The sequence below is a fragment of the Physcomitrium patens genome, chromosome 9, assembly GCF_059467195.1.
Source record: "Physcomitrium patens ecotype Gransden chromosome 9, ASM5946719v1, whole genome shotgun sequence".
Taxonomy (NCBI): domain Eukaryota; kingdom Viridiplantae; phylum Streptophyta; class Bryopsida; order Funariales; family Funariaceae; genus Physcomitrium; species Physcomitrium patens.
Window position 1 is genome coordinate 3122352 of NC_143418.1, and position 70939 is coordinate 3193290.

Here is a 70939-nt window from a genome sequence, read left to right on the forward strand (position 1 = left end):
ATTGAACAAAGTAATAATTATACTATTAGAAAACTTCACTTGTGAATCAAACTCATATCACTCAAAATCAAAGCTTAAAGCTTTATCTTATTTATTTATTTATTTATTTATTTATTTACTTATTTTATAGCCATATTTATATTTCATCAAATAAAAATAATAATATATTTTTGATCAAAAAAATATAAAATTTTAATATTATTGGTATATATTTTTTCAATCTATCAAAGATGAGAATTCAAAAAAAATAAATAAATAAGTAAGATGTATATCAAAGAGAGATGAAAAAAAAAATCATATGATTATTGAAGAAGAAACTAATATGGCTATTGTTATAGGCTAAAAAATTAGAGACTCTTAAAATTAGATCCAAAATAATAAATAAATTAAAAATGGTAAGGAAAAGCTTCACTTATACCTCTATATATACTATCTAATTAAGATATATATGATAATGTTTTACATGTCCTCCAATACATGTCCAACTTGCAAGACATTGGTCTAACTTACAAGATAAGTTTTATATATGTACACTACATGGTCAACTTGTATCACAAGTAGCCAACATATGCAATACTTAGAGAGACAAATATGCATTTGTAAAGTTTATAAGAAGCTTCTTCATAAGATGTTATATAATTTATCCACTTTTACTCATGTCTACCTAATTCTATTTATCAAGATAATTATAAATATTAGTCGTGTCTGTAACATTATTATCAAAACATAAAAGTACTTAAGAAGATAGTTTGTTATTATTTTTTAATTTTATTTCTTCATCTAGAAGAACTATGAAACAAGTTTAACGAAATATTTTATGATGATGTAGATTACTAATTGATTTAAGATCATAAATTTGAGGGACTAATTAAAGAAAATGATTATAGACTATTTTTTCTTAATGTGATTCTTTAAACATCAATTAAGGTATTTAGATTTTTTTATTGATACTTTAGTTGAAAATGACTTGGAATGAAAATGCCACAAATTAAATGCTTACAGAGTATATGGCATAGAATTGTGATGCATTAAAATAAATAATAGAAGAATTCGTACCAAATTTGAATAATAAATAATACACCATACATTTAGATATTATTGCTTTAATAGATAATGATCTTAAAAAGTTGTGTCTTTAGAATGAGCAACAAGAAGTGAGAAAAAATTTCTTTATAATACAACAACAATGAAATTCCAAAGTGATGGTAGTATTGTTTTGTGTCTGTGTGTGTGTGTGTGTGTGTTTTTTTTTTAGAATTGTAGCACAAACTTAAATCCGTAGATAAATTAAATAGTCTATATTTAAAATAATTTTATATCTAAATAAATATTTATTTTGTAATATTACAAAGACTTTACTATTTGCAGATGTAATAAAAAAGATGGTTCTTATTATGTAGGATGAAGTACTAATGCAACATTGTCATGCAACATTGTCATTGTATTGAGATAGTCAATAGAAATTTTTAGGACCAAAATTACAGTAATAAATTATTTGGAAAAATTACTATAATATTTGGAGATGATTTTTAAGAGATTCTACTTGTTGTTGTTAAAAGCTCAAGAGATGAGATTGTTGATGCTTCTTTGCAATAATTTAAGATTTGATTTTATATTTAAGTATACAAATTGACCAAAAATATATATTTGGAAGATGAATTTGATAAGAATCAATTATTTTCTAAAAAGCTCTTAAAAGTATTTGTTATACATTCATGTTATTTGAAGACTATAAGAAATATTTGGCTTTTCTTCTAATAATAATATTACGCCTATCATTTATAGAGATTTTGTAAAAGTCACCGCAAAGGCAATTTTTAATAAAGGAAATATTTGCAATGATTATGAATAAATCTTAAGGTTATTTGTTCAAGAATATAAGAATAGATCTTAAAAATCTTGTATTTGCACATGAAAAGTTATGTGTTGTTATTTCACAATATGCTTCTCCAAATATGATCTAGTTCCTATATACTTAAAAATAATAAAGATGCAAATACCACCATAAATATATTTTATCTCAAAGTTTATTCTACCTTAGTTATTAAATTTTTGTGATACATAAGAATTGTATTTGCCAAATACTATAAAAATAACTAAATGGTTCTATTGTTATGTGTATACTCTTATTTTATTCTATTTTATTATTTGATCAAAATTTCTTTACAAGTGGTCAAATTGTAACTTAGCAACCACAAATTAGAATTTTATAGCCTTACAACATGGATTTTTACTAGTATATGTATGTTTAAATGAATATATATATATATATATATATATGTATGATTCATTATAATGACCCTTTTATAGTTTAGATTTATTTGGCTTCAAAATTATTTATTAGGATAAATACTTTAATAAAAAATTACATCAACATATAAATTTTAAACATAACATAAAGTATTATTGGATATAAATATATAAATTTTTTAATACACTAAAAAATTGTACATTATTAATCAAAATAAATAATAAAGTTATATTTGTATAGACTTATTAAGATGCATTTTATAAATAATAATTAAAAAATCTGGTGATATAGTTTTTAATGAAATCTACTATGTGATTAATGCTATGTATTTTTATACTCTTTAATATTTTAAATTACAAAGATATCAAATTTAGAATATGTTATGATAAATTACCCTAATCATTTAATAGATGAAGATATATAGAACTAAAATTTAATGATTTTATTTTAAATTTATTCAAATTTATTCAATATCAAAATTTGAAATGTTCATAATGTATTAAGAAGTTCACGTCCAAGTAGACATTATAACCCTTCTTTAAATTTTGATTACAACATTTTGTATGATTAATTACATATAAAATATAAAAAAACCAAACTTATAAAATCCTTCATTATGCCATTTTTTTTTTTGAAAAGCTGCCTATTACTTCCTTCAAGTTGTTTGTTATTACAACAAATCAATTAAACATACTTGAGTGTTTGTATCAGCAAATAGCTGCATGAACATGCCAAAATTGAGACCAAAGCCACTGTTCCAGTTATTACAGACAATATCACTGCTTCTTGTCACCATTCTACGGATACACATACATTTGAATGCTCAGTTGTACAATTTAACATCAGTTGACTGCAACAAATTGGTTGACATATATTGATTGGTATTGTCTCAATACCGTTGGAATAAATCACAATACAATCCACATGTAAAAATTGTTACATGCAGGTCTTCGAGCTTCTTGAAAGGCACCAATGGAAACATCTCAAGGACCGACACAAGCGATTCTGACAATTGATACAAGTTGACGAAAACCCTACAGCTTCAACGATTCTGTGACTAACCAAGACTCATTCTCAAAATCAAATTTTTCCATATCAACCAAAAAATATTTTTTACCACTTATAATATCCCAAAATTCACCGTTTCTAAAAACCTTGGAACAAAAATAATCATCATATATCCGATGTGACAGAAAAATCAATCACTCAATTTAAAAGTCTTAAATAACAACACAATGACCACATTTCAATATACTTTGGGTAATTCAGCACTCATATACAATCCATGAATAAATTTACTACTTCGAAAACATACCAGTACTGTTATTTTGTATGCTCTATACTTGGTTCTAAAACATCCGATAACTGTAACGTAATTGCACGCACATAACAGTATTATAAGGAAAACAAAATCACGGATCGCTGTAAACTCTCCACGGCTGCAAACATACAATTTGCAAAGGTAACTGGCCTGACAAATTAACATTAAACCCTTTTGTTCGTGGTGTGAAAAGCAAAAGAGAGAGATAGTGAGAGTTCAGGATAAATTGAGAAGTGCCAAAGGACCTTTTCAAACAACAGCGACAAACGAGGGCAATAACACAACCCCGATCACTGTTCTAAAACAAAGCCAGTTGGAAGCAAAAGACCCACCATCGCCAGCGACTGGTCCCACGATTATGGATGTAGACGACGTACGACACAATGACTCCATCACTGGATGTGTTGAAAACTCGATGGTGGCCACAGGGTCGGCATCCACGTCGGCTTCTGCACTAGTGGCTGGGGAATGAGCTAGGAAAAACCTAGATTAAAAAAATAAAGTGACATTCCAGTTAAGAGTCGTTAGCTCAAAGGATTGGTGCTAATGACACAAAGTTCTAATGGTTTCAAGCTCGTAATAAGGGTGCTTCCAACCACATGCTACTTAGATGACTAATCATGCTTGAATTCCATTTGTACCCTTCTATTTTTCTCCTTAGACTTTGCCTTAATCCTCTCCATACTATCTATGCCACTACTCCCCTCAATCCAAAGTTCCACCTATTGGAAGCAAGTAGTTGTGGACAAAATATACAACTAATTTTTTTTTACAACATTACCCAAAATCCATTCCTAAATGAAGAAAAAAAACTGCCAAGGTGTGAGCTCCGCACCTTCTCTGCTGCCAAGCCCAACTGCTCCACGACACAACAAAAAGTAGAAACAAAGCCCCACACAGCCGGAGACTGGTCCACCGGAAATGCATAAATGAATTAATGAAATCAGAGATAGATGGTAGCCAGAGTGTGCACCCTCGTCAGCCTGGACACATCCATTCGCCTATTCATTAATTCGATCATTCGTTAGTTGGTTTGTTCGTTCATTTGGGAGACAGCGGGGGAGAGGTGTGGGCGAGGGTGGTGAGTCATCCGGTCATGCCGTTAGCGACGAGGAGGGGGACGAGGAGGAGGAGGAGGCTGGTGCCGGGCTGCCTCGGAGGCTCCGCAAAGCAAAGCTGGGCTCGCGAATGCAAAAGCCTCCACCCACCCACCCACCCCTTCCGTCTCGGTTGCTCCGCCCCCTTCCCTTCCTTCCTTTTCTTCTGCTTCGTCTTGGTCGCCTCATATTAGCCCGCCCCCCGCCTGTCCTCTTGAATGTTGTTTCCTCCTGCTGCTGTGTCGCTTGCTCCTCGCCACCATGGCTGCCCTCTCCTCTCTTCGTGTCGCGGTGCCGCAGCTTGACTCTCGACGGACCCTTCCTTGCTCCCACTTTGGTGGCGCGGGTTGTGAGAAGGCTTTCTTCCGGTGTCAGAGCTCCAAGCTTCTTTTGGGTGCTGGCTGTGTCGCTGGGGAGAAGGCGCCTCGAGTTGCAGGCGGCGGCAATGTGCGGGCTGCTGTGTCCGCGTCGAAGGCGGTGACGGAGAAGCCAAATAGCGGGTCGAAGTCGGACAAGGCAGATTTGGTGAGTGGACGTGGAGGTGACTGCGGGCGTGGATTGGGTTGGTTGGTTGGTTGGATTGGGGTGGGAGCTGCATTGGGGATTTTTGACGGTTGGTGTGTGGTTGGGTGGGGGATTGACGCGATTGATGATTGCGGGATTGGCAGTTGGTGACGAAAGATGAAGGGCTGGAGCTGTACGAGGACATGGTGTTGGGGCGGAGCTTCGAGGACATGTGCGCGCAGATGTACTACAGGGGGAAGATGTTCGGGTTCGTGCATCTGTACAACGGGCAGGAGGCGGTGTCGACGGGATTCATCAAGTTGTTGAAGCAGACGGACTTCGTGACGAGCACGTACAGAGACCACGTGCACGCGTTGAGCAAGGGCGTGCCGGCCCGGCAGGTGATGGCGGAGCTGTTCGGGAAGAGCACGGGGTGCTGCCGGGGTCAAGGGGGGTCGATGCACATGTTTTCGGCGGAGCATGGGTTGTTGGGGGGGTTCGCATTCATCGGGGAGGGGATTCCGGTGGCGGTGGGGGCTGCTTTCACGAGCAAGTACAAGCGGGAGGTGTTGAAGGAGGAGGGCGACATGCCGGTATCGATCGCGTTCTTCGGGGACGGGACAGCGAACAATGGGCAGTTTTTCGAGTGTTTGAACATGGCGCAGCTGTGGAAGCTGCCAGTGATATTCGTGGTGGAGAACAACTTGTGGGCGATCGGGATGTCGCATTACAGGTCGACTTCGGATCCGGAGATCTGGAAGAAGGGCCCGGCGTTCGGGATGGCGAGCGCGCACGTGGACGGGATGGACGTGCTGAAGGTGCGGGAGGTAGCGAAGGAGGCGGTGGAGAGGGCTCGGAGAGGGGACGGACCAACGCTGATCGAATGCGAGACGTACCGATTCAGGGGCCACTCGCTGGCGGACCCGGACGAACTGCGAGCGCCAGGTAACGTGCGGGCAGGGCAGGGAAGGGGAGGCGAGGGTAGGGGTGGCGATGTAGAGGCGGGGAGGAGTGGGAATGGTAGAACAGTGTTTTGTGGGGGCTGCGGGGAGCGAGTGAATTGACAGGAAGGTTGGGTGCTTGGTTGTTGTGTGCAGCTGAGAAAGCGCATTACGCTGCGAGGGACCCGATTGTGGCGCTGAAGAAGTACCTGTTGGACAACGAGATAGCGACGGAGGCGGAATTGAAGTCGATCGAGAAGAAGATCGACGAGGTGGTGGAGGATGCAGTGGAATTCGCGGACGCGAGCCCACTGCCGGGGCGGAGCCAGCTGCTGGAGAACGTGTTCGCGGACCCGAAAGGGTTTGGAATAGGGCCTGACGGGAGATACCGATGCGAGGATCCGGGATTCACTGCGGGAACCGCGCAGGTGTGAGGGTGTAGATGCAGAGAAGTGGGGGTGGGTTGGGGAGGAGTTGGTTGGAAGGCCTCGGGGAGTGCTCGAAGCGAACACGGCACGCAGGGCGCGTACTGTGGGGTGCATTGGGAAGCACGAGAAAGATGGGGAAGGGTGGATTGGGTAGGGGGTAGCCGTCCGGTCGGCGTAATGTAGCGGCTGGAAGGGAGAGTGAACCCACGAGCAGAGTGTGGGGATACAGGTAGAGGTGGAATGGGTGGGATTCGAAATAGGGTTTAACAGGGTGGTGTGGAGGAGGACCACGAGTTAGACCAATGTACGCTAGTGTATCTGCAGGAAGCAGTTGTGAAATTTTTGTGTTAGGAAGCTTGGTTGGCGATATATATTTTTGTTGATGGATGTGGAAATTGTGGAGTGGTGAATGTGATTGGGAGTGAAGGTAAAGGGGTGCGGAGAAGTAGAATGGTTGTGGTGCGAGAAATGGAGGTGATGTATTGTGGGGACGGTTGTGAAAGGGGCTGTGTGAGCCGAGTGGGGAGTGAGAGATATATGTGTGACGTGTAGTGTATGGTGGTTGGCAGTTTTGCGTGATTGTGGTGGAGGGTTTGTTAGAGTAGGTTTGTGCGTGAATTTGGTTGGTTGAGTCACCTGAGCGTTGGGTCATGTGTTGGTGCTGTGTTGTGGGACTTATGTCCTGGATAGAGCTACTACAAGTTAGTTATTGAATGTTCGGTGAATTGATGGCGACAGTTTTTCAAATGGGTACTCAGTCATGTGATGCGGAAATATGTTTGGACATGAAATCTTTGCAAATTCCGGGGTTGTATGGGCAAGGTGGTTCTGAATTAAGCAAGCGGGATGAGGTATGAGGAGTAAAAATGTTAGTAAAGAACAGGATCTGTTTAATGGACTAGGTCGTATGAACATCTAGGTTAGGAGCTGCTGTTCTCGTCGGTTACCTTTTATCAATTGTTTGGGTGTAATTTTTTGATAACCCTGGTGCGTATGAACTTGGAGAGGAGTCGAAGGGTACGACAGCTGGGAAATTTTGGATTGTCTCGGTAGCTGTGATTCCCGTCTGCTGCCTTATTGTGTTGATTCTTTTGTTACCTGCAGCATTGAACTTCGGGATGTGGGCCCAAAACATTGCGTTTATGCCAGATGTAGATGTAAAAATGTTTTCCGATGGCGATGTTGTATGCTTCATTGCAAGTAGCGCACATTACGGGTGGATGTTGACGAGATGGTAGAGCAGCGACTCAAGTACTGATATCATTCCAAAATCATGTTTTCTGATCATGAATGTGCTCTGTTTGAATTGGAATTGTTGTCTGCATATGAAATACCTGCTTCTCCCCTCATCCCAATATGTCACAGTTGAGAGACTGAAGACATCTTGGTTCAAGCTTCTGACTCGGTGGCCCTTCTAGAGGTAAGAAGAATGCGCTGCTCTCATCTCACCAGTGACGATGCTCATTCTGGGGGTTTAGTACTCACGTAGACCACATGCTATCCCGTGTCCCCGAAAGTAACGATGACCGTCACCACCTTTTCAGAACTCGGTCTTCTCAAACGACAAGAATGTTAAATCTGAAGGCAAGCACGTGTAGACCAATCGGCTTGGTCGAGTACAACCCGCACCTTGACAGTTCTCTCAGGTCATTTTCTTTACTGAATTTGCACCCTTGTATTTTGGTGGAGTGGGTTTTATTAGAAATGAACATCCCTGACGGATTCTGCGTTTGACCAGGCAAAAACCCTGCTAAGCCGTGAGGATGTCGAGAAATTGACGTGACCTATGACAATGAAACGAAGGAGTTGTCGTTAGTTCATCACATTTGGAGTGCACAGATCATCCTGCCTCAATGCATGGCCAGGAGACCATCCATCCATGACCTTTTGTCTGCTCTTCCTATATTTATCAAACAGTGCAAGGTCGAACGATGCGATGGGAATGAACAAGCGGTGCATCGCCAGTAATACATCCTCAAGCTGTGGACTGCATTTGAAATGCTAACATAATTTGTAATTTGTTTTGACATGCGTGAAATCACACTTTACTGTGAAAAGTAAATGGTGCAATACCTCCATCATTCAACAACCTCTTTTGATTTACTTATTGCTACAAAGCATAATAGTCAACAAATAAATAAATAAATATATATATATATATATTTATATTTATATTTATATTTTTCTTCCTTCAAGTACTTTATTTTTTTGATTTTTTCCAATATTAATTTTATTTAAGTTGACCAATATGGATATAATATCACCTCATTTTGTGGCACAATGTTTATCCCAATTACTTGCACGCTAGAGATCAATTGTCTCAGTTAGAATATTTCTTCTATGAATTAAATTATACCTAGTCTTTGGGACCTTAATAAATATATTAATATAACAAGAAATACATGTTATACTAACCATTTGATCAGAAGAGAGTTTTTTTTTTTTTTTTTTTTTTTTTTTTTGTTTTATTTCATTGATTTTATTTTATTTTATTTTATTTTTCTTCTTCCTTTAATTCAAACTAATTAGATTTTCCATGAAAAACTGTTTTTTCTTTAATTTTTATTAAAATTAGAACCATAATTTGTAATATTGCTTGTGTAAGGTGTGTCTTTGCCTTGCCATAAACTAGTTTTGCAAGGAATTTGATTGAAGGAAAGTACTTCCCTTCTTAATGTATTATTTGGTTGACATGCCTCTTTGGGCCAGTAATTATAAATTATTATCTCTGTTATTATTTCACACTGCTTTGGGCCAAATAATTGAATTCTTAAGTTTACCAATTTTTTGAATATTATTAGATTTTATGCATTTAAAATATTACTTCCATCTTCTTGGTAATTCAATCCTCCCAATTTAGTAGAAAAGCTTGTTATCAATATGGTGACTAAAAATGAATTACTAATAGTTTTTGCTTACAAGTTCTTCAAAAAACTTTTTTTGAATTTGTAGATAAACAATTATTAATTTTTAAACACTATCATTTTGGTTTAATTCTTCAATCAATTTATATTTTTAATAATGTACAATATCTATGTAATATTAATATTTTATATTTTAATAAAATTATTAAAATAATAATTTAATTTGTTTAATATTGGCCTATATTAGGATTTTTAGGTTTTGTAATTGTAATTGATGGCAAAAATGCTACATGGAAAGTCTATTAAATAGACATTATTGAAGTCATGGTACAAGTAATTGTATCATTACATTATAATTTATAATTTAATTATTTATTTTTTCATGTTCTTTTTATTGAAACCATAAAATAAATATTAAAATAAAATATAACAAACATATAGATTCCAACATGACTTATGCTATTTTCTTTTAGAATATTAGGAAGAAAAAAATCCAAGTCTTAATTCTAAAAATTGGCTTGAATAAAGATTTATCAAATAATAAAGATTTGCAAAAATTTGTAGAGGGCTTTTAGCTACACCAAAAACAAGAATAGCTAAATCCAACCTCTTTTATTTGTGATAAGTTTTTTCTTGTAATTATTCAATGAGCAAAGCATATTTTCTTTTTTGTTCAAATCCATAGTATAAGCAAAAATAGAATATTTGATTATTCATATTATTATTCTATGTTTAGATGGTAGAAAATTATAAGCATGTTAATTTCTTCAATGGCTTACTCAACTTTCTAAAAACATTAAAGCAACTTTAAGATTAAACATAAGACATTTTTACATTTATATATATATATATATATATATATATATGAGAATGATGAAGCAACATAGATTTTTACTAAAGTAATTCACTCTATCTTAAGCATGATTGCACCCTTAGAGTCCCATCCCTACTCTTAGATGTTCCCCGTTTCCAACCATTGTTAAAGATGGGAAGAGGGGGTTGAGAACATTGGAAATGGGGCCCATGATTGAAAACAAGGTAATGGTTGGAAATAGGAAAATGGTTGGGAATAGAAGAACGGCTATGAATGGGGCATGTGGGTCGATTTAGTGAAAATTTGGATCACTTTATCATATATATATATATATATATATATATACTTTTATTGTTAAACTACAATTGGAATTTATAATTCTAAAAATAAGAATACTAAATTTTGATGCAAAAGTTATATAAAATTAGGAATTAACATTACATATTTAATATTTAGGTTTTTTATAGACATTACATATTAAGATAGTCTAAATAAATTCCTAAAGGTATTATTATTAATAAAAAAAACAAGATTTTTATACTAGTTAAAAGGGGAAAAAAATCAATCTTGATTATAACATAATAATTCTAAAACCACGACAATGTAGACAAAAAGATACCATTTGCATAAGAAGCAACAAGTGCTGGAACACATTAATCACTAGCATCTTATTTAATTAGAAATACAAGAAATATTGCATGTAATTCCTATAAACAAAATGAGATGGTAATTAAAATAAAAAAGAAGAGATTCTGGAAAAAATTGAAGTAAAAGGAGTTGTACATATTAGAGGCCAAATAAACATTGATGACCAAGCATAGAGTCCAAAATTGATACTTGTACTAATTCTTGTTTTATACCTATAACAAGCTTGAGTAGAAACAAATAGCATGAGAACACTATATCTACGAAAAAAAAATAAAAATAAAAATAAAAATCAAGAGAAACAAGAAAAGAAGAAGAAGAAGAAGAAAAAAAGTAAAAAATCTCAAAGATTCACACTAGTAAATTTTCAAGAGACAATTTGATATGCATGATATTACTATATTTAATAAAACCTAAATCCAAGCAGATTCTTGAATAAAAATTGTATCAAAAACCTTGGATGCATTTGTCTTTGATACCTTAATTAAAATAAATAGAAAGGTTATTCAATTCATATTATCAATCAATTAATTTTTAGCTAAAAAAGAAAAAAGAAAAGAAAAGAAAAAGAAGAGCACAAATTATAGCAACAAAGTTGGTACATGAAATGACAATCAAAGACACCATTTTGATATTAACATAAATTAAATTGTTCAACAAATAAATTCTTAAAACTTGGATTATGTAAAATCTAATAAAAATAGAGCAACACAACAAATAAGAAGTAAGGCAAAAAGTAAGGTACTACCATACAAAATCTACAGATTTTGTAGAAATGAAATGCCCTTGAAGTAGAAAATAAAATAAGAGACAATCTAAGGCAATTAGATAATATACTCCTTATGCCAAACATTAATTTCTATCTTTATAGATGTTGCAAAGAGCTTTTAGATTCTACATCAACAACAACCTATTGGTGATAAAGAGTGCATACATATTTAAAAACTAAGCAATAGAGATTAGACCTAGTTAGTCAAAATGGTACCAATTGGAAGAAAGATTACTATGGACTACATTAATATATATATATATATATATATATATAATTATCAATCAGAAATTAATTCTTTTGAAATAAGAATTAGAAGTGTAAAGACAATATTAATATAAAAAAGCTAATTTACAACCTCTAAATTGATTTAAATAATTTGAAGAAAAAAAATAGTCTATTCTATTTTTTAAAAATACAAATCTAATTTTGGTTTTGTTAGTCTTATTAGTTATTAAGAACATTAATGTACAAAAAAACATTAAAAAATAACATATAGATAAAAGAATGGAATCTTTTTTAAAATGATGTATATTTTAAAATGGTTATATTCAAGTGTTTAGAAAATCAAAATTTATAAATTATAAATGGAGAAAGAAATATTTTTATAATAATTATACATCACAAAAAGAATAATTTTCATTCATTCTTTGTACAACTATAAAATTATTGATTTAAGTTATGCATAATTAATGTTTCTATATTAAAAGACTATAGAATCATTCTCACATCTATTACATAAATTTACATGTAATCAAATTTGAATTTTATAAGGAAAATATAATGTTAAAAATTACTGTAGGAAATACCAAAAGAATACTTAAAATACTCTTTAATTCAAATCTTATTACAAAAATATAACAATACATCTATGACAACAATTTTCTGAAAAAAGCAGTCCTTCTAACCCAGGATTACACAATCAACACCACATTGCATGGTGATGTAGGACGCAAGAGAGGCAAGGATTAGAGACCGAATGATCTAAGGGAAAAGGAAGTACAGGGAGATGGCGCACAAGGAATCTATGGCAGACAAAATTTGGAAGATTAAGAACATTCGAGACGATAAGAAAATGAGGGCAAGTGAAGGAGGAGGAGGCATACCCAATATACAAAATGCAGAAACTTACTCAAAAAAGAGAGCTCTGGCTTGATTGATTTACATGCGGGCGATTCCCCACCCTGAGGGATCGCTCTGTACAGAATGCAGCTAGAATTGTTTCAGTAAAAGGCCTGGACATAGAAGGTATCACCTTGAATAATGCCAGGATGGCAGCACAAGCTGCTGGCACAAGTTCAAACTGGTAATTTGCAATGAGCATTAATCCCTGCTTGTCATTGCTGTAAATAGCACAGTATAGTAATGTAAACTTTGACAGTGTAAAGAATTGCTGGCGATCCGAACGCAATTCTCTAGATCAGACTATACATTCAGAATAGAGTGTAAAGCAACAGCGAGTTGAAAAAAATTGTGCTTAAATTGTCAGATTCTAAAATCATCTACCGAGGATCTTTAGGTGAACCCCGCTGCGAACCAGTCCTGTCTTCACAACATGTGTATCACTAAATTCTCTCGTCGCCAAACCACATGTTCTTCTCTTTTGGTCCTGTAGGACCTTCTTCACCCATGACCTCGCTGGGAAGCTTGTCTAAAATTTCTTCCAGAGAGTTACGGAGTTTTGAAGGCAGGAACTTCAAAAATTTATCGAGATACTTTTTTTTGTCATACTCAATTTTGGGACCCCACTCTCGCATGTACTGTAGCCAGGCTGGTTCTTCAGGTGCATCTTTATCACCCCTTTGATGCATGTAGTCGGCGGAGAACACCTGCACATGAATCAAACATCCAGTCTCGTAACGTGAACAAAACAGGGACCACACTTACTTTTGAAATCACAAACAGAAAGTCTGGAAAAATCGATAGAACAGAAATGAACCACAAAACAATCTATATCGTCCAAAGCTTATAGGTGTAGGGTGCACAAGTCAGCACTTCAAGACAATACAGCAGGTGGAGAGGGCTGCCGAAGTGCTGGACGACACTTATTTGACGGTACAGCATAAGAAAGCTCCAGTCAACATTACATACCTGAAATTTCACTGAGGAGTTGAGCACTATAGTGCTAAGAGCTGTGTCATTCCGCAGTCCAACTCCACGACTCTCATCTCCTTGAAGGTGATCCCCTTGGTGAGGATAACAAGGGTGGCCGTTTTTGGCAACATACACGAGGGGCTTGTTGACAGCGTCAAATTCGAGGTCCCAGATATTCACCCACTGACCCTTGCTGTGCTGAGAAAAATAAATTGCTTCCATTTCTCCAGTGAAGTTGCTAACCCTCAACGTATAATGCTCCCAGTCACCCACATGCTCTCCGAGACGTCCCAGAGGAATGTTCACCTTTCCCACCTTAGCAGTACTTGGTCCGTTGAAAGGACAAAACAACCAGCTTTGAAGATCAGTATAAGTAGCTCCGTAAACTGGTTTGAGATGAATATGCACCTTCGCAGTCTCCAAGTTCCCTTTCTTCACTGTATCTCTACTTCCATCTTTAGGAAGATCTATCCAGAAAGCACCATCATTAGTCCCTCCCTGAGGCAGATTTGAACCATCACTGTTAACACGAACAGGAGGAATAGTAGAGTCTTTCGTGTACAACATTGCTCCCGAGTCAAAGAACCAGGCAACGGAACTAGGCAGAAACTGCTCGGTCGGATGAAAGATCACACTGGGTCCAAAAAACTGTTGTATAGAGTTTACTTGTGCCATCGTGGGCAAGTAACCCAGATTGAATAATACATTTTTGAGGCATGCAATCGGAAGAGAAGTCTCTGCTTGATCAGATCGGTCACAGAAGAAGCTGCCGACATTGACACCTGCTGCGCTCACTCCTCTAACAGCAGGTCTCGTGGTCCACACGCTGAAAGGGAAACCAATCTCTTGTCTGCTTGTGCCGCTTGTGGTGAAGAATTTGCTATCAATTTCCAGAATATCCGTGAGATCAGTGCGTACACAAGTCACTTCTGAAAACGTAGGTTTATTCTCGGTGTTTGTTACTATATATCCAAGAACTGAGTATCCTTCAGGAGCAATCGGTAACCAGACCCAACCATTGCCATTTTTCTTCCCAGTCCATTTAGAGCTCTCCCAGATCAGCTTATAATCCACAGGACTTTTCAAAGCTGGGCCAGCAAATAAATGAGATGACACAAAATCCACGATAGATTTTGAAGAGTCTTTCTGTGGACTTGTGCCTGGCTGCACAGTCTCGGTTTCGGTTGCATTCGAGACAAAAACATAATCCGCGAAGGGATCGAGGTTTTCTTCAGCTTCTTCAGTGAAAGCTACATTCGGAATTACAGCGAGCTGCGCATATGAATTGATATCTTCCTCTGATACTTCCAGTGAAACATCAGTTGAAGTCTTCAGTGAAGTATCAGTTGAGGTTGGAGGTAACCCGACCAATGAATAGGAGACGACGTCAGTTGCGCCTTTCTTCAAGGTTAGCATCAGACTCGTAAACGGATTTAGGCTGCCAGAGGAGGCATGTGGCGACGATGGTGGCGAAGGAGACGACGATGAGGAAGATGGTGGTGATGGCGATGGCGGTGCAGGCCGGCTGCCAGTTTCTTTTATAGCAAGAACCCAACCCGCTCTAGCTCTTGAATTGTTCTGCGCATAATGGGATAAAATACTATACCCTACTGGGACATCAACTGGTTTGTAGAAGGTGGCACCCTTGTTCGCTACCCCACCCTCGAGGGCATTCCATACTTCCTCAAACGTTGCAACTTGCACCACATCAACCTCACCAAGTGATATGTGCCCGGTTGCAAATCCAGTGCCTGCACGTCAATTAATGATTGTGAAGACAAACCAATCGCAACTGGAAGCTGGTAATAAGCTATGAAACGTACACCTACAACCCGACACCATGACTCAAATTCAAGAAGTGGTCTTTGAGCAGAGACAGAGAGTAAACGATAAACACGAACGTACCAGGAGGATATTCGGCGGGAGGGCGGACGCCGGTGACATGACGACTACGAATAGGAGAACCGGCGGACTCCATCGCTGTTGCTGCCTGTAAAATCAGATATTCACATCTTACAATACTGAGACGCTTTCGCAGGCAACATATTAAGCAGGCGGGGCTAGTAAGCAACTAAGGGCTTGCTCACTTCCTCGTCTCTGCTATCCATGACTCTGCCCTAGAAAAAAATCGCCAGGTTATCAAACACAAATTCCTACAATAATCGAAGAACCAGAGTGAATCCTACAACATCGTCTGACAATGTCTGAACAAGAAGGATTCACAGAAGCAACCACAAAAGCGTAGCTGTTACCTCAATACATACTGCTGTTCAAGGAAAAGGACAGACTCCTTCTACGCACTCTCATGTGCGACAACCCGGTGTACTGCAAAACTCCTAAACCCGCAACCGTCACACAAACAACACAGCCACATACACTTCAACTGGAAACTTGATATTTAAGCCTCAAAATAAAATGTTAGACTGCATTTAATTTCATCCATACCAACCGTATTATCACAGTATTCTTCAGATCGATTGGTTTCTTCAGATACCACTAAAAATTTACAGACACAACACCAAGTGAAGAGAAATGCACCTGTGGCATCAGCACAAACCCATAAACACCCAACCATATGCAGCAATTCCGTCCACTCAAAGCTCTCCGTACTGACCTCTTCAAACGTTGTGCCAAAGAAACATCATGTTCTCGCAGCAATCTATTCACAACGTGGGTTGTGCGTGCCATAGACAGGTTTGAATATTCTACTTGCTTGATGCCAGGATTGTTGTTTCGTGAAACCAAACTTAGTAACAATTGTGAAGGAACTAAAGATTCGAGGAGAATAATGCCACGCTGACTGAGTTGCTCTTTTCATAAAGTGCCCATTGAATTCATCTGAGAGTACTTGTAGATCTGTCCATCCACGCCGACCTTCACTTGCCGTTGGCTGTTTCAACCCGCCTCTTGCTAACTTCCTCCTACTCACACACAGTTCGATTTCTCCTAAACCTAGAACCTGACACCCATCGCCTTCAGATTCCGGCCCTGGTTTGCTCGCCGAGGTATTGAGTTGGCCGTGGTTGTTGTCTCGGCGAGCATTGTGAGTGTTGTTGGCAAGCTGTAGCCTCAATGCAAGCGAACAGTTTATATCTAGTGACACGCGTAGCGCGTGCCTGTGAAGATGGAGATCTTTAGAGAGGGTTTCAGGGGTTCAGGAAACAGGCATTTGAAGCAAACAAATGAAGAGTGAATTGGGAAGGAATGGACACGGGGGTGGAGAGACTGTTAGTGTTGCGGCCACGGCGGTATGTGACGGGGACAAGTGTTAGCATCATGCTTGTGTCTTCTGCGGATGGTCGCATCACTTTTTGGAGGATGAGGCGAAGACGCGTCTCTCCCAGGGTTTACAGGATGAGATCAGATGTGGGTCAACCCCTACTTTGCAGCGGAAGACGTAGTTAATGTTCACAATTGGCCCCACACCCAACACGAGGGTTATGATCGGGAAGTTGACTGAATCCAGTATGAATTTGGACCGGCTCGTCATGTATCATGGAGACTCTGCCATTCACAAGAAGGTAATCAAATTCGTGCTGGAATGTAATAAACGAGGTGCATGCGAATGTCAATGCTTTCATGCTCAACACAAAGGTTTGTGCTGCAAATTTACCTAACATCTTAGTTGCTTTACTTCTTCTTTCGAACAACCCCCCAACCCACTTCCCCTTTTCAAACTCCTTTAAATTTAGCATTATTTTTTTTAAAGTTCGGTTCGCATGATTTTGTAGTATTTCGCAACGTCGATAAAGCGCTTTAATCATCTGAAATTCTTCTTCATTGAGTGGTTTACTAGCAATTGGAGTCTCAAGATACATCACATTTTATGATGAACTGTCTTATTACTTTACTGGATTCAGAGGTTAGTAGTAGAGATCTGCCCCAGCCAGTATGTTAAAGAATAGCAACACATTTACCTTCAGAATTGTGCGTGGAGTGGGAACAGAAACATGCATGAGTGTAAACTATTACGTGAGAGACGTAGAAAGCGGCGACATCTTGCACATTGATGGTTATGCCTTTTCACCATGCATTCAATTCAATGTTCCAAATAATTTATTGTTACAAATAGTTTATTAAACAAAAATATATGGGTTGCAAATTACTCTCACCACAAAATAATGCAAACAAAACTTCAAAAAAGTAATATTAAATTTAAAGGAGTTTAAAAAAGAGAAGTTGGGCGAGGGTTGTTTAAAGAAGAAACAAAGCAATTAAGATGTTTTGTAAAAGTGCATCTCAAATCTTTTTGTCTAGCAGTCAATTGCATGTACTTCATTGATTTGGCGAATCTCTCATTGTGTTATGTAAGTTACAGTTTGAGAATGCATTAGACATCTAATTATTGAAAGAATTTATTTAAATCCAAAAATTCTACTTACAACCCCAAAAAATAAATTAAGTGTTTAAAAACTCTTATCTTGACAATCTTAATATTTTTAGAAATATCAAACTTAATTAACTCCGAATTCCATCAACTATAAATTGTAAATCCAAGTAATCAAAAACAATCTAAAAAAAATCTTAAATACACATTAATAATTCTTAAAGAAATCTTAAATAAATTCTAAGTAACTCTATCAAATCCAAGGTAAATTCCAAATAAATCTTAAATAATCTTTAAACAAATCTTAAAAGAAATCTTGTAGAAATCTTAAACAAATTCTAATCAAATTTGAATAGAAATTCTAACTAAATCTTAATCAAACTTTATCAATTCCTAAAGAAATCTTAAGTAAATTCAAATGAAACATTTTCAAACCTAATATGATATTAAGATTTTTTTTTTAAAAAAAAATTCTAATAAATTTTTAAATAGAAAAATAATAAAATCTTGGAAATATCTCAAAATAAATTTTTATTAAAATTTAATCAAAATCTATTAAATTATAAAAAAAAATCTTAAAAAATCTTAAAGAAATCTTAAATAAATTTTAATAGAATACTATCAAATCTAATAGAATGCTAAGAAATATAAAAAAAAACCTAAAAAAAATCCTAAGTATCAAACTACAACTTCAAAACTTTAAATTTTTTTAGTTAGTTAATGATTTTGAGCCAATATATCATAAAATTGTTATTTATGGTATTGTAATTTTATGGTATATTGATTCAATATACCATAAAATTATTCAAGTATTAAGCAACTTCCTTCTTTAATTTTGATGTTAAATTTTTAATTATAAAATATCTTCTTTTTATTGTTAGTTTGTCCTCAAACTTAGTGAGGATCTTATACTTCAAATTAACTATTAGTTTGCAAAATTTTAATTCAAACCTATAGCCAAGTCTCTACAAAATATTGGTATCTTTAATGACCTTCAAACTACCAATCATTGATATGCTTATATACTTAAATTTTGATAACTTTAAACTTAAGCAATCAATTAAGATAAATTTTAAGATTTAAATTGATGACAAGTATTTGTACAAACTTGCAAACTATCTATTGCAAATCTATCTCAAAGTTCATAATATTGATGAAAATATAGATTGTAATTTATTACTCAAATTTTTTTTTGTCAAAACAAATACCTTAATTTTGATTAGCTCTTACAAAGTAATTTTAAATCCAATCTATATAAATCTAACACTTGTATAATCCTCTTAAAGTCTCTTCTCTTGTTTTACTTTTTAATCAATAAAAAAATCCCACCTTTGTTGGAAGTACCTAATTTTATATCTTATATTTTGATTTCAATTTAATTTCATCTTATATCTTTTTTAGGTATTAATTTAAAATTATTTTTGGTATTTTTTACTAAAAGATATTCTTGTATTTTATATAAAGGTGTTTGTAATGGTTTTTTGTTTATTCTATTATGTTTGCTTCAATTATGATTCTACAAAAAATACCAAAAATGTTTGGTATAAACTTATAAAAAAAAACGTAAAGTATTAAATTTTCTATTATCTTCTATTTATTTATGACATCTAAATAGTCTTTTATTAATATTTTAATTAAATCTTCCTATATATATTAATATTCATTCATTCTTTTATTGAATAGCCATGATACAACACAATACTAATTTAAACTAGTGAAATCAAAGCAAATGTTTTAATTAAGTCTTTTTTATTCCTGCTTATTAGGTTGTATTATACTTTATAATTATGTCTTGTATACATGATATTTGTAGCATAAATATTTTTTAGTTTGTAGCATAAAAGCTTTGTCATAATAATTTATTCATTAAATTAAAAATATAAAATAGTCTAGCATATAATTCAAGAATAATATGCTAAATAAAGAAACATGTTAAATAGATCCAACTTTTTATTAAATCAACTCATCCATCATCACAAATTAGTACATGGATTGTTCAACTCTTCTTCATTATATTAGGGACATATTTCTTAGAACTTTCTAGAGAGAAGTTGCTAGAACCTTCTAGAAAACAAGCCTCTGGAACCTTCTAGAAGAGAAGCCTCTGGAACCTTTTAGAGAGAAGTTTCTAGAAGCTTCTAGAAGGGAAGTCTCTGGAACCTTCTAGAAGAGAAGTTTCTAAAAGCTTCTAGAAAGGAATCCCCTGGAACTTTCTAGAAGCTTCCTAGTTAATAGAAGTAGCTCTAGAAGTTTCTAGAACCTTCTAGAAAGGAAGCCTCTGGAATCTTCTAGAAGCTTCCTAGTTAATAGAAGTAGCTCGAGAAGCTTCCTAAGTAGGAGTATATATAGGGATCGAGGCTGAAGAGTTCTTCAGTCTCGACAACACATCTCTTGGAGTTCTAGCTCACCTTTCTGGTGTTGTTCTTGTACTCATCTGTTTAATCTAGTTTTGCCACTTCTTCTTGAACTTCTTGTTAGATTTCAAGTCTGTATTTTGTGTCCGTGACAATTTGTTGAGACTACACTAACTTGAGATATCAGAGCTAGTTCTTTCTTAACAGAGTGTGGATTACCCCTCTACTTGAAGGTATACTAGCATTTTTTAGAGGTTGCGGATTACCCTCTTCTAAACTGATACTTCTTCTGTTACAATATTGGAGTCTTATTCTTCTTGGAGAGAGTGGATTACCCCTCTTCTTAAAATTCTTAAGGCATTTTATAGGTTGTGGATTACCCTCCTATAAACCAATATTGCCTTTTATAGGGTCATTTTTGTCCTTCTTTTAGAATGGCCAGAGGTCAAGACATTAGTATGACAGAAAGTTCGGAGTCTAAGTTAGATGCTATTATGAATGCCCTCGCTACGTTATCACAAAGAACTGCAGAGATTGAAGGAGTGGTGGCAAGGCTTCATAATGATGGAGTATCTAGGATAGCACAATCTAAACTACACCAGCCTCAAATTTTGGCACTTGGAGAAACAACTTTATATCAAGTTCGACAAGAATCACTAGTTCTACAACATAAGGAGCCTTGAGTTAGCCTTCCAGATAAGTTTGATGGAACACGTTCCAAGTTTCGAGGATTCGTCAATCAAATCAGGTTGATAACAGTTTTACAGCCCGAACGATATCCAACGGAGGAGTCACGTGTTGGGCTTGTTGGAACCTTACTTAAGGGACAAGCTCTATCATGGTTTGCTCCTTTGTTTGAGAAACAATCATCCATATTAAACAACTTCGAAACCTTTTTGGAAGCATTTGCGGAAGCATTTGGTGAACACGATAAGGTTCGATGGGCTACAATAAAGATCTGGTCGCTACGACAAGGGATGCGTTCTACATCAGTCTATGCTTCGGATTTCAGGCAATTAGTATGCGACATCAATTGGGATGAAGAAGCGTTGATGAGTCAATTCTATTGGGGTTTAAGAGATGATGTGAAGGATTTGCTGTTAACTCTTCCTGATCCACGAACGCTCAATGAAGCCATTAGCCAAGCTGTGAAGTGTGATAATCGCCTATTCCAACGTCGCCAAGACCAACGCTCAAGACAACATACAATTCGCCATGCTCCAACTATGTCGGCAAGCGGTGTGAATTCGCATTCAGAGGTGGAAGACATGCAAATTGATGCGATACGTATCAAATCTCTTACTATAGAAGAAAAAAAGCGACGTATGGAGGAAAATTTATGCTTGTATTGCGGTGGAGAAGGCTACAAAGTCGGAAACTGCCCCAAAAAGCAAAATCGAGGTATAGTCAAGACTAGGGGAGTATTTGTTCAGGAAAACAAGGATGCCTAGCCACAGTAGGAACCGTGCGGCTGGACAATGAAATATCCCAACAATAATCAGGTTCCTTTCTTTCTGCCCAACCTGCACTTTGTTTTACAATCCCTCTATTTATCGGCCCTCAAAAACTGAGAACCTTAGCACTACTAGACTCAGGAGCATCTCCTTGTTTTTTAGACGAAGAATTTGCAAAGCATCATAAGATCCCTTTAGTACAAAAATCAAAACCTGTTCATGTTGAGGTCATAGATGGGCGACCTTTATTGTCTGGTAGCATCACCCATGAATCAAAACCTATAGAAGTAACGTTTAAAGACCATAGTAGTCATATTATTTTTAATATTATTAGAACCCCATCAAATCCTATTATTCTTGGTCTTTCTTGGTTGGAAAAACATAATCCATTGATAGATTGGAGGTTTCGGAAGATGACTTTTCCCACAAAACCACCCAAGAAAAAACCTAGTAAAAAACCTCGAAAAAAGAAATCCTTATTCATTGGAGCAAGAACGTTTATAAGATCATCTAAGGAAGGCACTCCATTTGTCATTTATGCGGTTCCAACTACCGAGGAGAAGATCTCAACAGCAAGTATATCGGAGCAATATAAAGATTTTGAAGACGTGTTTCAAAAGAAGAACGCCGACATACTACCGGAACACCGACCATATGATTGTGCCATAGACTTGCAAGAAGGAGCACAACCACCTTTTGGCCCAATCTACAATCTATCGCAAACGGAGTTGGCAGAGTTACGAAAGTACATCGACGAGAATCTAGCCAAGAACTTCATTCGTCATTCAAAATCATTAGCTGGAGCACCCATCTTATTTGTGAAGAAGAAAGATGGATCATTACGGATGTGTGTGGACTATCGAGGCCTCAACAAGGTAACAAAGAAAAATCGTTACCCATTACCCTTAATTTCTAGTCTCTTAGAACAACTTGGACGTGCGAAGATCTTTACAAAAATTGATCTAAGAGGAGCTTATAATCTCGTACGAATCAAGGAAGGAGATGAGTAGAAGACAGCATTCCGTACAAGGCATGGTCATTTCGAATATAATGTCATGCCTTTTAGTCTTACCAATGCTCCAGCGGTTTTCCAACATATGATGAATGACATCTTTTGAGAACACCTCGACGATTTTGTTGTCATCTACTTGGACGATATTCTAATATTCTCTAAAAATGAGGAAGAGCATGAGAAGCATGTTCGTTTGGTCTTGGAGAAACTATGCAAGCGAGGACTATATGCCAAATTAGAAAAGTGTTTATTTCACCAGATGGAGATGGAATTTTTGGGGTTCATTGCGACTATAGAAGGTTTGAAGATGGACCCCAAGAAAGTAGAAGTAATCATGTCTTGGGAGGCTCCGAAGACGGTTAGAGACGTACAATGCTTTCTTGGTTTTGCTAACTTCTATCGAATCTTCATCAAGAATTATTCTCAAGTTGCTGCTCCTCTCACTCGATTAACATGCAAGGATAAGTTGGAATGGAGACCTTTGGCGGAGAAGGCGTTTCAAGATTTGAAGACATCATTTACTACAACTCCAATTTTGGTACATCCAGACTTTACAAAGGCCTTCTATTTAGAAACTGATGCTTCAGATTTTGCTTTGGGAGCTGTGCTTTCACAAATGAGTGAAGATAAGAAGCTCCATCCAGTTGCATTCTATTCTCGGAATTTCTCTGCTGCTGAAATCAATTATGAGATCCACGATAAGGAACTTCTTGCTATAGTGGATTCTTTCGAAGAATGGCGTCACTTTCTTGAAGGAGCTGCACATCCAGTAATCGTATATACGGATCACAAGAATTTGGAATATTTCATGACGGCTCAAATTTTAAATCGGCGTCAAGCTCGGTGGAATATGTCGCTATCTAGATTTGATTTTGTTATCACTTATCGACCTGGAAGGCAGCAAGGACTATCCGATGCTTTATCAAGGAGATCGTATCTTGCACCAAAGGCTAGAGAAGCAGCGTTTGATCAACAATGTACAACGTTATTGAAGCCAGAGAGATTTCAACTTTGTGCTACTATTGTATCATTTGATGCTGACTTCCTAAACCAGGTACGTGCTATGACCATTAAAGATTCAGTAGCCATTGATATCAAGCAACATATCAATGACGACAAGTTCAAGGTGGAGGGAGATCTTTTATACTTTGAAGAGCGATTGTACATTCCAAAAGGACTAGCTGTTAGGGACATAGTCCTTAGACCTTTCTAGAGACAAGTTTCTAGAACCTTCTAGAAAGAAGTCTCTAGAAACTTCCAGAAGATTCCTTGAATATTCTCTTGGAATATTCTTCAAAGATTCCCTAAAGATTCTTTGAAGATTCCCTAAAGATTCCTTTAGAAGGCTCTAGAAGATTCTTAGAATATTCTAGTAGATTCTAGGAAGTTACTTGAGAAGCTTCCTAGCTCTTAGGTAATTACTCGAGAAGCTTCATAGTTCTTGGGAAGCTTCTTGATGCGCTCCCTTAGAACCATAGGCCAGTAGTATATATAGGAGTCGAAGCTGAAGAGTTCTTCAGTCTCGACAACGCATCTCTTGAAGCTCTAGCTCAATTCTCTTGGCGTTGCTCTTGTACTCATCTGATAATCTAGTTCTTGTCATTTCTTCTTGAACTTCTTGTTTAGATTTCTTGTTTGTATTTTTGGTCCGTGAGAGTTTGTCGAGACTGCCTTTATCTTAATATCAAAGCTGAATCCTTCTTGTTTGAGAGTGGATTATCCCTCTTCTTGAAGGTATTCTAGCGCTTTAGGGGTTGCCGATTACCTTCCTCTAAACTGATATTTTCTCAATCACAATATCAGAGCTTAGTTCTTTGAGGCAGAGAGTGGACTACCCCTTTCCTTAGAGATACTTGAGCGTTCTAAGGGTTGCAGATTACCCTCTCTTGGACTGATATTAATTCCTTCTTTTTTTTTAGCATAGCTAGTAGAAAAGACTATTAACATCGATTTCAGAGCTTTGCCTTCTCGATAGAGTGCGGATTACCCCTCTTCTCGAAAGCATTGAGGCATTTTTAGAGGTTGCAGATTACCCTCCTCTAAAACTGAAATCGTTTAGTATTTTTTTTTTCTTTTCTCCGAGTAGGTTTTAGTGACAGGTAGTGCTACAATTTTCTCCAAGAGACTTAGCAATTTCTTCTTCTCTCAAAATTTTAATCCATCTATTCTCTAAATATGGAAGTAGACCAGGTCATAGACAGTGCATCTCCACAAGTAGACAATAGAGTGGCAACTCTTGCAGATCTTCAAGCTCTTATGAATAGTGTACGAAAGGAGATTGTATTTCTTCGCAATCCAAGTAAAGAACCTCAAATTGATCTAGTGACCGAAGAAGCTAGACGCGAAATTCATAGCCTACAACAAGAGATTATTCAACTGAGAGAAGCAAGACATGTGTCACATACGACCCCTATAGATACTTCAAGGATTAGTACGAAAGAACCAAAAGCGAGTATGTCAGACAAGTTTGACAGAACAAGAGCCAACTTTCGAGGTTTTGTGCAACAAGTACGGCTTTACCTACGCCTATACCTTTCTCGTTATCCAAATGGATTTACCCAGGTTGCTTTCATAGGTACTCTTCTATCAAGAAATGCTCGCTCTTGGTTTGTTCCACTATTGGAGAAGGATTCTCCAATATTGTACGACCTAGAGGCTTTCATAGAGAGACTTACTGCTGCGTTTGGAGATAGCGATCGAGAAAGAGTGGCTGAAAGAAAGATACAAAATCTGCGACAAGGATCACGTTCTGCTGCAATCTATGCTGCAAAATTTCAACAGCTTACATGTGATCTTGATTGGAATGATAAGGCGTTCATGACACGATTTCGATATGGACTGAGAGATGATGTCAAGAACTTATTGATCACCATGCCTAAGGCGGATACTTTAGAAGAACTTATATCTCAGGCAATTATTTGTGACAACCGCCTCTTTGAATTACGACAAGAAAGACGATCAGGCTGGAGAAATGATGGAGCATTTGCTACATTTTCAAAAGGTCCAGAGAATCACTCCACAGATCCTGAACCCATGCAAATTGATGCGGTACATTTCAAACCCCTCACAGCTGAGGAAAGGAAGCGACGGTTTGAACAAAACTTGTGTTTATATTGTGGAGAAGCGGGCCATAAAGCTGTAGATTGTCGGAAGAAACAGAAGCCTCAAACAACAAGACTCAGGAGTACAAGCATGCAGGAAAACAAGGACGCCCAGCCACAATAGGGACCGTGCGGCTGGACATCTCAACATCCAAAATTAATCAAGGTCCCTTTCTCTCAGCTCAACCTTCAGATTGTTTTATGGTGCCTTTACATCTGGATATTCAAGAACTACAAGTCGATGCTTTATTAGACTCGGGTGCATCCGCTTGCTTTATAGATGAAGAGTTTGCCAAGCTTCACAATATTTCTCTTGTAAAGAAACTTAAGCCTGTCCATGTAGAAGTCATAGACGGACGACCATTGTCTTCGGGCAATGTTATCCATAAAACTAAACCATTGAAGGTACGTCTTGAAAACCATGAGAGTAATATTGTGTTTAATGTTATCAAGACCCCTTCATGTCCTATCATTTTGGGACTATCTTGGCTTGATAGATATAATCCATTGATAGATTGGAAGTTGTGGAAAGTGACATTTCCAACAAACTCCTTGAAGGTAGAATCAGCTAAAACAATGTCTAGAAACAAATCCTTGTTTATAGGTGCAAGGGCTTTCATGAAGGAAGCCAAGCAAAATACACCTCTTGTCATCTTCGCAACTCCGACTCGAGAAGATGCAACTCCGACTTTGGTTATTCCAAAGCAGTATGAAGAATTCAAAGATGTCTTTGAAAAGAAGAATGTTGATATGCTGCCAGAGCATCGACCCTATGACTGTGCCATTGAATTGCAAGAAGGAGCACAACCACCTTTTGGACCAATCTAAAATTTGTCGCAGACGGAGTTGACTGAGTTGCGAAAGTACATTGACGAGAATCTAGCCAAGAACTTCATCCGTCATTCGAAGTCGCCAGTTGGGGCACCAATCTTATTTGTGAAGAAGAAGGATGGCTCACTACGGATGTGCGTGGACTATCGAGGTCTCAACAAGGTGACAAAAAAGAATCGCTACCCACTACCTTTGATCTCTGGTCTTCTAGAACAACTTGGGCGTGCAAGGATCTTTACAAAGATTGACCTAAGGGGAGCTTACAACCTTGTGCGAATCAAGGAAGGAGATGAATGGAAGACAGCTTTCCGAACAAGGTATGGCCATTTTGAATACAATGTCATGCCTTTTAGTCTTATTAATGCTCCAGCTGTCTTTCAACACATGATGAATGACATCTTTCGAGAGCATCTAGACGATTTTGTTGTCAGCTATTTAGATGATATTTTGATATTTTCTAAGAACGAGGAAGAGCATGAGAAGCACGTTCGTCTGGTACTAAAAAAACTACGAGAGCGAGGACTCTATGCCAAATTGGAGAAGTGCTTATTTCACCAAACTGAGATGGAGTTTTTGGGATTCATCGCGACTACGGAAGGCTTGAAGATGGATCCAAAGAAGGTGGAAGCAATCATGTCCTGGGAAGTTCCGAAGACGGTTAGGGACATACAATGTTTTCTTGGATTTGCTAACTACTATCGGAACTTCATCAAGAATTATTCTCAAGTTGTTGCCCCCCTCACTCGGTTAACGTGCAAGGACAAGCTTGAATGGGGACCTATCGCAGAAAAAGCATTTCAAGATTTGAAGATGGTATTTACTACAGCTCCAATCTTGGTACATCCGGACTTTACAAAGGCCTTTTATTTGGAGACAGATGTTTCGGATTTTGCTTTGGGAGCTGTACTTTCACAGATGGGCGTAGATGAGAAGCTCCATCCAGTTGCGTTCTATTCTCGAAAATTCTCTGCTGTTGAGATCAACAATGAGATCCACGATAAGAAACTCTTTGCTATAGTAGATTCTTTCCAAGAGTGGCGCCACTTTCTCGAAGGAACTGCACATCCAATGACCGTATATACGGATCACAAGAATTTGGAGTATTTTATGTCGGCTTGGGTTTTGAATCGGCGTCAAGCTCGGTAGAGTATGTCGCTATCCAGGTTCGACTTTGTTATTACTTATCGGCCTGGGAAGCAACAAGGGTTGTCCGATGCATTATCAAGGAGATCATATCTCGCGCCAAAGGCTAGAGATGCAGCATTTGATCAACAGTGCACGACATTTTTGAAGCCAGAGAAATTTCGGCTCAACGCAGCTATTGTACCAATTGATGCTGACTTCCTCGACCAGGTACGGGCCGCAACCATTGAAGATTCTCTAGCCCTTGATATCAAGCAACATGCTAGTGATGATAAATTCAAGATGGAAAGAGATCTAGTATATTTCGAAGAGCGGTTGTATATCCCAAAAGGGCCAGCACGACTCCGAGTTCTTCAATCTCGTCATGACTTTCCAGCTGCGGGACATTTTGGATTCAATAAGACCTTGGAACTTATTTCCTGTGATTTCTGGTGGCCTCAAATGTGGAAGGATGTGAAAGATTTTGTTGTATCTTGTGACATTTGTTCAAGATCCAAAAACCCTCGACATCGGTCTTATGGACTTCTACAGCCATTGCCTATTCCGCGCCGACCATGGTCTTCGGTTTCCATGGACTTTATTACGGATCTACCACCATCAAATTCATTTGACAGTATTTTTGTTGTCGTAGACCGACTTACAAAGATGGCGCATTTTGTCCCTTGCAAGAAGACATCGTCAAGCGAAGACACAGCAAGACTCTTTCTTGATAATGTGTATCGATATCATGGTCTACTAGATGATATCGTATCGGATCGAGGAACCCAGTTTGTGTCAAAGTTTTGGAAATCTCTTTTTGAGATATTGAAGGTGGATATCAAGCTTTCTTCGACATTTCATCCTCAAACGGACGGCCAAACAGAACGGGTGAATCAAGTTTTAGAGCAATATTTACGTTGCACCATCAACTATCAACAAGATGATTGGGCCGCATATCTATCGCTAGCCGAGTTCGCATATAACAACACCCTTCATGCGTCAACTCAACAAACGCCATTCTTTTCCAATTATGGATACCATCCGAAGCTTGACTTATGGAGTTCGTCAACGATTAACAATCCGGCAGCTGAAGGATTGGTGAAGGAGCTTTCGCAGCTTCAAACTACATTGAAGCTTCAATTGTAAACTGCCCAAGAATCTTACAAGGCGTCCACGGACAAATTTCAGAATTAGGCACCTAAATTCACGATTGGAGACAAAGTTTGGCTGCTTCGACGAAATATTAAGACCAAGCGGCCATGTGACAAATTGGACTATCGGAGATTGGGACCATTTGTTATCCAGAAGCAGATCAATCCTGTAGCGTATCGTCTGGAGTTACCAGCTACTATGAAGGTACATCCTGTCTTTCATGTTTCTTTGTTGGAGCCTTATCGAGAATCGTCTTTTCTTGGAAGAGTACAATGTCCACCACCTAGCATAGAAATAGAAAACCACGAAGAATACGAGGTGGAAAAGGTCGTGGATTCACGGCAAAGACGGGGTAAATTAGAATACTTTGTGCATTGGAGTGGTTACGATATTAATGAACGAACATGGGAGCCGGCCAAAAATCTCGCGAATGCGCCGCAAAAGGTACAGGAGTTTCATCGACGATATCCTGAGAAACCCAAGCCGGTTCGACGATAGCTTCTTACTGAAGCTTGCTCATCCAAAAAACAGAAAAGAGGAGAGAGCACCACCAAAATCCATAGTTGATGTAGTCATTCTCTCCAAGATAGCGTAGAACTTTGTTAGTAGCCCAAGTTTGTTCTTATTGTTTTAGCCTTTGAATATGGATAGCCAAGATACTACACTTGTCATGTCATCTCAAGCAACTAGCTCACAAAGACGACCACGAGATGAAGAACCGCCTGCACCACAACGACGTCAAAGGATCCCGAGCAACAGATCGCTGGTGATTGTATTTGAGGTCGAGCCTGCCTACAATGGTCAGCCAGAAGGCGTATTTGCAGGACAATTTCACAATGAAGACACAGAGGTTCATGCTTGGTCAGAAGTTGAAGGCATGGGCCACTACCATTGGCTTCAAGGACCATTGAATCACTTGCCTCGTGAACAACAATTGGAGTTCATAGTAGAGGTTATGCGACAGATCTTCATTTTCTTACGTTGGTATTGACTGACGATAACATTGCTTCTCGGAGACCTCGAAGCTAAAGGAGGAGGTGATGTTAGGGACATAGTCCTTAGACCTTTCTAGAGACAAGTTTCTAGAACCTTCTAGAAAGAAGTCTCTAAAAACTTCCAGAAGATTCCTTGAATATTCTTCAAAGATTCTCTAAAGATTCTTTGAAGATTCCCTAAAGATTCCTTTAGAAGGCTCTAGAAGATTCTTAGAATATTCTAGTAGATTCTAGGAAGTTACTTGAAAAGCTTCCTAGCTCTTAGGTAATTACTCGAGAAGCTTCATAGTTCTTGGGAAGCTTCTTGATGCGCTCCCTTAGAACCATAGGCCAGTAGTATATATAGGAGTCGAAGCTGAAGAGTTCTTCAGTCTCGACAACGCATCTCTTGAAGCTCTAGCTCAATTCTCTTGGCGTTGCTCTTGTACTCATCTGATAATCTAGTTCTTGTCATTTCTTCTTGAACTTCTTGTTTAGATTTCTTGTTTGTATTTTTGGTCCGTGACACTAGCACGACTCCGGGTTCTTCAATCTCGCCATGATTTTCCAACTGCGGGACATTTTGGATTCAACAAGACCTTGGAGCTTATTTCTCGAGATTTTTGGTGGCCCCAAATGTAGAAGGATGTGAAAGATTTTGTCCTCTCTTGTGACATCTGTTCAAGATCTAAGAATCCTCGGCATCGCCCTTATGGACTTCTACAGCCATTGCCAATTCCACGTCGACCATGGTCTTCAATTTCTATGGACTTCATCACGGACTTGCCATCATCAAACTCATTTGACAGCATCTTTGTCGTGGTAGATTGGCTTACGAAGATGGCACACTTTGTTCCTTGTAAGAAGACATCGTCCAGTGAAGTCACAGCAAGACTCTTTCTCGATAATGTGTATCGATATCATGGACTACCAGATGATATCATATCAGATCGAGGTACCTTGTTCGTGTCAAAGTTTTGGAGATCTCTCTTTGGGATATTGAAGGTGGATATCAAGCTTTCTTCAGCTTTTCATCCTCAAACTGATGGCCAAACGGAACGGGTGAACCAAGTCTTGGAGCAGTACTTACGATGCAGCATCAACTATCAGCAAGACGATTGGACTGCATATCTACCGCTAGCCGAGTTTGCATATAACAACACCCTCCATGCGTCGACTCAACAAACACCATTCTTTTCCAACTATGGGTATCATCCGAAGCTTGATTTATTGAGTCCGTCAATAAATAACAATCCAGCAGCTGAAGGATTTGCGAAGCAACTATCAGAGCTTCAAACTATGTTGAAGCTTCAATTACAATCCGCTCTAGAATCCTATAAGATGTCTGCAGATAGATTTCGGAATCCAGCACCTACTTTCAAAGTTGGAGACAAAGCCTGGCTTCTTCGACGAAATATCAAGACCAAGCGACCATGTGATAAGTTGGACTATCGAAGATTGGGACCATTTATCATCCAGAAGCAAATTAATCCAGTGGCATACAGGTTGGAGTTACCGGCTTCTATGAAGGTACATCCAGTCTTTCATGTTTCTCTGTTGGAACCTTATCGAGAGTCATCTTTTCTTGGAAGAGTGCAATGTCCGCCACCTAGTATTGAAATCGAGAACCACGAAGAATACGAGGTTGAAAAGGTATTGGATTCACGGTGACGGTGGGAAAAGTTAGAATATCTTGTTCATTGGTGCGGCTATGACATTAATGAGCGAACGTGGGAGCCAGTTGAAAATCTTGCAAATGCGCCACAAAAGGTACAGGAGTTTCATCAACGACATCCCGATAAACCTAAATCAATTCGATGATAGCTTCTTTCTGAAGCTTGTTCTTCCAATAATATAAGAAAAGGGGAGAGCACCAGCAAAATTCATAGTTGATGTAGTTATTTTCTCCAAGATAGATCGTAGTTTGGTCTTTTGATATGGATAGCCAAGAGATAGATACTATGCCAGTCAGAGTATCGCAACCGAGTAGCTCACGAAGGCGACCCCGAGATGAAGAACTACATGTACCACGACGACGACGGAGGATACCGAGTAACCGATCACTGGTGATCGTATTTGAGATCAAGCCTGCTTACGATGGTCAACCAGAAGGCGTGTTTGCAGGACAATTTTATAATGAGGACACGGAAGTTCATGCTTGGTCAGAAGTCGAAGGCGTGGGCCACTACCGTTGGCTTCAAGGGTCGATGAACCACTTGCCTTGTAAACAACAGTTGGAGTTCATAGCAGAAGTTATGCGACAAATCTTCATTTTCTTGCATTGGTACTGATCAACAATATTGCTTCTCAGAGACCTCGAAGCTAAAGGAGGGGGTGATGTTAGGGACATATTTCTTAGAACTTTCTAGAGAGAAGTTGCTAGAACCTTCTAGAAAACAAGCCTCTGGAACCTTCTAGAAGAGAAGCCTCTGGAACCTTTTAGAGAGAAGTTTCTAGAAGCTTCTAGAAGGGAAGTCTCTGGAACCTTCTAGAAGAGAAGTTTTTAGAAGCTTCTAGAAAGGAATCCCCTGGAACTTTCTAGAAGCTTCCTAGTTAATAGAAGTAGCTCTAGAAGTTTCTAGAACCTTCTAGAAAGGAAGCCTCTGGAACCTTCTAGAAGCTTCCTAGTTAATAGAAGTAGCTCGAGAAGCTTCCTAAGTAGGAGTATATATAGGGATCGAGGCTGAAGAGTTCTTCAGTCTCGACAACACATCTCTTGGAGTTCTAGCTCACCTTTCTGGTGTTGTTCTTGTACTCATCTGTTTAATCTAGTTCTGCCACTTCTTCTTGAACTTCTTGTTAGATTTCAAGTCTGTATTTTGTGTCCGTGACACATTATCATAACTATGATCTGCATTTGGATAAAAGAATCATGATTTTTCAAAAATATGATTTATACAATCATAAAGATATGACCAATAACAATAGTTCTCAATGGTTATAAGTAATAGTTACTTCTCTTTGCTTTGCCTTGTTTTAACTATAAGTTTTTATATACTAAATCCTCTTCTTTTTCATCTTCTACTATAGTGTCACAATTTTTTTGATATTATATCTAGTCTTTAGAAAAGAAAGAAAGAATTGTGTACTTTAAGGTATTTGCATCTTGAAATAGAAAATAAGATACACATTATTCTTCTACCATATGGATATTTTAAATATTTTAAAGACATGAAAGAAAGTATAAATAGGTTTTTATATACTCAAAGATATATTATTTGTAAATAATGCTCTAACAAGCATTGAATGGATTTCAAATGTAAAAGAAAAAGAATTTATTGTGAAAAAAAATAACCTCATATATCAACTGAATAATGCAAGTTGATTGATTGGATGTCTATTTGAGTTGCATGTATGTTGATTGCGGGGTAGTATATAATAGCCCTTGATGATATAAAATAGTTTCTATAATCATGAAACTTTAGCTTTTTTTATATGCCATGATTAGTTCTAATACCTCTTTTATCATTGTGGTTGCTTTTTTTCTAAGAAGAAACATGATTTTTTTTTTTTTTTTTTTTTTTTTTTTTTTTTTTTTTTCTGTATTAATCCAACTTTTTCAATTATATGGAGATATTCAACCCATGTACATTAGTGCCAACTGAGGTTTGGCACTAATAAATACCATTGAAATTATCTTCTCTATTTTAATTGTCTTTTTTTGTATTTGACACATTCAAAAAGTATATTAGTTAATTATAAGAAAATCATTTTTAACTAAATTAAAAAAAAATATTAATTGTTATTCTTTAAAAATTGGACCAATGTGATGAGTGCTTCTTTTGTAAAGCTTTATATTATGGAATGATCCAATCTTTGTAACAAATATACTTCTATTGTCATTCATGCACGTGTTGTTTAATTACAAAATATCTAGATATCACAAAAGAATTGGTTTGTTAAAGCTTAGAAAAACAACTATCTTCACCTTAGAAGTATTTACATCATGAATCAAAGGTTAGCATTTGGTGTTGAAGTCATATTTAAAAGTGTCTACCAAAGATCTTCAAGAAGTTCAAATTTTTATCTCTTACTTTCTTGAGAATAAAATAAGATAGATTAAAACACATAAGAATTTGGAACAGATATGTATACATCATCAACAAAATATTGGTTTTTTCACATATGCCTATGTATGCTTTGAACCTTGTTTTTGAGCAATTTAAATAGGTAGAAGCATTGCTTTATGATAACAATTTTTCCTACATAAGGACATTGACAAACATTTTGGATCTTACTTATAAACATTGGATCTAAAGTAAAGTAAGAAATAGTGGCAATTTGATAATTAATAGTTTTCATCATCAATATTATTTGGTGAATACTTTTGAATTTTGAATTATAATATTTTTACAATATTAGTTTGCTACTTTTGAAGATCTTTGTCCTATCTACAATACTATTAGTTGTACATTTGATCTATTACATCTCTACTATAAGAGAAAGTTTGTAACCAACTATTAGAACTTGCATTGGTGATTGTCAAGTTGAAAAATTCAATAATTAGTTATTTGAAAGGCAAGCCACTTAAAACAATGAGTTGATTGAAACCATTTAGTAGACATGCAAAAGCATCTATCCAAAATTCTATTGTCATATTACATGAATGCATTGGATATCTAGTTGTAGAAGAAAAAATAGAACTTGCCAGAAGATGATCTTAACAACTTTAATATAAACTTATATAAACTCTAATTAAATAATAATAATAATAATAATAATAATCATTCTTTAATTAAATTCAAAAGTAATTTCAAGAAATTACAAGAAAAAAAATAAAAAATAAAAAATTAATCTTAATAAAATATATACAAAAAAAAATATCAAAAATATCAAAAATATATATTATAATTGAATCCTAAGTAAATTCTAATGTAATTCTCAAAAAATCTTAATAAAATCCTAAACTAATTTTCATCAAATTTTAAACCAAATCTTAATGAAATCCTATCCAAATTCTAATTAAATCTTAATCTAATTCTAAATAAATCTCAGACAAATTTTAATAAAATCTTAGTCAAATTCTAAACTTTAACCAAATCTTAGACAAATCTTGATCAATTTTAACCAAACTCTTGACAAACCATAAATTCTAATCAAATCCTAAATCTTAGATCAATCCTAATTAAATTCAAGTAAAATTTTAAATTCTAATCAAATCCTAAATAAGCCCTAATTAAATCATAAATCTTAATCTTTGACCAAACCTTAAACCAAATTTTAAAGAAATCCTAACCAAATCTTAGATCCTAAATTAATCCTAATCAATCTTTAATCAAATTCTAAATCTTAAATAAATTCTTAATAAATCCTATAATAGATTGAAAATTCAATAACTAATGCTTGAATTGTTCATTTTGATTCAAAATTTGCAAACTTACAGCAACTTAGTTAGCAATTAACATTAAAAATTTGAAGAAGATTGTATATACTAATTGCAAGAAAACTCCTAAAACCTCTTGATTGTTGACCGCCCTCCTTCTCCAATTTGAATGTTGATCTTTCAACAAAGATCTCTCCTTGCTAAATTGTTCAATTCTTCAAGAATTTGGATTGTGTATAAATATTCAAGTCTAAATTGCTCTTACCAATTTTTGCTTCAATCAAATTGGCAAATATTGCCAAATTGCAAAATCCCTCACTAACCCTAAATCTCAATTATTTGAGATCATAATCCATAAACATTCTTGTATTTTTCAATCTAACCACTCAATTGACCTCAAGTTTTTCACATACTATAAAACTCAAAAAACCCTCAAATTGGTAAATATATTTTTATTTCTCAAAATCGAAACCCACCAAGTACATTACTAATTTTGAAAATTCCTCAAAACTTTAATATTAATCCAAATGATATGAAACCAACTCTCAAAAACCTCTTTTTTAACTTTTTCTAAAATTTCTTTCTATTATTGATAAAATAATTCCAAAAACAACTAAAGTACTTGGTTTTACATCTTAAGATCTGAACTTAACCTTAGTTGGCAGCCAATCTTCTTTGGATATCAATTCTTATTTTTTTAAAGTAATTTTTGTTAAAATCAACTTCTAATTTCTTCCTACATAAGCTTATCTCCTTTATATTTCTAATCTATCTTATTTTGTCTTATTTTTAGCAATACAATGCAAATAGAATCTATTTTCACAAAAAATAATTTTAATACTATAAGATTTTACTATCAGCCTATCTTTTATCTATGTATTTTTGCTATATATTTTTAATTAGCCTCTTTTATAATAAAACACTTTCTTTCCTCTTTCACCTTATGTCTATGTTATTATACATCATTGCTTCATAGTTTGAAACTTTCAAAGAAACTCCAAATGTATGTCTTTGTAAAATTTGCAAAGGCTTTGGATATAAAATTTACACATGTCTTATTAGAGTTACTTTTCTTTTACAACTATCTATAAGTAAAACAAGGATACAATCAAATCTATAGTAGTAATCTACTCAGTTGATTTACATATAACCATGTTGTTGATGTCTTGTTCTAACAATCTAATTTGGATAGTTATTTAATTTATAGTACTAATAAGTAAAGTAATTTGTAGTATTAATCAATCAAGCAAGTAGAATAAATTAACAATACACAACCACTTTTGCTAAAAAGCTTTTCTTTTATTTTTATCAATAATGAATAAGATATTATTGATCAATCTTGTTTGTGTGAAGGATTTTTTATTGGATTAACATTAAGTACGGTTGCAAATTAACATGAAGTAGATACACTACATGAAGTATATTATCTACTTATCATCATCTTTCTACAAATGAAAGCAACTAGAAATTTGAGCATATATTTTGGTCCTTGTTTCAAGAATTCTTTCACTATCATCTACTTTAATCTCATTTCACAAAGTGTTGACAATGTAAGAAAATAATAAGCAATGTACTACAAATCAAAAATAAAATTGAATTACAGATTGAATTTCTTTGAAATGAGTAAATAACCAAGAATATAATGCTAGTAATATTAATATTATTGTAGTAGTGATTCAAGAATAAACATAAACCTTGACAAAGCACATATAATGTCAATACAAATTTCCTTCAAGGTTACAAGCTTAAATGGTTTTTTGCAAGGACCTAGACTTGTAATTCACTGTAAGAATACATACATTCACATCAAGATGTTGACTATCTATTAAATTTAAAATTCTACTTTTGATTTATAATAGGATGAATAAGACTAATATTTATAAATAAAATTTAACAGACAATTATTCTTTTATATGAAAATTTTTCTAATATACAACCTCAAATTTGGATTAAAAATATAAATATTATAGCTTACACTATAAGGCTTTGAAATCTTGCTGCTGCTTGAAAGAAAATCCATCCACTTACCAATTTTAGTCAAGTAATAATTTATGCATGAATATGACCTTTGTAATAAAATCAATGGAATAATGACATGCTAAGGTGCATTGACTGCCATGGTGCCACTCTACAATTCATTTTCACTATATGTTATGTTAGAGACAAAGCAAATGGCTATAAAAACTTTTAATAATTATAACCTAATTATAATTTTGCACACTATTCAACTTTGTACTTGATTATTTTATAAGTAATTTATAATTACTATAAAATTGAATCAAAGTTTAATGAAATAATAAATTAATAATATACTCAAAGAAAAAGTAGTGCTCTGAATGTCTTTTAGAAACTGAGACAAAGACAATATACACGCAAGGCTTTTGTATACCAATATAATACCAAATTAAAAGCTTTGTTGTTTTTGCAAAAAAAAATATATATATATCATTAACATTGTTTGTTTATAGTACAAAATATCTTCTTCTAAGATAATAAATAAAATCCCAAATTACAAAGACTTAAATAAGAATGTATCCATAGTAATGCATTTTCTCCAATTAAATGAATACTATAATATGACTATATTGCTAAATATCATGACTAAGAAACAATAAGTAGAGAGAGAAAGTAAGCAAGATAGGGATAGAGAAAGAGGCTTTGAAAATGAATACAACATAATTTGATAACAAATAAATTGTAGGATTTAATAAAAGAATATACTAGATGTATAATTAGTACCTATGGTTGATTTAAGTAAAGAAATTATCACAAAGATGCATATAATAGTAGCTACCATTCTACAAACTAAGGATCTAGAAAATTGACCATTTTGCCACAAGCTACTACTTTCATGTATTTCATAAGGCACATATTCTATGAGGTAATCCATCTCCATTCTTGACTTAATATAACTAGATTCTACATGTCCAACAACCAAATCCCCCCTATATTGCATTCTTTTAGTACAACATCCACTCATTCAACTTTCTTGTATATCCAAAACTTTGAATACAATAGTCAAATTAACATAAATATTGACAATGAAGCATATAGCAAATAATCTCACTAAAAATTAACACTTTGTGTATCATCATATTCTATAATTGAGTAATTTAATAAGAAAACCATATCATCTTTGCAAATGAGAAAACCAATAGTGATAAAATAAAAACCAAAAAATAAGACAAAAATGAGAGCCAAAGCAAGTAGATAAAAAATAACAAGACTTGACATTAAGCAATAACATCAAAATCCTAGACTAATGTGTCAATGAGCTTCTCCTTATTCTTGTTATTTCATTGTGTATCCAACACATCACACACCTTCTTCAACCCACTAAATGCATCGTCCTTGAGAATTTTTTTGACATCCGCTTTCACTAGAATTATTATAGCTCTTCATTAAGAACTTGAAAATATTGTTAAGGGTCCAACAATGCTCAAGGAATTTAGGTTCCACAATGGAGCTAATAATATCACCATTTTACTTGGTTATAAAGAAATAATTTTCTACAAGGGCCTTCTAACATCAACTATATTTTCATAGGCCATGGACATCAAGTTGTACTACTCAATAGTGAGTTCTTTTGCCATCTCATTGTAACATTCATGGCTTCCATCATTTGCTCTTGTGCCTTAGTTATTATAGTAGAACTTTCTTGTTACAATACTAAAATGGAAGTGTCAAAGCTCAAACAAGTAGAATAAGAAACCTAATGCTAATCAAAACTAAAAAAATGTTACCTTAAAAGTAGAAAATATGAGCAAGCATGAATGAAGATGTAGGGGCAAGGCAAAGAGACTATTTTGGGGTGTGTCACTTACTCTCTTTTAAACAAGAATTAAGAATCTTTGAAGGCAAACAAAACTAGAGACAGCCATGATTGCAACCATGATGAAAAATATGGTAATCATAGTAAATGTGGTTGATTTTCATTGGTTGTAGATCTACTAGTAGTAGATAAATGAATCCAAAGGTCATGATTGTGATGATGGGTGGATCAATTTAATAAAAGATTAGGTCAATTTAACATTCTCCAAAAAAAAAAAAAAAAAAAAAAAAAACTATTTTTTATTTATTGCCAAAAAAATATTTTATATTGCATTTCAAGAAGTTGATGTAGTTAATTAAATTCAAGAGACAACATACGATCAGACACTCGTAATTTAGGGCTGATGAGCCATAATGTTTCAAGATCAAATCCAACTTGGGTTGATCTCAAGATAGCTACTGTTGCAAATCACCTTTTTTGGACTGGTTTAGTACGAAGATCCTGAAACACAACCTTTATGACGGTGAAATGAAATTAGATTAATGGATTCTAAGAAGCAGGTAAATTCTAACATCTAATAATAAATGAGAAGGTCTTTGAAATAGTGTTTTACCGGGTATGCATTTTCTGCTTAAAGGTCCCAGTTTTGAAAGCTAGTAAAGGCTGAATTGATCTGTTCAGAGAGTATTTTCGAAGTCAACCAAATTGTTCTGATGTTGTTGTGTTTTATTTTCGTCATGGATTGGAACGTGAAATAACTGATTCTGTGGGTCTCATGTGCACATTCTAATTTCTCAAACAGTGGTCCTATGGCCTTGTGAAAGTTCGTGGGGACAAATTGAATGAATCTGTGTTCAGGCCAACAATGCAAGGTCCTGTTTTTTTAACTGCAATTGCTTACACTCACAATTGCAGCATTCCAACAGTTTCACTTAGAGGAAAGTGGAAAGCGTTTGCCACTTTCAAAAGCCTAGTCCAATACGAAGTGTATGTTGTCTAATTTTTAAACCCTAAACCCTAAACATTCTTCGAGAACGCCTGATCATATCCTGGAGGCCAAGGAAGTCGATTATCCTCCTCGGAGAACGATTTCACAGGACAGAGATCGCTCCCCATTTAGAACACAATTTACGGAGGTGGAAGTCACTATTTTTTTGCTGGAACTTCACTTCACTCGGTGCCCAGGCTCTCAGAGAGTGTTTCCACTTTGGGTCATCTTTTTGCAGTGTATTTTTGTGCACGTCTGATTCGAATTCTATAAAAAAATATGTTTGGCAACGGGGACGCTGAGATCGGCTGGTGCTTCATCAATATCTTTTCAGCACTGCCCACTCTGCCACCAAATTGCATATCTTCTTCGCCACCAGTTACCTCGCAAAAAAAATTATATTCTTTTTATTCTGCTAATTTAGGAGCGTGCGAGGTCAATTCAGCGTTTGGTATGGCTATTAGGTCGTCCAACTTGTGTGAACCCGTCATGAGGGGACCAGGAGTATTTTACACCACCTGTGGAGTTCAGGGTTTGTGATTTTATTAAGCGTTAGGCTGCTTAGGAATTCGACATCGCCTTGAGCTGGATACTGACGTAGAGAATGGAGCCGTAGAACGCGACATTGCTGGACAGGAAGTCCATTCATGAGCTTGAAGACTTGGGCGATCATACTCTGTTGAAGAGCTATGGGTTTCTCGAACAGGATTGGTACAGTTTTTGCAGTGGCGTCACGACTTTAATTTGGCCACAATTGGTGATTATCTGATTGCAACTGATAGTAAGGATCGTAAAGATGGAAGCCGTGGTGGTGAAGGAGCAGTTGGAAAAAGAGTTGCTACAACCGTGTATGGATGTAGATAATTCGTCTCTGGAATCGCCGATACAGGATTCATCGAAATTGAATGTTTCAATCTCCTCCTCCTCCTCCTCTCCCCCTGCATTTCTAAATCACAAAAAACGTAAACACTCTACGCGCTCAGGCAATGTCACAGCGGTGGACATCGATTCCTACAAGTATGCATACGACATCGTCTCAGCTCTGCAACTAAGCTTTGTGCAATCCGACCGCCTTCTCCTGACGCTTGTCCGACGCCTCCTGTCTCGTTTGAACAGCTCTTCTGACTCTGCCTCGCCCGCCCTCGCCGAAGCCCTCTGTGCTTCCGGATTCCTTAAGCTCTTGCCACAGCTCTTGCTCCACTCGTAAGTTTTAACCATTGTTGCTACCTCTCAATCTCCAGCCTACAAAAATTCCTTTTGAACCCCAGACTTTATACGTTTTTGCTTCCTAACCCTATGGTCGAATGCATTCTTTCTTTCATGGCTTGTTCATTCATCTCCCTTTCAAACCCATGCTTTCAAGCTGCTTCCCTTTATAACAGTACTGATGTCGATTTGGCAGGTCTTCCAATGTTGCCAAGAAGAGCGCGGAAGCATTGAGTCTGTTAGCCATTAGCTCCTATGAGGTTAATTGTCAGGTGGCCACGGAGGAAAAAATTCTAGTGGCATTAGCACACTTGCTGAGTACGGCTGAATCTGATGTTTTGTTGGTGGCTATGCATGGTATTCTAAATGTGACAACCACTGCATTGGGTTGCACTTCTCTACGTGAAGTAGCCGGTCTGCCAGAGCAGCTTTTGTAAGCATCACATCTTGAGGCATCACGTGTATACATTGGTCTGAATCTTATGCCACACTTCACTTAACTTGCACTGGGTGGTGATGTGAGACTAGGCTGCTTAATTGTCGTACATGTTATGAGTATGAGAAGAGAGGCAAAAAAATTCCTTTAACTGTTACTAGTACATGTGAAAATGATCAATTAGCATCTAAGATTCTTATTTGAAATGCACGTAGGAAAGCACCGTTGAAATCTGACTGCCTTAATGGTTTTGACAGGCGGCTAGTATCTTTTTTGGCTAGTTCACTGCATGGATTCGTACAACCTGGAGATAAAGACATCTTTGACAACTCCCGCAAGTGCGTAGACAGTGAAGAATCTATCAGGGCAACCGAAACGGTAACTGAAAAATTGAGTGATCATCAAATGCCAAGGGAAGAGAACCTTGATTCTCTTCTACATCTCACCAGTGATGAAGCCATTGACCTCTTCGATCTTGTATTATGCACGCTGAACACTGTATTCCTAGATGTTGGTCTACTTCACCTATCTGGGGTGCCTCATGCGCTTGTGAGCTTACAAAGGCTGTGGAATTCCATCAAGCAGCTGCATTCTCAGTTTGATGAAGCTTTTTTCAATATCACGAATCATTGGCCTACGCTAGGGTTTATTCTGGCACCAAGATTAAGATCTCAACTTGCAAAATTGATAATGTTGCTGGCAATGGAAGCACGTGTGGATGCAGAAGCAAATAGTATGGATGCAAGAAAGCTCTTTTCGAAGGAGCTTTGCTCAATGGATCACTTCTTTCAGAAGCATTGGGAACTTTCTCCAGCACAGATGACCATAGCGCCTGAGATAAATGCATTGTCCAGATTTTTTGAGAAAATCGCTGGATATAGTCCTGTTGGATTGCTAGAGCGCCTGGTGGATACTGTGACGGCCTGCCCTCCTGCCGTAGCTGACGAGCTTGACTTGACAATTCTTCTCAAAGACATGGAGCATGACCTTGGTTGCTTGCCTGTGTACAACCAGGACATTCGACTCCTGAAGTGTAAAGGTGGAGTAGAAGTTTCTTACCCCATTTCAACATCGTCAGTAAGCTCCAAAGATTGCATACAAGCTTATATCTCTGGATATACAGTAGTACTACGAGGGTTGCAGTTTCGATTCCCTGAAATATGTGCGCTTTCCAATGGACTTGCGGCGGAATTGGGGCAGGTGACAGTCGGCGCCAACCTCTACTTGACCCCACCAGGATCACAGGGTCTTCGTGTCCATTTTGATGACCACTGTGTATTTGTTTGTCAACTCAGGGGTCGTAAAGGATGGGATGTGTATCCTCCTCTTGAGCAGCTACCTCGACTTTATTCCTTCAAAACTTTGTCTACTGAAGTAACGAAAGATTACGCTACACACTTCGACCTTCAAGAATGGGACACACTGTACATCCCAAGAGGATTTTTGCATGAAGCCCGAACTGAGTGCCCAGAGCAAACTATTGAAGTTCAAATTGACAGGCATGTTTATCCTACGAGCAACCCATCAGAATGGCACGGCGCTTCTCTGCACGTATCTTTCGGTGTTGAAGTTGAACCCCCATTTGAGTAAGTCAAATCTTGTTTATGTATCTCTAACTTGTCCAGGAACCGAAAACATGTATGTTTTCGTATTGCTGCTCGGATAACTTAGTATTACCGACCGTCAGAAGAAGCGAAATCTTCATTTCTCTCTCAGATTCTATGCATTGGTTCTTCCATTTGGCAAGGATGCAACATCTTATTGACCTATCTGTGGGACCTGCAGATGGGAAGGCTTATTGCATATGGCTCTTCGATCATGGTGTCACAGAAGTCGCCAACATACGATGCTAGGAAAAATGCATGAGATATGTGAAATACTTTTACATGTGGCGATCAGGAATGTAGGCAACAGCTGTCACCTACTCCGCAAAGCATGTATGCTGAGGAGCTCACAGATGGATGCAGATGCAGAGTGTTTGTTTCACGTAATGCTGAAAGAAGTGGGTGTATCAGCTGATTTCCAGAGTGCAATCCAAGCCTTCCAGAAGGTGGGGGTAACATGGTTGGACTGGGTACGGCATCTGTCAGTCGGACATTTTGATATTAATGAATTGGGTTGGGACTGCGACATGTTAAGCAAAAGCGACATAGTCACACAGCTTGAAGATGCGTTTCTCAAGATGCGCGGCACGTTCATTCTCGAAGCATCGTTTATAGAGTCTGTAAAGGTTCGAGCTGTATTGCTTAATAAATATAGGAAGAGCAGACAAAAGCTCATGAATGGTCTCCTCGCCTTGCATTGAGGCAGGATGGATCTGCGCACCCCCAATCTGATAATCAGACAAGTTCTATTGGATTTTAATCATGTTGCACTACAACTCTAAAAGCTTTTTCTCACAGCTCATCTAGGCGATACAATTCAGGATATGATTAGGACTTCCTACGTGTGAAAACATGGTGATGATTCAACATTTCTTTCGGACAACAGGGTCATGTGGTCTATGGGGGTATTATGGGCTCAAAATGAACCACTTTACTGGAGATAAGAGCAATTTACTCTTTCCACCTCAGAAAGGTCCGGCACAAAAAGTTCGGTACTCAAGCACTGACGATCTCAGGAAGGCAATCGACAATGTTGTCAGAAAAGTGAACTCTTACCGAGGGGATCCTATACTAGACGGGAGTAGCAGCGTCACCCAGCAGACTGACGTACCCATGGGAACCAACCGCGTCGAGAATAAACTGAAATCCCAGGTCTGCCTCATTCTGATTTGATTTCTCCAATTCCCCAAGAAAATAACATTTCTTAGCGAGACTACTTGTATTGACAATCTCGTAATCCTAGTGTGAAATTGCAAGCATGAGAGAAAAACTTGCGTCAAGCTGCCCTCAAGTGTGGAACAAACAGTCGCAACTAGCGCTCGCTCAACAGCACAAGCAAACAGAGGTCATGTATACACAAGACAATCATGGCAGCAAAAAGCAATGCCTCAAGAAAAGTCAAGATCGCCCAAGTGCTCTCTGCCCCAAGCACCACAGCACTCCATGCCTGGAAACAGGTATTAACTCAATATGCGCAGTCACTTTTTCTAATAAAAAACCCTTCTCCATACAATAGATCATGTTCTTTTTTAACTAATTCACACCCACATCATCCCGCTTGCTTCCTACTAGAACCGACCGCTCATAAAACCCCGGATTTGAAGAGTTTCCACCTGCAACCATGTTTCCGCAAATCCACGACCGTAAACAAATGCAAAAATCTACCGCCTCAAATACCCCTGAAATCGCTTCCTTCCGTCCATGCACAACTGACAAGACAATGACCGTAACAAACAACAGTACATAAAAAAACAAACCAACGCCGGAGAAACTCCAACAAACCAAATTCACGCACAAACCTACTCTAACAAACCCTCCACCACAATCACGCAAAACTGCCAACCACCATACACTACACGTCACACATATATCTCTCACTCCCCACTCGGCTCACACAGCCCCTTTCACAACCGTCCCCACAATACATCACCTCCATTTCTCGCACCACAACCATTCTACTTCTCCGCACCCCTTTACCTTCACTCCCAATCACATTCACCACTCCACAATTTCCACATCCATCAACAAAAATATATATCGCCAACCAAGCTTCCTAACACAAAAATTTCACAACTGCTTCCTGCAGATACACTAGCGTACATTGGTCTAACTCGTGGTCCTCCTCCACACCACCCTGTTAAACCCTATTTCGAATCCCACCCATTCCACCTCTACCTGTATCCCCACACTCTGCTCGTGGGTTCACTCTCCCTTCCAGCCGCTACATTACGCCGACCGGACGGCTACCCCCTACCCAATCCACCCTTCCCCATCTTTCTCGTGCTTCCCAATGCACCCCACAGTACGCGCCCTGCGTGCCGTGTTCGCTTCGAGCACTCCCCGAGGCCTTCCAACCAACTCCTCCCCAACCCACCCCCACTTCTCTGCATCTACACCCTCACACCTGCGCGGTTCCCGCAGTGAATCCCGGATCCTCGCATCGGTATCTCCCGTCAGGCCCTATTCCAAACCCTTTCGGGTCCGCGAACACGTTCTCCAGCAGCTGGCTCCGCCCCGGCAGTGGGCTCGCGTCCGCGAATTCCACTGCATCCTCCACCACCTCGTCGATCTTCTTCTCGATCGACTTCAATTCCGCCTCCGTCGCTATCTCGTTGTCCAACAGGTACTTCTTCAGCGCCACAATCGGGTCCCTCGCAGCGTAATGCGCTTTCTCAGCTGCACACAACAACCAAGCACCCAACCTTCCTGTCAATTCACTCGCTCCCCGCAGCCCCCACAAAACACTGTTCTACCATTCCCACTCCTCCCCGCCTCTACATCGCCACCCCTACCCTCGCCTCCCCTTCCCTGCCCTGCCCGCACGTTACCTGGCGCTCGCAGTTCGTCCGGGTCCGCCAGCGAGTGGCCCCTGAATCGGTACGTCTCGCATTCGATCAGCGTTGGTCCGTCCCCTCTCCGAGCCCTCTCCACCGCCTCCTTCGCTACCTCCCGCACCTTCAGCACGTCCATCCCGTCCACGTGCGCGCTCGCCATCCCGAACGCCGGGCCCTTCTTCCAGATCTCCGGATCCGAAGTCGACCTGTAATGCGACATCCCGATCGCCCACAAGTTGTTCTCCACCACGAATATCACTGGCAGCTTCCACAGCTGCGCCATGTTCAAACACTCGAAAAACTGCCCATTGTTCGCTGTCCCGTCCCCGAAGAACGCGATCGATACCGGCATGTCGCCCTCCTCCTTCAACACCTCCCGCTTGTACTTGCTCGTGAAAGCAGCCCCCACCGCCACCGGAATCCCCTCCCCGATGAATGCGAACCCCCCCAACAACCCATGCTCCGCCGAAAACATGTGCATCGACCCCCCTTGACCCCGGCAGCACCCCGTGCTCTTCCCGAACAGCTCCGCCATCACCTGCCGGGCCGGCACGCCCTTGCTCAACGCGTGCACGTGGTCTCTGTACGTGCTCGTCACGAAGTCCGTCTGCTTCAACAACTTGATGAATCCCGTCGACACCGCCTCCTGCCCGTTGTACAGATGCACGAACCCGAACATCTTCCCCCTGTAGTACATCTGCGCGCACATGTCCTCGAAGCTCCGCCCCAACACCATGTCCTCGTACAGCTCCAGCCCTTCATCTTTCGTCACCAACTGCCAATCCCGCAATCATCAATCGCGTCAATCCCCCACCCAACCACACACCAACCGTCAAAAATCCCCAATGCAGCTCCCACCCCAATCCAACCAACCAACCAACCCAATCCACGCCCGCAGTCACCTCCACGTCCACTCACCAAATCTGCCTTGTCCGACTTCGACCCGCTATTTGGCTTCTCCGTCACCGCCTTCGACGCGGACACAGCAGCCCGCACATTGCCGCCGCCTGCAACTCGAGGCGCCTTCTCCCCAGCGACACAGCCAGCACCCAAAAGAAGCTTGGAGCTCTGACACCGGAAGAAAGCCTTCTCACAACCCGCGCCACCAAAGTGGGAGCAAGGAAGGGTCCGTCGAGAGTCAAGCTGCGGCACCGCGACACGAAGAGAGGAGAGGGCAGCCATGGTGGCGAGGAGCAAGCGACACAGCAGCAGGAGGAAACAACATTCAAGAGGACAGGCGGGGGGCGGGCTAATATGAGGCGACCAAGACGAAGCAGAAGAAAAGGAAGGAAGGGAAGGGGGCGGAGCAACCGAGACGGAAGGGGTGGGTGGGTGGGTGGAGGCTTTTGCATTCGCGAGCCCAGCTTTGCTTTGCGGAGCCTCCGAGGCAGCCCGGCACCAGCCTCCTCCTCCTCCTCGTCCCCCTCCTCGTCGCTAACGGCATGACCGGATGACTCACCACCCTCGCCCACACCTCTCCCCCGCTGTCTCCCAAATGAACGAACAAACCAACTAACGAATGATCGAATTAATGAATAGGCGAATGGATGTGTCCAGGCTGACGAGGGTGCACACTCTGGCTACCATCTATCTCTGATTTCATTAATTCATTTATGCATTTCCGGTGGACCAGTCTCCGGCTGTGTGGGGCTTTGTTTCTACTTTTTGTTGTGTCGTGGAGCAGTTGGGCTTGGCAGCAGAGAAGGTGCGGAGCTCACACCTTGGCAGTTTTTTTTCTTCATTTAGGAATGGATTTTGGGTAATGTTGTAAAAAAAAATTAGTTGTATATTTTGTCCACAACTACTTGCTTCCAATAGGTGGAACTTTGGATTGAGGGGAGTAGTGGCATAGATAGTATGGAGAGGATTAAGGCAAAGTCTAAGGAGAAAAATAGAAGGGTACAAATGGAATTCAAGCATGATTAGTCATCTAAGTAGCATGTGGTTGGAAGCACCCTTATTACGAGCTTGAAACCATTAGAACTTTGTGTCATTAGCACCAATCCTTTGAGCTAACGACTCTTAACTGGAATGTCACTTTATTTTTTTAATCTAGGTTTTTCCTAGCTCATTCCCCAGCCACTAGTGCAGAAGCCGACGTGGATGCCGACCCTGTGGCCACCATCGAGTTTTCAACACATCCAGTGATGGAGTCATTGTGTCGTACGTCGTCTACATCCATAATCGTGGGACCAGTCGCTGGCGATGGTGGGTCTTTTGCTTCCAACTGGCTTTGTTTTAGAACAGTGATCGGGGTTGTGTTATTGCCCTCGTTTGTCGCTGTTGTTTGAAAAGGTCCTTTGGCACTTCTCAATTTATCCTGAACTCTCACTATCTCTCTCTTTTGCTTTTCACACCACGAACAAAAGGGTTTAATGTTAATTTGTCAGGCCAGTTACCTTTGCAAATTGTATGTTTGCAGCCGTGGAGAGTTTACAGCGATCCGTGATTTTGTTTTCCTTATAATACTGTTATGTGCGTGCAATTACGTTACAGTTATCGGATGTTTTAGAACCAAGTATAGAGCATACAAAATAACAGTACTGGTATGTTTTCGAAGTAGTAAATTTATTCATGGATTGTATATGAGTGCTGAATTACCCAAAGTATATTGAAATGTGGTCATTGTGTTGTTATTTAAGACTTTTAAATTGAGTGATTGATTTTTCTGTCACATCGGATATATGATGATTATTTTTGTTCCAAGGTTTTTAGAAACGGTGAATTTTGGGATATTATAAGTGGTAAAAAATATTTTTTGGTTGATATGGAAAAATTTGATTTTGAGAATGAGTCTTGGTTAGTCACAGAATCGTTGAAGCTGTAGGGTTTTCGTCAACTTGTATCAATTGTCAGAATCGCTTGTGTCGGTCCTTGAGATGTTTCCATTGGTGCCTTTCAAGAAGCTCGAAGACCTGCATGTAACAATTTTTACATGTGGATTGTATTGTGATTTATTCCAACGGTATTGAGACAATACCAATCAATATATGTCAACCAATTTGTTGCAGTCAACTGATGTTAAATTGTACAACTGAGCATTCAAATGTATGTGTATCCGTAGAATGGTGACAAGAAGCAGTGATATTGTCTGTAATAACTGGAACAGTGGCTTTGGTCTCAATTTTGGCATGTTCATGCAGCTATTTGCTGATACAAACACTCAAGTATGTTTAATTGATTTGTTGTAATAACAAACAACTTGAAGGAAGTAATAGGCAGCTTTTCAAAAAAAAAAATGGCATAATGAAGGATTTTATAAGTTTGGTTTTTTTATATTTTATATGTAATTAATCATACAAAATGTTGTAATCAAAATTTAAAGAAGGGTTATAATGTCTACTTGGACGTGAACTTCTTAATACATTATGAACATTTCAAATTTTGATATTGAATAAATTTGAATAAATTTAAAATAAAATCATTAAATTTTAGTTCTATATATCTTCATCTATTAAATGATTAGGGTAATTTATCATAACATATTCTAAATTTGATATCTTTGTAATTTAAAATATTAAAGAGTATAAAAATACATAGCATTAATCACATAGTAGATTTCATTAAAAACTATATCACCAGATTTTTTAATTATTATTTATAAAATGCATCTTAATAAGTCTATACAAATATAACTTTATTATTTATTTTGATTAATAATGTACAATTTTTTAGTGTATTAAAAAATTTATATATTTATATCCAATAATACTTTATGTTATGTTTAAAATTTATATGTTGATGTAATTTTTTATTAAAGTATTTATCCTAATAAATAATTTTGAAGCCAAATAAATCTAAACTATAAAAGGGTCATTATAATGAATCATACATATATATATATATATATATATATTCATTTAAACATACATATACTAGTAAAAATCCATGTTGTAAGGCTATAAAATTCTAATTTGTGGTTGCTAAGTTACAATTTGACCACTTGTAAAGAAATTTTGATCAAATAATAAAATAGAATAAAATAAGAGTATACACATAACAATAGAACCATTTAGTTATTTTTATAGTATTTGGCAAATACAATTCTTATGTATCACAAAAATTTAATAACTAAGGTAGAATAAACTTTGAGATAAAATATATTTATGGTGGTATTTGCATCTTTATTATTTTTAAGTATATAGGAACTAGATCATATTTGGAGAAGCATATTGTGAAATAACAACACATAACTTTTCATGTGCAAATACAAGATTTTTAAGATCTATTCTTATATTCTTGAACAAATAACCTTAAGATTTATTCATAATCATTGCAAATATTTCCTTTATTAAAAATTGCCTTTGCGGTGACTTTTACAAAATCTCTATAAATGATAGGCGTAATATTATTATTAGAAGAAAAGCCAAATATTTCTTATAGTCTTCAAATAACATGAATGTATAACAAATACTTTTAAGAGCTTTTTAGAAAATAATTGATTCTTATCAAATTCATCTTCCAAATATATATTTTTGGTCAATTTGTATACTTAAATATAAAATCAAATCTTAAATTATTGCAAAGAAGCATCAACAATCTCATCTCTTGAGCTTTTAACAACAACAAGTAGAATCTCTTAAAAATCATCTCCAAATATTATAGTAATTTTTCCAAATAATTTATTACTGTAATTTTGGTCCTAAAAATTTCTATTGACTATCTCAATACAATGACAATGTTGCATGACAATGTTGCATTAGTACTTCATCCTACATAATAAGAACCATCTTTTTTATTACATCTGCAAATAGTAAAGTCTTTGTAATATTACAAAATAAATATTTATTTAGATATAAAATTATTTTAAATATAGACTATTTAATTTATCTACGGATTTAAGTTTGTGCTACAATTCTAAAAAAAAAACACACACACACACACACACAGACACAAAACAATACTACCATCACTTTGGAATTTCATTGTTGTTGTATTATAAAGAAATTTTTTCTCACTTCTTGTTGCTCATTCTAAAGACACAACTTTTTAAGATCATTATCTATTAAAGCAATAATATCTAAATGTATGGTGTATTATTTATTATTCAAATTTGGTACGAATTCTTCTATTATTTATTTTAATGCATCACAATTCTATGCCATATACTCTGTAAGCATTTAATTTGTGGCATTTTCATTCCAAGTCATTTTCAACTAAAGTATCAATAAAAAAATCTAAATACCTTAATTGATGTTTAAAGAATCACATTAAGAAAAAATAGTCTATAATCATTTTCTTTAATTAGTCCCTCAAATTTATGATCTTAAATCAATTAGTAATCTACATCATCATAAAATATTTCGTTAAACTTGTTTCATAGTTCTTCTAGATGAAGAAATAAAATTAAAAAATAATAACAAACTATCTTCTTAAGTACTTTTATGTTTTGATAATAATGTTACAGACACGACTAATATTTATAATTATCTTGATAAATAGAATTAGGTAGACATGAGTAAAAGTGGATAAATTATATAACATCTTATGAAGAAGCTTCTTATAAACTTTACAAATGCATATTTGTCTCTCTAAGTATTGCATATGTTGGCTACTTGTGATACAAGTTGACCATGTAGTGTACATATATAAAACTTATCTTGTAAGTTAGACCAATGTCTTGCAAGTTGGACATGTATTGGAGGACATGTAAAACATTATCATATATATCTTAATTAGATAGTATATATAGAGGTATAAGTGAAGCTTTTCCTTACCATTTTTAATTTATTTATTATTTTGGATCTAATTTTAAGAGTCTCTAATTTTTTAGCCTATAACAATAGCCATATTAGTTTCTTCTTCAATAATCATATGATTTTTTTTTTCATCTCTCTTTGATATACATCTTACTTATTTATTTATTTTTTTTGAATTCTCATCTTTGATAGATTGAAAAAATATATACCAATAATATTAAAATTTTATATTTTTTTGATCAAAAATATATTATTATTTTTATTTGATGAAATATAAATATATTAGAAGTTGTAGATTATCTACTTTTAAACTAATAATATTCTTAGAGTTTTTTTTGTTCTGATATATCTTCTTATATTTGTCTTAAATAATATTAGATATTTTCTTATCTAATGTATTATTATAGAAAAGCTAGTTGAAATTAAGAATATAATGGAAAAAACATAAGAATAAATAAATAAATAAATAATGCTTACAATGCATCAATTCAATTATGAACCACAAGAAATATTAAAAATAAGTAGAAGTAACGATATAAAAATGATTGAAGCTGTTTCAACATCTATACTAAATCATATTATTTATCTTATATTTGAATATTGTTTAAGCATTAAGAATCAAGAATTGCATTACTTGAGAAGTTTGATGGTATAAGACTAAGGTTTTAAGGATATGTTAATCAAATATTAGTTATGATTGAATTTCAACTTTAAAGCTATCAAAATGTTAGATCACAAATAAAGTTTATCGGAACATTATTTTTAGGTTGTATTTTATAATGATTTTCATCTTTATTTGAATGACATGATCTAATATTGAATAATTTAGAGTTTTTTTAGTAGAATTTTGATCCATGTATAAATAATATTATATAATATGTATTACAACCAACAAGATTGGTATTTTGCATCAAGACAATTGTTCAATAATAGTATATGCTAAATTACTCTAATAACTTACAACTAATATTGAATGGAAGAATATTGCACACATTTGCCAAGTTTTCTACAAATTACAATATGAAATGATGAAATAGATGTTGAACTTATATAATCTTCAAATATTAAGTCAAGCAATTAATTTTGTTATAAAGTAAGACAAGTTGGCTTTTCAAATTTTTATTTAAGAATTTTATAAGTAGACTTTAATATTTTTACAATTCAATAGAAAAATTATGTCTTTTTAACATATACATTCAAAAGTAGAAGACATATTAATTGACATGGAAAATTTTAAATATCTTATTGAATAGAAAAGATTCAATGTTGTCAAGAAGGATTGTGCTTATTTTGTAGAGAATCTAAGAATATTTATTAATATTATTCAATAAAATAATACAACCACAAAATAATGAGTATAGATATTAAAGAAAATAATATGTCATAAAATGAGTTTATTTAGCAATAATAGAAATCATACAATTAAAATTCCATATGACACCTAGTCAAGGTCATATTCTCTTCTAAGCACTCTCTATTATTTTACAATAGATATTTGTTTAGGACCTAAAAATCACAAAGCTTATGCATTTCTAAATTCACAAGTCTCAATTTTTTTTAAATGAATATTTTGTCAAAAGACATAAAATATCTTTAATAATATATATATATATATATATATATATATATTATATATATGCCTATGTTTAATACATTCACATGCCTTTTGTTCTAAGTGTCTAATTGCTTGAAATTTGATTATTTTTTTATTTTTAATCTATATATGTCATTAAACTCTTAATATATTAAATATTACTTCAATAAAATAAAAAAAAAATTGTAATAAGATGTAATAAAGCATTACTAAAGAATTTTTTGATGAAACAATGAAGTATAATTAAAGTCTTTGGTGCTAATGGTACACTTCTACTTGGATTTGAAAGGTAAAATGGAATTGAATAGTAGTATAGAACAGGACAAAAAAAATATTTATTAATATGTTTAATCAATCAATACATGTTTTTCTTGAGCATCATAATGAAAAATAGTTTGAATTTAGAATTATACATATTAATGTAATTTTTAAAATTATTTTTTTTCCAATGATGTGTTTTTTTTTTTATTATTATAACAATAGCTCTAAGTTTTTGCAATTCAAATTTTAATATTAAAATACCAAATACAAATTCCAACTAAGATAAATAATAATAATAATTGTATCAAAAAACACTGGAAATATCAGGCACCTTTAATTCTTGTATTTTTTTGATGCAAGTTATTTATATTTTAAGCTATTTTTTTGTTGATCATAGCTTAAATATACCATTGTATGAATAAAATTTCTAAAAAATTTAAGATTGAAGAAAAGAAAATGATTTACAAATACTAAAAAACCTCGTGAATTTTTAGAAAATAATGCATTATTTTAAATGAACATAGTGTACTATGCATACTTGAATACATTTGAAGTTTTCAAAGAAGCATTGAATACAATAAAAAATAATTTAAATGAGCAAAAAAATTTATACAAGTAGTGATAGAGTGTCTCAATTCCACACAATTTTAGTATATTGAATGTATCATTTCTATTCTTTGTAAGCATTTCATGTCTTTTATTTGCAATTTCGATAATAAAGCCTTTACTAAACATCCTAAACTATATATGTTCCTCAACTATATATGTTCCTCATTCATTCTAAATATATTCTATTTATTTTAGTTATATATTCAACTATAATACCATCAACTTTAGCTATGTCTAATTGAATCTTAATGCACTGCATATCAACAACATCAAGAATGGCAAGATTTACACCAATTATTGAAATACTCATCTTGATGCTATCATTTTGCTATGACATCTTGAACACACCAGTATATCAATTGTAGTGATAAAGTCTAGATGACTTTTAGTCGGTGATGCTACTTAGGTACGTCCCAATGTATTAAACATTCAAATTTATAATAAAAAATTGATGAAGCTTGTGCTTGCATATCTTTCTAAATAATTACTTTGAAACTTGATGTAACAATTGTAGACTTTATATTTTTTCTATTCAATAAAAATCAATGTAAGATACAAACACTCTTCTTACATTGATTTTTTTTTTTTTTAATTAAAATTTATATCTATAATTTGACAAAAAATATACAAATCAAATAGAAAGAATTTTAATACCATTTTTTGACATGTATATTGAGATTTCTTCAAGATTAGGACTAAATATTGATTTAAAATTCAAAATTATCAATTTTTATTATAATTATTGAAGATCACAATTAACAAATGTAATTATAATTATTTGACATGATATATGGATCTTAAATTGATGCTTTGTTCTAATGGACTAATTGGCATATTATTGCACTATTAATTCCTTACGCTCTTATTTTTATCAAATTTTGCCGCAATTGTAAAGTTCTTATCTTTTTAGTTCCTAGTCTTTTTGAGACTCTATTAAGACTCATAATTTGCTCTACAATGTACTTGTGAATGTGACTAAAGCTCTTTCATGTGTAATGTGGCTCTATTGTGTCAAACTTCCTTCTTTATTGCAATTGCTTATATCTTGCTTGTAATATTTTAACTCTTCTTTTTATTTTCAAGACATAATAGATGGCTTGTAAGAAAAGACTTAAGCTATTGTCAATCCCAAGTATTCTTTTTTTTTTAAAAAAAACTCAATTACAATAAACAAAAAGCTTCTACATTCTCTACATTTTTAATTTCTATTGATCTTCTAAATTTGTGTTCTTAATATTTGTAAAAAAACATATTACTACAAGAAAAATATATCAAAGTACTAATTTCAAATATATCTAATATTTATTGCATTGATTCATAATTGGATGCAAAAAATGAATAGTAGGCAATTAAACCTCTTTGCAAAATTTGTACTTGACTTGATCAACTAGCAAGCTTTATGTCTCTTGATAAAAGTGTAAAATACATAAATATATCTATTGGAACTTGCATGGATTTGAAAATAAATTGGGAGTAAAACACATCTTTGTTATTCTTCTTTATTAACACTAAAGTTAATCAACATCTATCAATATAAATAATAATCTCACTTTTAATTTAATATTGGCACAATCATCTAAAATGACATGACAAAACTATGTAATCAAAGATTATATAAATAATCTAAGTCTCGGTTTCTACCAAGTTTCAACAAAAAGAAATATTAAGCTCATTTGTCTATCAATTCATGTATTGTAGTATGTAAAAAAAAAAATAATAATTGAGATTGAAATAAGTTTCTAACTAAGATTTTAAAGCTTCCTAAGACTTTAAATTGGTACTCCTAGAACATCACTTTTAACTTTGGCTCTTCAAACTCAAACACCAACTTTCATTAGTTACACAATCATTACCTCACTTAAATGATATAAATGGAATTAATTCTTATGAATTGATTGTAACCCTAATTAGTCCTTGTTGATTTAAATCTTTACTACTAAAAAAATATTGATTTTTAGTTATTTAAATAAAAACCACATTACTATAATATTACAAAAATAGACTTATACAAAAAACAAGATAAGAAAAACAATATGCAAAAACTATATTTTTATTTTTCTCAAATTAAAAATAATATTTGTATTTTAATAGCTACAATGGCATACTCTACTTGGAAGAGCCAACTCTATGGAGAAGATGAATTCTTTCTTATCTACTACAATCATGATCCATCATGTAAGTATTAGGTTTGGCTCCTTTCATATATACACATCAAATAAAATTTTAAAAAAAGTACAAAAATACAAAAAAAAAATTACAAAAAAATTCAAAATCAAAATCAAAATTTACAATTCAACATCAATTAAAAAAAAAAAAAAAAAAAAAAAAAAAAAAAAAAAAAAAATGTCTCTTTACTTGCAAACCTACCACACAAATGTATCCATTTAAGCTTGGGTAGATTTGAACGAATAAAAAAATGGAATAAATCTCAGCAAAGAAAAACCTTACATGCAAAAATGACACTAACGTGGATCATCAAAGTAGACAAAAAAAAAAACGAAAAAAAAAAAAAAAAAAAAAAAAGAAAAACCACTAGATTTGAGCTTCATCCAAGCTTCAAAAGTCCATGAAGGAAAGAATGGGCCTTACGCAACCCTTAGTTTTGGCAGACAAAAAAGTGGTTATTTGAAATCCTTATGGTACCAACCACTTCATTTTTAGGAATCTTTAAGGCTTTAATTGCTATAGGTTCTTAATATTCCTTTTTAAAAAATTAAATCAAATTATGTATATGTATTTTTTTGAAGTAAAAATAACATAAGAAAAAATTGATTTGTATAAATACAAATGTAAATGCATGTTATTGACAAGTTATAATTTAATGGTAAAATATATGTGTGATTTAAAATAATAATTATAGATAATAGAAGATGAGATCAACATTAACATCATTGAAATAACCATTCTTAAATCACAGGACTAGCTCTAAAATCATAATATAGATATCAAATGCCTATTCAGAAATTATAATAAAAATCTTTGATTTACTTGAAATAAATTATAATAATCAAATTTTTACATATGTACATTAAATTTTATATTTTAAAATTTCTACATATAAACTATTATAAAGAAAAAGTATTAAAATTAATTATTTTACATATAAAAGAAGTGTATCATAAATAAAAAAATAGAACAACAGATCAACAAAGAAAAAAAATATAATGTACATAATTATGATATCAAAATAATAATTAAAATAAAAGATACTTTAAAAAATAGATGTAGATTTTTGACAAAATATATTGATAATTTATATAAATTTATTTTTGTGAGTATGAAAAATTAACAAGTTTGTTCAATTATAAATTTAAGAAGATAATTTCCAAAATAAAACGTATGAAATAGATTCTCGAAATTAAATCATATAAGATCTTTTGAAAATATGTTCTAATGTTTTCTATCAGAATTTTAAAATTAATATTAATATTGAAATAATTGAGTAAAAAGTTATTTTTTCTATGTAATTAAAATTTAAAATTTTTAAATTAATATTATAATATAAAATATTTTTATTAATATTTTTTAGTTTTGGCTTTATTAAAGTATAAAATTAAACCTTTAAATTCAAAAGAATTTTATTGTAATATTATCTTTTATAAAAAAGAGTGATTTTGTACCATTACTTATAAAATTTACATAAAATTAGATTTAAATTTCTATTTGGTTGTATTTTGTATATTTTTATCAGATTTTATTAAATTTTAAATTTTAAACTATATAAATATTAATGTATTAGTCTAAATAAATAGATCTATTTCAAATGCACTACTAATACTATCATAATTTTGCTACTACCACTACAATTTGCCATTTATTACATATCATCATAGCTTCTATTGTTGCCACCAAAATTTATAATTTGCTATTTTTTACATGCTACCACAACTTTTGCTAGTGCCATCACAATCTGCCATCTATTCAACATATTTCACTAGATTTATTTAATATGTATTTCAATCAAAAACATTATTCAAATTTCATGTATATATTTATAAATCTTCATAATATTTTAAAGCAAATTTATATTTAATGCATTATAATAAAATAATTAATGAATATGAAATTTCACTATAAAATGTAAACATATATATATATATTATTTTTAATATATATATATATATATATTATTTTTAATATATATATATATATATATATTATTTTTAATATATATATATATTATTTTTAATATATATATATTATTTTTAATATATATATATATATATAATTTTAAAATTATACATCTTTATTTAGTATTAATAAAAGATATAGGTTGCATTCAATTATCCAATTTATAATTTAAATTATCCAAAAGATAAATAGCAAGTTGTGTTGGCAATAGTAGATGTTGTGATAACATGTAATAAATGACAAATTGTGGTTGCAATAGTATAAGATGTGGTATCATTATCAATATCCTATTTATATTAGATATTACAATATTTAGTTAAGAGATTCCAGGTCAAAGCTATAAATTTGTTCAATTTTTCTCACTTCAAATGATATCTTATTTTGATATAAGTCTTTGTAATATAAGTATTATTAGAAATAATCTAAAAATAAGTTTCTGATTTATGGATGAAAAAATTTTAATTTTTAAAAATCACCTTTATAGACAAAAGTAAAACATTAATAAATTTGGTATTTTTATTAGAAAATTAATAAGCTTTATATAGTATGATTACAAAATTAAAAACCACCAATTTATACCTTTTAGATGTTCAAATTTTATCTTTAATTGTATAACTCTTTTTAAAAATCTACATAATTCTTCCAACATATCTTGTAATTAAATTAACAAGTCCAACCAATTATAACAAATTATAATAAAATTTACTAGAAAACATATTATAATTCCATATAGTTTATTTTCAAAAAAATCATAATTACAAATGTATGTACCAATTATTGCATAAAGGAAGCTCATAGTACATAAACCTGTATTGCCAAATGATGCCATTAACTCATTTTTGTAGTATGTAAGATTAGTATATAGATTATAAATAAAAAATATGGTTTTCGACATTTTTAGCAAAATATTTCTTATCAATAATTCCAAAAAAATTAAAATTTTATATAAATAATCATTCATCATCTCTTGATATGATGTAGATAGTTTTTACTTGACACCTCTTTGTTTCCATAAAAATATTAGATGTATTTTTATTTAGTTGTCTTAATTTCTATGTAATACCAAATAACTACAAAGAGATCATATGCTTTGTTGCTTAAAATTTAACAAATATTTTATTATTTTATTTTATAGGATTGTTTTACAAATTTAAAGTTATGTCAAAAATTAAAATAACTATACAGATATAAAATGAACTGATATTTCTCCATGATTTTGTAAAAATATTAAAAATCAAAATTGGCATCAAAACTGATTGTTTATTTTGACAATTGATGAAACCAAAAAAATCTTGTGTTGAATTGATTAATGAATGTAAAGTATCAGTTGAAAAATTATATCTAAATACAAAGTGATTATAAAATTCATATTATAAAATGAGTATTTAAATTTAGCATGGATATAAATAATTATTAGAGTTACTTTTATACTTTGGAATATTAGTGATATTTTAATTTTCTTATTTCTTGTATTAGAGTCAAATAATAAATTGCCAATCTTGACAAATAAATTAAAGTTTATAAATAAATAAATATATATACATATATATAATATTAAGTTGAATTATGTATTTTTACAAGGAATTTAAATGTTTTATTTGTATTTAATATAATTTTATATTTTTTCTTTTTAAGTAATTTATTATTTATATTTTGTATGTATATATAATTAGCTTAAAAAAATTACTATTGTCTTTCTACATCATATATATTAAGAAATTAAGAATTAAGAGCCATACTTATTTTTTAATAACATAATTACTTAATAAGATATATCTATACATACATACATACATATATATATATATATATATGTGTGTGTGTGTGTGTGTGTGTATGTATTTGCAAACACTAATATGCACACAAATATACCAATTTTCTTTTGTAAATAAATATAGATGTGTTTTTTGAATTTAATTAAACTTTATTATTATTATTATTATTATTTATATATATTTAATTTTTAGTAATAAATTGGTACTTAATTTCATCAATTACAGAGTAATAAATAATGTTACGATTAAAAAATGTTTAGTAAAAATTATAATTTAGGAGAAAAGGAATGGAAAAATAATTTTGGTTTGCTATTTTTTTATTTATATAAATTTGTGCTTCCAAGAGATTAGTTTTAAGAGAGAAAGTAATCACTCCAGTGCAAGAGATGTTACTGGTAAGAAAATCATTAACAACTAATATTTGTATAAAGATTTTCAAAATGTACTTGAACCTCAGTTCACGAGTTTTATTTTGAATTTGTAATTCGTCAAAACTTAAACTGTCAATTTAACATCTTTTTAATGTAAGTTAAAGTTATCTTATATTCAGAAGTGAATACTTACATTTAATATTTAAATTAAATACATTTTATTATAATCTGAAATTTCTGTTATCTCTTGTTTATTCTGAATCATGCAATACAAGTTAATTGATTAAAAAATTGTGCTTTATTCAATGAAGTTGTGTAATATTGCAATATATAGTATTATTCTTTAATTAGATAATAGCCATGTTGAAACACAATTTTGATTATATATATATATATATATATATATATATATATCTACAGCAATTTAAAAAAATCTTAATAACTATCATAATAAGGACATGTGTAATGAGTATGATTTTTACTAAAAATACATCTTATTATGTGTAACTTTGATCAGTTAGTGATATTTTAGTTTAATAAACTTTTAATTTCAAATTTAAATATTATAGAACTCAAAATTAAAATATTCTATAAGTTATATACATACACAGACACACACTTATCATTGAAAATTAGTTATTGGTTTATAACATGTTTTATGTTTACTTCTACATCGTTTGCAAGCACAATAATTTGAAGAAGTTGTAGATGTTCACTTCCCAATTTTTTCCACATTTCATTATTATTTTGAAAATGTTGATATTGAAACGGACTGAAAATAACTACATCCCCAAAGAGATAACTATACATTCTTCCATCGTTTTAGCAATGCTGATTATCCATCCAAAGGTGTTCCGTAATCAATTAATGGGCAACGTACCCCTTCCGTAACAGTGTATTTTATCAACAGGTGATTCCACAACGCATTCTTCTCGAAACCTGTCGTGGACAACCGTCAACGACAGTTCCATCCAAAAAGTTCCACTCCACAGAAGCACGGAATCGTCGTCTTGTAGCTTTCGCTGAGAGAACCTTTCTCATCACGACCTGCGACGAACACTCCGTCCCGACGTATCCAGCTCTCGCCACTTCCCGCCCTTTCCTACGCCTCCTCCTCCCCCTACCCCCCGCCCCCGCCCGTGCGCGTGAACCTCATCGCGCTCGCTCGTGAACCCCTGCTCACTCGCATTTTGTTCCTTCAATGCAAGCGCCGCAGCTACAGGTGAATTTTTATTCCTTTTCTTCGTCGTCTTAGTTGTGATTTTTTCAGGAGGTTTTGGAGTGTTGGCATGATTGTTGTGTTTGTGCGGTTGTTGAAGGATGTGGAGTGATTAGGATGGTTTTGCTGACAGTATTTGTGTGGCATGTGTAGCAATATTTTTTGTAAGTGATGTCTGTGGTAGAAATGTATCGTATTAAATTAGCGGTGTTAGGGAAGTGCTCTTAGATTTCTAGCTACTGTTATTCTATTCCTGTCGGGCTGTCTAGTTGCGCGAGGTTGGTTTCAGTTTTTTTTCCCAGTTTTTCTTATTCTAGCCTACGTGCGTGTTGTACAGGCACGCTGATCAGCTTTTTGCGTCAGTGCATTTCAGCGGTGTGATGAATTGTTTGCGAGGTTGAAGGTGTTTCCAGGAATCAGATGACGTAGGCTGTAGAAGTTCACAGAAAGTGCTCATAGGGTTGAGCTAAAGCTGTGATAGCACGGGAGGCCTACGCGCAGTTAATCATTTCTGAGAAGTTATCAGGGCATTTAAAAAGATGGAGGGGACTCCGGTGGCTGAGAGTCACAAGAGAGATCGTCGCCAAGCAGTGCTGAATTCCCAATTAATGAAAGAGTGAGTGTGTAGGATTGCTTGACATCGTGGCTTTATTGTATTTTATTTAAAAACCTACTTGCTGAGTGAGTGCTGGTGTCGGTATGTAAGTCTAGTCGTTCTATTCTGGCATGAATTTATGCTCCATTAAATATTTTCAAGATGTGTCGTAGCTCAGTTGTGTTCGTGCGAGAGTATTTTTCTGTGCAATGCTTGAAAGCGAAATTGCACATTTCACTCCTGCGAGCTAATTCCTCAACATTCCAAGCACTCTCAAACTCGCAGGCTCATGGAATCTAGTGAGGAGGAGGAGAGTGATAAGGATGATTTGGATGATGAACCACCAAGAAAACGTGCGAATTATGGCCAGGTACTGTCTAGTTCCTGAATTTCCTTATTTCTCTTGTTGTGAGTTGCTCTGCGTGTACTAGTAGCTATTTTTTATTATGAATTGTTCAGAAGCACTCTAAGAGAGGCGGGGAAGGCGAGAAGGACAGTTCTGCGAAGACTAAGAGGCCGTACAATCGTACAGCTCCAAAATTTGACATCGGGACAGCAAGTTTGATTGGTAAGATTCGTCTTCTTTGTAGTTCTAGAATATTAGTTCCACACAGCTGCTCTGACTATTTTGAAATGGAGCTGAACAGGTTTGAAACGCTCCCCCGACGCTCCTGTCCCTCATACATATTCAGCTTGAGGTGTTGAGTACTGACTTTTTTATTTCTATTATCACTGATGCTGTATTTTTGTTTCCTTGATCAGATATCATGAAGCATAAACCCAAATATGTCAGTGATGCAGCTATAAAATGGCTCGAGCGCTACGAGGCCAATCCTGTTGACGGCTTGAACGAGCTGCTTTCCACAATGTTTGAGGTCGATTTTTATTTCTTAGATCATCTCGTTCTGATGTATCTGTTCGTGCAGTTCTGGTGTTGAGTTTTATTAAAAAATAAACAAATGAAACAGTCATCGTTTAAGAATTTGTATTCCGATCCGCAGGCATGCGGTGTTACTCTGGACTTGGATGAAGCCTCGTACGTGGATCTCGATGTCGATGATGTAGTGAAAGAAATGCTTTCAAAGGCAAAGCAAGTATCCTTTCATGCGTAAAAGTTCTGTTGCAGACATGACCTTTTTATAATTAACATTGAATGCAGTTTAAGAAGCAGGTGACAAGCAAGACTGGGTTAACTTGGTTGATCTATTTATATTCAAAACCTAGTGTGTGCCTGCACGCGTATTTTGTTGGGAGTTTTTCATCCTTGATTCAATGCCTAGGGTCTCGTTGAAGATCACCTGGGGGCTAAAAAAGATGGACGAGTGTTCAAAGACAACCTACTTTCTTTTTGGGACACTGTTGTGTGCGAGTCCCAGGAGGGTGCACTGTTTGATCAGCAGTTGATGGAGAAGTGCATGGATTATGTCATTGCTCTGTCTTGGTATGTCGTTATGAAGCATTTCTCTTCCTTTTTTCTTCATCTTATGAAATATTTGGTTGAGCTTGAGATTACAGAATAAGAGTTACGCAGTATCTACTCAGCACACCTTTGTTTGTTTCGCTTCAAATTATGCTTGAGGTTTTATTACTTAACTTTTGCATCCTGCAGAGGTAAGTTTGTGATCGTTGGTTTGCTGCTCAAAACCATCGGGTTTTCACTTCAGAAGGATCTGAGGCAATCATCTCATTGCAAAAATACACCCTCCTCTGGACGTCTTTTTAAGGAAAAGTTGCCTTGATCTCCAACATAACACTGGGTTTTGGTTGCTGCATGTGGTTGCCAGCACTCCTCCAAGGATTTTTCGCCACGTTGCTACTCTGATAGGATTGCAGTTGGTGACCTCTTTTGTTTCCGTTGCGAAAACTTTAGGACAGTCTCGAGAGACTGCTCAGCGTCAGCTGAATGCAGAGAAAAAGAAGCGCAAAGAAGGGCCACGTATTGAAGCTCTTAACAAGCAGCTATCAGAGAAGCATGAGAAGATAACTATGGTTGAGGAGATGATGAGAAAGATTTTCACGGGGTATGTATATCTGTTTCTCTGTAAGTTGGAATGTATATTTAGATGTGACTTAGGAGCCAGGCCGTAGTTAGGAAAAAAAATAAAATAAAATAATAATAATAATAAATAATTGAAAGTGTTTATTTGATAAGTCTCTTCATACTTAGATTTTGTATAAGTATCATGTTTTGTTGTAATGGAAATGTCCGTGCATAGAGTATTTGCGATTAGAAATTGTCGAGAGTCATAGTTCTCGGAGTTTTTGTTTTTAAGAATGTTTTCTACTAGCCCTCTAGATTACCTTGTTAATGGCTGAATTGAGTTAAAATATGGCTGGTACAGGCTTTTCATGCACCGGTATAGAGACGTTGACCCTGAAATTCGGCAGGCTTGCATCAGTGCCATGGGGTGCTGGATCGTCTCATACCCTTCATTATTTCTTCAGGATTTGTATTTGAAGTATATTGGCTGGACATTGAACGACAAGGTTTGGCCTACATTCCCTAGGCTGTTTTGCTTGTTTCTTTCTTGCATCCGGCAGTATCTTTCTCATCTAAAGAACGTGAATTTGATTTTTCACTGATGATTAAATGGATCATATACGTACTGAATGAGTTTTTGATATATCACAAGTTCTTCAAATATTTCTCCTTGCTGAGTATGATGACAACCCAACTTTTTCGCAGGTAGCAAAGCTTCTTAAGTTAGTAGAATACCCTTGAGAGGGAGTTACTACGCTATTACATCTTCTTACTGTTGTTCACATTCCCCACTGGTCAGAGGTTAATCGAAAACATACTCCGATTGGTATGGCTTTGTTGTGAATCTGACAATCAATGTATATTGGTTGAGTTCATGCAGAATGCAGCAGTTCGAAATAGCTCTATTGGTGCACTTCAAGCCCTGTATGCGGTTGATGATCATGTCCCATCACTCTCTTTATTTTCTGCGCGGTTTTCGAATCGCATGGTAGAGATGGCAGATGACGTGGATTTGACCGTTGCTGTGAATGCCATTGGGTTGCTTAAACAATTACTCAAGTAAGTGGATTTGACTTTTAAAAGATGTGTTTTTCATGATCTACTTTGACGTCCAAAAGATTGGTTCACAGTTATTAATGCTTATTCCGTATTATGTAGGCATCAACTTCTGAACGACGAGGAACTTGGTTCTCTTTTTGATCTACTTATTGATGAAGCCCCTCAAATTCGACATGCAGTGGGAGACTTGGTGTTTGATCATCTGATTGCCCAGTCTTCAGAAGGTTTGGTAGTCTACATATGTGTTGATAAGTGGTTTCGTGATGTTAGGTGCCTTAGTTTGGGAAGTTGTGAGGAGATCCTAACTAGTCCATTTGGAAAACTTTTCTTTACTGTGGTGCTCATATGTTTTTGTGCCTCTCTTTTAAATCCATTTATTTGGCTACTGAGTTCTGGTAATGTACTGGAATGAATTTCAGGAGAGGATGATGAAGATTTAACTGCTCAGCTTGAACGGGTTTTAAGGATATTAAGGGAATTCTGCGCTGATCCAATTTTGTGTGATTACGTTATTGATGCACTTTGGGATAAGTGCTCAGCAATGAAGGTGAATGAAATCTGTTTCCATAATTCGTTGCTGTTCTTGAATGTCTTTTCGATTAATAGACGTCACTCTTGTGACCTTACGATGTGGTTCAAACTTGAGACTTCCAGGATTGGAAATGTATGATAACTATGCTATTAGAGGATACCACCAGTAAGGAACTCAATGAAGAGGACACCACTATACTTGTGCGGGTTCTATTGGCATCTGTGAAGAAGTCAGCTGGTGAGAAGATAGTTCCTTCTGCTGAGCAGCGCAAGACACAAACTTTTACTAAAGCTCAGAGGGTACGTCTCCAATTTCATTTCTACGCAGCAGTAGTGAGTGGAAGATACGGTCATTCACGTTTTAGGCTTCATCGTCTCCTGGTGGTTGTTATTCATGCAGGATCGTTCCCCAGGGGTTTTGCATCAGCATGTGGTTAAAAAGTAGTCTATCTTTTTTTTTAAAGTTCTGGCTTCTCCTGTGTTGGCTTGTCCTGTCTACCTCAATATTCGAGTTTAAAGTTTGAACACACTAAACGATTCGGCAAGCCGTTATCCTCCAGTTTCTAGCATGCCAAAATTGGGGGGAAGTGGGAAGTAAACTCCGATTTAAATGACCATACCTTTTCAGCAGAGTCGGTTTGTAGTTATCAGGAAGCCCAGTGAGTGGCAAATCCTGATTGAGCTGAATCTGTCTAATTTGGTCAATTAAATGAATTACAGGAGGTACAAGAGAACAGAAAAAAGGAGATGACCTTAGCTATGGTGAAATCTCATGCCAAGCTGCTACGCAAGTATCTGGCTGACAATGCCAAGGTTGCTGCAATTATTGAGATTGGCATGTACATGCAGCTTGACTTATACTCTTTGAAGCGTCAGGAACAGGTAATTACTGGACTGACACTAGCGTATAAATGTCGTCTTTTATTCTCAGGTCGAGCTGCTACTGTCTTATGTAGATGAACACGTGAATTAGGTGGGCATTTGAAGAGCTCGGTGTAATATCTGGTGAATCGTTATAAGACTCGGCCGCAGTTTGAAATGCATACACCTGATTTATTTCTCTCCTGGTTCACTTGTTTGACATTCTCTGACGCAGAATTTCACAACCTTACTTCAACTCATCAAAGAGGCGTTTTTTAAACATGGAGATGAAAACATACTGAAGACTTGCGTAAAAGTATTGTCATTTGCTGCAAGTGAAAGCCAAGGTGATTTGCAAGATTCTGCCAATCAGATTCTCAAGGAAACAGCTGATGACCTCTTGGTGAAACTGCGGTCAGCAATCACACAGGCAGTGGTAAACTTACTTAAAACAGCCTACTTAAATGAGCGCGTCGGTTTTTGCATCTAATGGGTTCTTCATGTAGAACATTACATTCATATCCAATCGCTTTTTTTTTTTTTTTTTTTTTTTTTTTTTTTTTTTTCGATTTGATTTCGTTGTCCTTTTAATCGACTGCAAGAGAATTGGATGGTTTTTTTAATTGAGTATTATATCAACTTCTGGTGACTGGACGATTCTTTTTGGTCAGTGATTTAAAAAGGCTTTGTTTTCCTCTATGAAATTGTATATTATGTCATGACAGGAATCAGAAGACGAATATTCATTGGCTGTGAATTTAAGGCGCCTTTATCAGCTGCAACTGGCAGTAAACTTCTCAGATAATCGCCTCTTTACTGACCTACTGGGTATCCTCAATGACTATAGCAACTTGGAGGATGAGGTAATGTATGCGTTCTCTTTTCAATTCTATGCATGATCATTTTACCAGATCCTCTTGATGCAAGTTGCAAAGTATGTCCTTGCAAGTATTTCGTCATTTTGTTGAATCTTCATCACCTTCTACAAGGTCTATCCTTATCACTTGAGAATAATCCGTTGGTTATATATATATATATATATATATATATATATTTTTCAGTTTCGTTTTTCTTTAAAAATAAAGCTTTGTGATACTTCAGGTGATACGTTTGGTGTTGTTGAACGTGTTCCTACATCTGGCGTGGGCTTTGAAGTCGATTGATCTCGACAATCCTGATGAAAATTTTGTGAAGGAAGTGGTCACAAAGAGAAACAAATTTATGGAGCAGTTGCAGAGCGTACTTCAATCTCTTCTAGAGAGCTGGGAACAGGACGATGCTCGCTACATCTTGACTTGCACTGTATGCCCTCTTAATTTGTGCCTGGCAGCATGTTGCTTTTCAGTCTTGAAAAACTACTGGGGTTGTGCCGACTTTGTGCCGTACTTATCAAGCAGTATTCACATTGTTATTAAGATATCTTGTTTTTGCTGCTCAATCTATGTTCGAAATGTCTATGCAAGTCCTAAGTCTTCATAGGAGTTTCTGACTCATCTTATGTGGTGTCAAGCAGATGTGTGCTGTATTATCAGATTTGTGGTGCTTATTCAGTCGGGCCAAATTAGAAGGCACCAAATTGCAGGCTTTGAGCTTCTGCCCCTCCAAACAAGAGCTGCAGCAATTTTGGAAGCTTTGTGAACATCGTCTAAATGCCCCTGGTACGAAGACTTTTCTTGTTCTGCTCGTTTTTCACTTCGAAACGCCTTGTTTGCTCAGAGTACTGGCTTTTACAAAAACATTTACAGCTTTATCTAGAAAATATTCATGCATCAAGAACTGAAGTCTAGTGGATATTACAAGAGTTTCCCTCGTAAAGTTTGGGACGAAACTCTCCTACTGTTCCAAATCAAAATCTTTTAACTCGAGAAGCCGATGGTGCAGATGGTAGCGAGGAAGAGATACCAGAGGAACCTAAGGCTGTTGAATATATGAATGAAAAGGATGCTATTGTGGCATGCGCAGCAAAATTGATTGCTCACGACATGGTTCCTAAGGTAAACACTTACACTCTCTCCGAATGAACTATTCTTTCAAGAGAGAGAGAGTGAAAAGTACAATTAGCTTGTTGGTTTGTATATGATTGCAGGCTTCAATGCAACAGATTTTCTAACTAATATCGTATTTATTCTTCGAATTTCTGATTCCTCAGGATTACCTTGGACCTGCCATATTGTCGCACTTTATGCTCCATGGAAAGACTGTGGAGGAAACAGTGAAACAGCTACTGACACAAATTAAAAAACACAGCAAACTTGAAGAACTTTCGCATATCTACCTCGATGCCATGAAGCGGGTACTCTCTCTTCTCGATATGGTTGTGTTGAGTTTTAGGAAGCGGAATATTTTACTTTTTCATGGTCTATTTTCCTTTCCTAGGTACCGAGAATTTACTTCCTGTTTTAACTCGTTCAGCTCGCTAGTATCCGTATTAGGAGGCAGAGTCTACCATTGTCTTGCTGGAGGAAAGAGGGCTTGCTTGCTTACCGGTAAAAGACATGAATTTGTCTATATAATGTTTATATATATATATATATATACATAATCTTTTGGGTTTTGTAAGAGATTTTAAGACTCTCACTCGGGGATTTTTGGAAGATTTTCTTCTTTTTGAAAAGTACACATGAATTGTATTAGACGAAGTATAGTACGGAACTTCAGATTGTGCGTGTTTCATCGGAATATGTAGATGTTGTATTTTCTATGCTACTCTCTATCCCTTACCTGTTGCAGATCACTCTTCCAGTTCTACCTTACGTAGAATGATCATACAAATATCTGATATTGTGAAGCTGGAATTGTGATAGGCGTACGAAAGGCACATGGAAGAGGTCGCGGGAAGCGATGGGGATTTGACCCGTACTGAATCTTATGTAGCATGCAAGGAACTTGGGGATCGCCTAGCAGGAACATTTTTCGGGTTTCAAAGAAAGGAATTTCGTCCTAGTATTTTAGGTATTGTTAAGGGTGGCATCGATTTTGCTCTAAGTGATCCTCCAAAGCGAGTTTCTTTTTTGGAAGTGGGGGTTTTGCAGTTCGTACAGAAACTACCAGCCGCTGACATAAAGGAGATGTGAGGACTCCCTACTATCTTGCTTGATTTTGGGAATCAGCTGTTATGAAGCCTTGATTGCAAAAATATTTTGTTTAGCGGGTTGTTTTTAGTATAAACGTCATTTTCTTCAATCAAGTCGCTAGAATTTTGGAACGGGTGTTATGTTAGACAGAGGAGTACTTGTCTCTCTAGTTCAAGTGAAGTTCTTGCTTGTGATGGTACAGTTGAGCTGTTGACGATGACTCTTTACATATGTGCAGCGCGGCTAATGTGGAAGGTAAAGCGGAGGAATTCGACATCGATGCGGATCCTGATGGATGGCAACCTTACTCGTCATTCGTTGACGCTCTTCGGGAGAAGATTATACGCGCTGAACCGACTGGTAAGGGGTTATATTTTTTCAGCTACATTTTGTCATTATCAATATCATTATTATTACTATTATTTCTATGTGTCATATCCATTTCCTGCATCGTCAGGGTTCTTGCTGTTTCATAGATTAATACAAATTTTCTTTGCCTATCTACGTTATTCTATGTCCACGCCTATTTCAAGTGGTTCGTTGTGGCTGTACAAATCAACAGAGAGAGAAGCCGGAAGACCTCCGAGACCTGGTAGAAAAAAACGCGATTTGAAAGGTAAGAAGCTATTTGAGAATCCAGAAACAAGTAGTGAGGAAGAGTCGCCTCCAAGTGAGTCCGAGGATGCCGCTGAAGAGGACGACGATGATGATGACAACACACCACTTTTTCATGTTCGACATACAATGCGTCGAACAGCTAGCAGCAATAGAAACGCACAAAAGCGTCCTCCGCGTACTCCACCGTCGAAAGTCCGAGAGCCTGACTTAACACAAGCAACGTCAGCTGAGATTACTCTTGAAGAGCAGGAGGTATCAGAGGAGGTATTTGGCAGAGGACCATTGAGTCCTGATGATCCATTGATGATAGGCTCTGCAACTGAAGAACAACTTCCAGTTATGC

At 35.5% G+C, this 70939-nt stretch overlaps 7 protein-coding genes across 18 annotated transcripts in view; 4 read left to right on the forward strand and 3 right to left on the reverse strand.

Annotated features, from left to right (window-relative positions):
• Positions 1-3476: 3476 nt before the first annotated feature.
• On the reverse strand, positions 3477-4761 carry LOC141045812 (uncharacterized). 3 transcript variants are annotated; one of them, XM_073536464.2, is made up of 3 exons: positions 4408-4761; positions 3905-4056; positions 3477-3690 (listed from the first exon to the last, which is right to left on the reverse strand). In XM_073536464.2, exons 1-3 carry the CDS (start codon positions 4497-4499, stop codon positions 3647-3649), a joined length of 288 nt encoding a protein of 95 aa, XP_073392565.1. In that variant the 5' UTR covers positions 4500-4761; the 3' UTR covers positions 3477-3646. The 3 variants fall into 3 exon arrangements, 2 of the variants coding, with proteins under 2 accessions (XP_073392565.1, XP_073392564.1); XR_012218277.2 differs by having other exon boundaries at positions 3477-4021; XM_073536463.2 differs by having other exon boundaries at positions 3477-4056.
• Positions 4762-4771: 10 nt separating this feature from the next.
• LOC112287069 (pyruvate dehydrogenase E1 component subunit alpha-3, chloroplastic) lies at positions 4772-6911 on the forward strand. Its single transcript, XM_024529701.3, has 3 exons — positions 4772-5194; positions 5338-6118; positions 6271-6911. Exons 1-3 carry the CDS (start codon positions 4931-4933, stop codon positions 6546-6548), a joined length of 1323 nt encoding a protein of 440 aa, XP_024385469.1. The 5' UTR covers positions 4772-4930; the 3' UTR covers positions 6549-6911.
• Positions 6912-12746: 5835 nt separating this feature from the next.
• On the reverse strand, positions 12747-17273 carry LOC112286910 (hypothetical protein At1g04090). 8 transcript variants are annotated; one of them, XM_024529304.3, is made up of 5 exons: positions 16343-17273; positions 15981-16053; positions 15634-15718; positions 13726-15479; positions 12747-13463 (listed from the first exon to the last, which is right to left on the reverse strand). In XM_024529304.3, the coding sequence occupies exons 3-5, from the start codon at positions 15704-15706 to the stop codon at positions 13200-13202; spliced, it is 2091 nt and encodes a 696-aa protein (XP_024385072.1). In that variant the 5' UTR covers positions 15707-15718; positions 15981-16053; positions 16343-17273; the 3' UTR covers positions 12747-13199. The 8 variants fall into 8 exon arrangements, with proteins under 8 accessions (XP_024385072.1, XP_024385070.1, XP_024385071.1 ...); XM_024529302.3 differs by having other exon boundaries at positions 15981-16064; XM_024529303.2 differs by having other exon boundaries at positions 16267-17273.
• A 22923-nt stretch (positions 17274-40196) lies between these two features.
• On the forward strand, positions 40197-44144 carry LOC112286916 (uncharacterized). Its single transcript, XM_024529317.3, has 4 exons — positions 40197-41341; positions 41541-41777; positions 42038-43366; positions 43566-44144. The coding sequence occupies exons 1-4, from the start codon at positions 40935-40937 to the stop codon at positions 44083-44085; spliced, it is 2493 nt and encodes an 830-aa protein (XP_024385085.1). The 5' UTR covers positions 40197-40934; the 3' UTR covers positions 44086-44144.
• Positions 44145-45419: 1275 nt separating this feature from the next.
• Positions 45420-47805, reverse strand: LOC112286852 (pyruvate dehydrogenase E1 component subunit alpha-3, chloroplastic). The gene is made up of 4 exons (XM_024529175.3): positions 47794-47805; positions 47137-47652; positions 46213-46993; positions 45420-46060 (listed from the first exon to the last, which is right to left on the reverse strand). The coding sequence occupies exons 1-4, from the start codon at positions 47803-47805 to the stop codon at positions 45783-45785; spliced, it is 1587 nt and encodes a 528-aa protein (XP_024384943.3). The 3' UTR covers positions 45420-45782.
• Positions 47766-48892, forward strand: LOC112286548 (uncharacterized). 2 transcript variants are annotated; one of them, XM_024528508.3, is made up of 3 exons: positions 47766-47923; positions 48275-48426; positions 48641-48892. In XM_024528508.3, exons 1-3 carry the CDS (start codon positions 47832-47834, stop codon positions 48682-48684), a joined length of 288 nt encoding a protein of 95 aa, XP_024384276.1. In that variant the 5' UTR covers positions 47766-47831; the 3' UTR covers positions 48685-48892. The 2 variants fall into 2 exon arrangements, with proteins under 2 accessions (XP_024384276.1, XP_024384275.1); XM_024528507.3 differs by having other exon boundaries at positions 48275-48892.
• A 12846-nt stretch (positions 48893-61738) lies between these two features.
• Positions 61739-70939, forward strand: part of LOC112286739 (sister-chromatid cohesion protein 3) — a 10297-nt gene continuing 1096 nt past the window's right edge. Inside the window, exons 1-23 of one of the 2 annotated variants that reach the window (XM_024528945.3) lie at positions 61739-61880; positions 62215-62493; positions 62758-62842; positions 62932-63040; positions 63235-63347; positions 63474-63566; positions 63753-63913; positions 64257-64493; positions 64815-64959; positions 65334-65512; positions 65612-65736; positions 65932-66059; positions 66167-66343; positions 66764-66925; positions 67140-67340; positions 67630-67767; positions 68006-68206; positions 68418-68562; positions 68786-68898; positions 69054-69197; positions 69709-69974; positions 70217-70338; positions 70541-70939. The exon at positions 70541-70939 is cut by the window's right edge and continues 47 nt beyond it. In XM_024528945.3, the coding sequence (XP_024384713.1) occupies positions 62417-62493; positions 62758-62842; positions 62932-63040; positions 63235-63347; positions 63474-63566; positions 63753-63913; positions 64257-64493; positions 64815-64959; positions 65334-65512; positions 65612-65736; positions 65932-66059; positions 66167-66343; positions 66764-66925; positions 67140-67340; positions 67630-67767; positions 68006-68206; positions 68418-68562; positions 68786-68898; positions 69054-69197; positions 69709-69974; positions 70217-70338; positions 70541-70939 (3520 nt within the window). In that variant the 5' untranslated portion in view covers positions 61739-61880; positions 62215-62416. The remainder of the gene's footprint in view (positions 61881-62214; positions 62494-62757; positions 62843-62931; positions 63041-63234; positions 63348-63473; positions 63567-63752; positions 63914-64256; positions 64494-64814; positions 64960-65333; positions 65513-65611; positions 65737-65931; positions 66060-66166; positions 66344-66763; positions 66926-67139; positions 67341-67629; positions 67768-68005; positions 68207-68417; positions 68563-68785; positions 68899-69053; positions 69198-69708; positions 69975-70216; positions 70339-70540) is intronic. The other variant, XM_024528946.3, reaches the window with a different exon arrangement.

Coding starts and splice junctions, on each gene's coding strand:
- LOC112287069 (XM_024529701.3), top strand. CDS start 4,931: ATGGCTGCCCTCTCCTCTCTTCGTGTCGCGGTGCCGCAGCTTGACTCT. Junction 5,195..5,337: donor AGTCGGACAAGGCAGATTTG/GTGAGTGGACGT, acceptor CGGGATTGGCAG/TTGGTGACGAAAGATGAAGG. Junction 6,119..6,270: donor GGACGAACTGCGAGCGCCAG/GTAACGTGCGGG, acceptor TGTTGTGTGCAG/CTGAGAAAGCGCATTACGCT.
- LOC112286910 (XM_024529299.3), bottom strand. CDS start 16,416: ATGGCACGCACAACCCACGTTGTGAATAGATTGCTGCGAGAACATGAT. Junction 15,719..16,266: donor GGTTTGTGCTGATGCCACAG/GTGCATTTCTCT, acceptor CTGATTTTACAG/GCAGCAACAGCGATGGAGTC. Junction 15,480..15,633: donor TCCCGCCGAATATCCTCCTG/GTACGTTCGTGT, acceptor ATTGACGTGCAG/GCACTGGATTTGCAACCGGG.
- LOC112286916 (XM_024529317.3), top strand. CDS start 40,935: ATGGAAGCCGTGGTGGTGAAGGAGCAGTTGGAAAAAGAGTTGCTACAA. Junction 41,342..41,540: donor CCACAGCTCTTGCTCCACTC/GTAAGTTTTAAC, acceptor TCGATTTGGCAG/GTCTTCCAATGTTGCCAAGA. Junction 41,778..42,037: donor GGTCTGCCAGAGCAGCTTTT/GTAAGCATCACA, acceptor TGGTTTTGACAG/GCGGCTAGTATCTTTTTTGG.
- LOC112286852 (XM_024529175.3), bottom strand. Junction 46,994..47,136: donor AGTCGGACAAGGCAGATTTG/GTGAGTGGACGT, acceptor CGGGATTGGCAG/TTGGTGACGAAAGATGAAGG. Junction 46,061..46,212: donor GGACGAACTGCGAGCGCCAG/GTAACGTGCGGG, acceptor TGTTGTGTGCAG/CTGAGAAAGCGCATTACGCT.
- LOC141045812 (XM_073536463.2), bottom strand. CDS start 4,499: ATGCATTTCCGGTGGACCAGTCTCCGGCTGTGTGGGGCTTTGTTTCTA. Junction 4,057..4,407: donor TGGGCTTGGCAGCAGAGAAG/GTGCGGAGCTCA, acceptor TTTTTAATCTAG/GTTTTTCCTAGCTCATTCCC.
- LOC112286548 (XM_024528507.3), top strand. CDS start 47,832: ATGCATTTCCGGTGGACCAGTCTCCGGCTGTGTGGGGCTTTGTTTCTA. Junction 47,924..48,274: donor TGGGCTTGGCAGCAGAGAAG/GTGCGGAGCTCA, acceptor TTTTTAATCTAG/GTTTTTCCTAGCTCATTCCC.